The 66,156-nt window shown below is 33.7% G+C and overlaps 3 protein-coding genes across 6 annotated transcripts; all 3 read left to right on the forward strand.

The window, feature by feature from the left end:
* Nucleotides 1-2,018: 2,018 nt before the first annotated feature.
* On the forward strand, nucleotides 2,019-10,865 carry LOC127241597 (uncharacterized). Of its 4 annotated transcripts, XM_051260725.1 has the most exons (19): nucleotides 2,020-2,259; nucleotides 2,358-2,399; nucleotides 2,598-2,672; nucleotides 2,821-2,892; nucleotides 3,491-3,577; nucleotides 3,907-4,018; nucleotides 4,622-4,667; nucleotides 4,788-4,859; nucleotides 5,546-5,608; nucleotides 5,703-5,857; nucleotides 5,939-6,003; nucleotides 8,349-8,499; nucleotides 8,720-8,825; nucleotides 8,920-9,055; nucleotides 9,459-9,523; nucleotides 9,605-9,769; nucleotides 10,122-10,194; nucleotides 10,278-10,343; nucleotides 10,617-10,865. In XM_051260725.1, exons 1-18 carry the CDS (start codon nucleotides 2,226-2,228, stop codon nucleotides 10,322-10,324), a joined length of 1,566 nt encoding a protein of 521 aa, XP_051116682.1. In that variant the 5' UTR covers nucleotides 2,020-2,225; the 3' UTR covers nucleotides 10,325-10,343; nucleotides 10,617-10,865. The 4 variants fall into 4 exon arrangements, with proteins under 4 accessions (XP_051116685.1, XP_051116684.1, XP_051116686.1 ...); XM_051260728.1 differs by lacking the exon at nucleotides 2,821-2,892 and having other exon boundaries at nucleotides 2,019-2,259; XM_051260727.1 differs by lacking the exon at nucleotides 10,617-10,865 and having other exon boundaries at nucleotides 2,019-2,259; nucleotides 10,278-10,468.
* A 3,270-nt stretch (nucleotides 10,866-14,135) lies between these two features.
* Nucleotides 14,136-32,409, forward strand: LOC127241691 (3beta-hydroxysteroid-dehydrogenase/decarboxylase; the record flags this gene model as incomplete). Its single annotated transcript, XM_051260867.1, has 12 exons — nucleotides 14,136-14,508; nucleotides 18,271-18,360; nucleotides 18,449-18,582; nucleotides 18,662-18,832; nucleotides 19,073-19,183; nucleotides 19,269-19,348; nucleotides 25,133-25,331; nucleotides 27,408-27,525; nucleotides 27,887-28,061; nucleotides 29,795-29,951; nucleotides 31,816-31,882; nucleotides 31,968-32,409. Coding segments are annotated over 12 exons (1,854 nt in total), but the record flags the coding sequence as incomplete, so codon positions are not given.
* Nucleotides 32,410-45,168: 12,759 nt separating this feature from the next.
* Nucleotides 45,169-56,801, forward strand: LOC127241650 (flowering time control protein FPA). The gene is made up of 6 exons (XM_051260794.1): nucleotides 45,169-45,674; nucleotides 49,760-50,005; nucleotides 50,693-50,824; nucleotides 51,076-51,935; nucleotides 52,468-53,783; nucleotides 56,534-56,801. Exons 1-5 carry the CDS (start codon nucleotides 45,372-45,374, stop codon nucleotides 53,762-53,764), a joined length of 2,838 nt encoding a protein of 945 aa, XP_051116751.1. The 5' UTR covers nucleotides 45,169-45,371; the 3' UTR covers nucleotides 53,765-53,783; nucleotides 56,534-56,801.
* The last annotated feature ends 9,355 nt before the right edge of the window (nucleotides 56,802-66,156 follow it).

A 66,156-nucleotide genomic window follows, 5' to 3' on the forward strand; every position in this document is an offset into this window, starting at 1 on the left:
TTATTTTCACTAATACATTCTTAATTATTTACTAATTATACTTCTCCTAAATTTTCGTGTCTACCTCAAATAGGACACAGTAGTCGGGATGGAGAGAGTAATATAACTAAAAAATAAAAAAAAATATTTATGATTAACATAAATTCATTTTATGAAAATATTATCAGTATAATTCTTCATAACTTACATTAAAAAATATCTCAAACTAAAATACCAAACTAGCAAACATAATTGATTAATTTCTCTTAAAAATATAATCAATCACTAATTTTTTATTTTTTATATTACATTAAAAAAAAAAATTGCATTCAAACTATCATATCTTCAGGGGTGCACCAATTTTTCTATACACCATGTTACCACTGATGAAGAGTCACATTAACTACAATCGAATGTGACTTTTCATCAGTGGTAACATGGGAGGCTAGACTGTGAGTTTAACGAAATACGTGATGTATTAAATCACCCCAAAGGGATTCAAGCTTATTCATATTGTTAGGGAAACAAACTTTATGGCAGATAATTTGGCTAAACGTGGTGCAAGGGAAATGCCAGAAATAGAGGCATGGATTTAATCTCTCGTGAAGGGAAATCACCTGAAGAACATGTGAGATTTGAATAATGCTTTTGGTCAAACGATGGAGTTTTGATTCTTGAGGAAATATCTGAACATATTTTCTTTAGTGGTTAAAGGTCAACCTCTGAGGTTTTATTGAGATTTATATCTTTCACCTTGAGGGTGGTTAGTAAATGTTAAAGTTATATTGTATGGTCGTATAATTGTTATAAAATTGTGGTTGTTTTCAAAAAAAAAAATAAATAAATAAATTATCATATCAATATATATTTATATCTCATTTTTATTGGGCTATAGTTTTAAAAATATTTAAATATATATACTCCCTTCGTCCATATACAAAATAAATATTTATTTTTGGCGCGGTGTTTAAGAAATAATAGTATTTTAATTATAGTAGGTAGTTAAAAGTAGTGTAATGACATTTTTGCCCTTACTTTTTGATGTAAAAGTAATGATGTGATGTAAAATAAGAGTATTTGTGGAAAAAGTGAGGTATTTAAAATAGAAATATGTATACTTTCTAGTGGACGAATGGAGTATTAGATTTCTTTTAATTATGTATAATAAAATTATACTATATCAAATCTCTCCAAAATACTTTAATTTTTTTTAATAATAGCAATAAAAAATAAATACTATTTGAGAATTATTTTTTATAAAATCTAAGAACTTTGAATTCGTAACTCCACAATTATAAGTCTATTTGTTGTGAGACTTAACAAAAAAATAATAATTAGGTAGAAGTTATTCATATATAAATATAAATGATAAATATATTTTATATTTTATCACCTGCTTTGAATTTGAAAAATTATATGATGTTATATAAATAAATTTTGACTTAATATTTTCAATGTAAAATTAATTTTAGTATAATATAAAAATAAAAATAAATATTAAACTTAATATTTATTAAAAAAAATTAAGTAAATAGTAAAATATGTACCTAATTTTTTGAACCAATAATTGGAAAAAGAAAAAAATTAATAAATAGTAAAATATTTATTTAGTTGAGATAGCATGTTGAATTTAATTATCATAGTGGAATCAAATAAAATGTTTAAATTGATTAAATTATTCTTATTTACATAATAGATACTATGGTAATTAATAATGGGTGTGTTTGTTTGGAGGATTTTCTCCCAATTTTATTATTTATTTAAAAAAAATTAAATTAAATACATATTTTTTATTTTTTATATTATACTAAAAATTAATTATATATTCAAAATATTAAATTTATATCACATCGTATAATTATTCCAATTCAAAATTTTTAGTATTCAAATTTCAATTAAAAATCCAAATTCATAAATAAACACACCCATACATCAGCACGATAATCATTGGACTATACTACTGTAGTCTTTAATGGCGGAATCTTCAGCCCAAATTTATCGAGACCCACAAGCTGCTTTTGTCCAAAACCCTCAAAAGCCCAAATCAGGGAAGAGGGTTGCGTTGCGCGATTGCCTTCGTCTCCAGGGTTTCTTCTTGCCCCGCCCCGCCCTGCTCTGTTCTGCTCTTCCCTGCCACCTAAGTCTCTCTCTATTGATTTTGCTTTCTCACCGCCTAATCCTAATTCCTAACCCACTAGTTTCCCTTTCACTTTGATTCTAACTTTGCGCTGGTTCTGCCTCGAGCCATGTCGGAATTGGACCGGACGCTTCCAATGCAGGGTTCGATTTTACATTTCGTGATTTTGCTTGCTAGGTTTGTACTGATCTAGGGTTTTGGGTTCGATTAATTCATTTTTTGAATTTCTGAATTGGTGAAGGAATCGAGGAGGACATCAAGGCCTTGCAGCTTGATTCGCAAGGTAGAAATGGTTTCTTTTGGGGATTTTGTTTTATGAACATTCGGGAATAGAATTCGATCATTTTGACGTGTTTATCATTTGATTGTTTGTATTGGAAAGTTCATGTTGACTAGATTTTATTTATTTATTATTATTATCTTAAGTTTTGAGTTTGTCTTGACGAATACTTCTGGGTCTGTATTTTCTATCGATTGTTAGCCGAAGACACTGTGATGGCTGACACAGATGATGGGAAGCCTGCTAAAGCTGAAATTTCTGATAGTATGGATGAAGGTAGATTATTACATATAATTTGCTCGGAAGCTAGTAAATTGAGTTGTGTGTTTGTGACTCTGATTCATGGTGAAAATGTCCACTCTTAAAATTTCAGACATAACAATAACCTTTGTTTTGTGGTATTTTTATTTGTTATGTTGTTTAGAAAATACATTGATGGCTAAACCTGAGGACATGAAACATGATTCTGATGTCCGTCCCCAGGAATCTGATGAAGGTATGTAAAAATATCTGTTGACGGCTAAATGTGTACGTACCTGAAAATGGCAGTTTCCTTTTGCTGTGTGATCATTTGGTTCGGACAATAATGATGCAATGTAGTAATAAATTCTGACACGGTGGGTCGACGGGTTTATGACAAGATTTATGTGTAGTTACTTGTCATGTGCTCTGTAATTTTGTGTTTAAATTTACCCTTGTAATATTTTTGCCCCTGACATTGTATAGTTATGGTTATGTACATGTACGGAAAATGTCAGATTTTCCATGATCTATTACGTGATGAGATTCTTGCAATTGCTTGACGTTTTCGCTCATCAAACAAAGATAACATACGGTACTTTATCGACATGAATAGACTACTAGTTTGACACGTAAATGATAAAGCATTGGATGGAAAGGATTCAGTTGAAATGCAATAATGCATCGGTTACGGTTAATCCAGTTCATCATGCCATATTTCTTATTGTGGAAATGGTACTTTTGATTCATCGACTATTTGGTACCTTATGCTATTAAAGTGTCAGTTAATGTAGATTTTCTTGTTGGTGGTTCTTTTGGTTTTACGTTTGGTTCATTTTTTTATTTGGTTGAAGGAAAGGAAAGCTCTCCTCCCGATGAAGTTGAAGATGAGATGGATCAGAAAAAACGACACTTGAATGTTGTTTTTATCGGTCATGTTGGTGAGTACATATCTTTAAGCCTTAAATCCTTGTTTGTTTTGACCCCACTTGAGTGCTTATGATTAATATGGTTTCTTATAAGTATCTATTTTTAATGTTAATTCGGTTATAATCCCGTGGCCTCCTTGATAAGGTAAGTAGTGCCGTAGTGCACGTGCCATTGACACGTGTCACCCAAAACATGGGAAAGAAGTATAATTAATTTCCTTTATCTAGGAAAAGTAATGTATACAGAAAATTATTGGAATTTTAGAATTCTAATTTATGAATTCATAAGATATTGTTGTAATATTTCAGACATCATGTTGCTATTCATAAATGATCCGCAGATGCTGGGAAATCAACAATCGGAGGGCAAACATTATATCTCAGCGGTCAAGTTGATGAGCGTACCATCCAAAAATATGAGAAAGAAGCTAAAGACAAAAGTAGGGAGAGTTGGTGAGTAGTTTTTTGCAAAGTGCTGGCTGACGTGGGAGTTTTGGTTTTTTGTGTTATGCCACATTTTTTTTTAATCCTCATCTCTGAAGATTAAGTTGCTTGCATATGATTCATTATTTGTTTTGTAATCCTTGCTGCATTTTCTGAAAATATATGAGCTCATTTGGTTGCTGTTCTAATCTGATTAACTTTTTGCTTTAATTTTTTTCGCCATTTCAACTATTCAAAAAATGTCACATGAAGATTACAATCCTTCAGAAACAGTTTTCTCTCGTATGCACTTACTATTCAATGCAATCATATCAAATTATTACCTCTATTTGCAACCAAAGATTCATTTTTTTGGCTTTTATTATTGTTTCTTTTTCAAGGATGCACAAAAATTATTACTTAATTTATATTCAATTAAAGATCAATTGTTAGCCTGATATCCTATTGTATAATAAAGCATATTTGATGAAGTATACTGGAAAATTTTTCCACGACTTTTAAGTTTTCTATTATACAGAAACATGGCATATGCATGTAATGTCAATTGAAATTAAATAAGTCTCATAAGATTAGTTTGATTGATCTTCGTACTAACCTTCTTTGACATAATAGGTACATGGCATATATTATGGATACAAATGAGGAAGAGAGAGTTAAGGTATTAATCTGTTTTGTTGGCTGCCTAGTTAATGATATGTGCATTTCATCCTTCAAATGCTTTGGGATGTCTATTATATGTTCCCTTAATGATTATTATTTTTTTATAATTTTGTCATAGGGGAAAACTGTTGAAGTTGGGAGAGCTCACTTTGAAACAGACACTACTAGATTTACAATATTGGATGCCCCGGTAACATCTCTCATGCCATGTTATACCTTTGATTTTTGTGGAAAATATGAATGCTCTATTTTTTTCTGGATAAGTTGTAGGAAAGTACTTTTCGTTCTTTGAAACAAATACATAGTTCCATGGTTGTTATCTTGTACAAGTATACATAAAGGGAAGATTGTGGTTGACTTACTGTTTGAAATGTTAAATATTTCCTGATAGTAAATATTTTGTGGGGTTGGTGGTAGTTCTTACTCTACGTGTAAGTTTCTGTCTGGATGATGTACTTTGTGAAGCTTTTATGTATTTAGATGCCAGCATATTTCATACAACACTTAGAAAAAGGTAAACTTACAGATTAGCTGGTGATGCCATATTTGATGTGTATACACTACAGTTTAAGGGAAGATAATGAAGTAGCGGCATTGTTTGGGGAAACTACCGCCAGAAGGATGTTAACTTTCAATAGCTTCTGTTCCTTCTGTCTTATCAACATTACCATTTTTTATTATCATATAAAGATCTAGTGTAAAATAGTATCCAACAGTCAGCATCATTGGTGGAATTGATTACACATGAAAGGATGAACTAATATCTATCTTTGAAATAACCTTAGTTCTATTATTTCGTTAACTCTTAATGTTCAATTCATTTTATAGTCCTCTGTTTCTGTTTCCATAGTATTATTAAACAACTCTAATTTTCAGGGTCACAAAAGTTATGTACCCAACATGATCAGTGGTGCATCTCAAGCAGATATAGGTGTATTGGTAAGTTTTCATCTATGTGTGAAAATCTTATCGTCTAAGTGGATTTCTGGTTTTCATGGTCTCTATAATTAAATTACACCTCATGCTGACCCAGGTAATTTCTGCTCGTAAAGGAGAATTTGAAACTGGTTATGAGAGGGGTGGACAGACACGCGAACATGTCCAACTAGCTAAGACGTTGGGAGTCTCTAAACTATTAGTTGTTGTGAACAAGATGGACGAGCCCACAGTAAAATGGTCAAAAGAAAGGTATATTGAAGCAAGTTTTTTTTACCCAATCTTTGATTTTAGTTCTCGAATACTCATGCTATAAATATTTAAATTCTGCAGATTTGATGAGATTGAGTCGAAAATGTCAACGTTTTTGAAGTCTTCTGGTTATAACGTAAAAAAAGGTAACATAGCATCTCCTTGGCTTCTTGTCATTTGATGGTTTATGATCTCAAATTCGGAAGGCAGTCCTCTCGTTACATTTTGAATCACAGGGATGTACCCAGAAAAAGAAAATTGTGGCTCAGATACCATATTACATTTTGGAAGAATTTTTGAGTTCTTAATTAATAATGAAATGACCTATTTATAAGCATGGTACAGACAGATAAATACAGAATGATAACAATCAAATATAGTAGATTTGCTTGAATAATAATCCCCAGATCTAAATAAAATATTAATCAAAATATCTATAAAAATATATCTCAACATTTGTCTAAAAAGTTTCTGGACTCTTAAAATGGTTGTTTTTAAGCTGCTACAACTCGGATGCACTAATATTAGGTGTGTGGCCCTTTTGATTGTTTTTGCTTATGGTGTAAAAATCATGCCATCACATTAATATTTTTCCTACCTGAATTAGGCTTCGCTTCAGAGCCAGTTGGAAAATAGATTGTAAAATGTTGCAGTATTATCTTGAACCTAGTTATCTGCTGTGATTAGTATAGAGCATTACTATACTTATGTTAAAGGTTTAAAAAATTAATTTGCTGGATATGAAAAATATGTTTACACTGAAAAGTGCATGCAGAAGAAAGTATTCTATATATTCTCTCTCCAGTTTGTTTTTCAACTAATTTGTTCCCTATTTGATACATTGTCTTATTATTTAAGGAGCACCTTGAGTTTTGTTTTATGTTTTTGAGAATGTCTTGAGTTAAGCAGGACAATACTATGTGATGGCGCTTGGGGAAATTAGTCTTTGATATTAACTATTGAGATTTGTAACACGCATCAAGTAGCATCTGTATTTTAGTGAATTTCACGGTCTTACATAATGAGATCTTCCTGGCAGTACTTTGACTTTCATGTTTGTTCCTGGTTTGAAGAATAATTGAGTTAATTGCAAAAATAAGTATAATTGATTGATTGATTGCTTTTTTTAGGTGTAGGAGGGTTACTGCATTGTGCAGTTACTTAGGGTGTGTTTGGGGGATTGGATTTTAAATACACTATTCATCTCATTCTTCCCCCCTCCAAAACATCAAATCATATACCTATTTTTTATTTTTTATATTATACTAAAAAATCAATTTTACATTCAAAACATCACGTCAACACCTATTTATATCACATCATACAACTATTCAAATTCAAAATTTTTACTATTCCTAACTCAAAATCCAAACCCCCAAACAAACACACCCTTAGTAGTTCTAGACTCTAGATATTAGAGAGCTTGTTTATTAAGGGTTTGTTTGGTTTAGGTTTGAAATTGAGTTTGTGATTTGAATTTTGGTATAAATAGTATTTTGACATGATATTTTGTAAGAAAAATAATATATTTTAATTGGGAACTGTGCGGATGAATAGTATTTTTTTTTTTAAATAAAAAACAAGCACACCCTTTAATATTCCAATGTCCTCACTCATGAGCAGGTGATATCGTTAGGATTATAACTTATTTTATCTTTTTTTTTTCCCTTTCAATCATTTAGAATGTGTTCACTTAGTGTTTTTCATGTACAAGATTTCCCAAAATTATTATTCAAACAATATAATTCATAATATATAATATATACACAGCATGAAAGTCCATTAAATACACAACAGTAAACGGAAACACACAAAACATCATTTGTTATAATACTTCCACAATTCCCCATACCTCAATAAAAATACCTAAAACTATAAATACTAAACAAACTTGGATATTAGTGCTTTCACTCAAAAGCTTGAGCATTAAGAAGGTTTGTCAATTTTTTTTTGCTTGTGGTTGTTTACAGTTCATCATTTTACTGAACTTATGTCTGGTAGAATTATAGTTGGGTTGCTTATGTATATTTAGGGTGTGTTTGTTTGGGGGTTTGGATTTTGGATTGGGATTTGAATAGTAAAAATTTTGAATTTGAATTGTTGTATGATGTGATATAAATAGAGTTTGATGTGATGTTTTGAATGTAAAATTGATTTTTAGTATAATATAAAAAATGAAAATAGGTGTTTGATTTGATGTTTTTGGGGGGAAAAAATTGGATGAATAGTGGAAATCCTCCAAAATCCTTCAAACAAACACACCCTTAAAAAACACAAGGATTTTTCAATCCTATTGCGAGGTAGATTGTATGTTTATATCTCCTTGTCTAGGTTATGCAGATCTTTAAATACAACCGATATGATGAGGAATTAATATTGTATATCCATTTGCTTTTGGGAGATTTCCTAGAAAATTCTTGCTTTGAAATTATCAACTGTCAATTTCTGGCCCCTATCTTTCTCATCTTTAAAATTTTTTGTTGGGTTGCAGATGTGCAATTTCTTCCAATATCTGGTCTCATGGGAACAAATATGAAGACCCGGGTTGACAAAAGCACATGTTCTTGGTGGAGTGGTCCATGTCTTTTTGAAGTTCTTGATGCCATTGAAGTTCCACAGGGTGATCCTAAAGGTCCTTTCAGGTTGCTGAACAAGAATCCTAATGAAATATTTTTGATGATTTTTTTCATGTATAATATGCTTACAAATGTGTCCGATTCTTGTTACAAGTTGTCTATTTAGTTGTCACTATGTAACACTCATGACGTAGTCTAGGTTATTGATGGTCAATGTCTGTCACTCGAAATTGTACCTTTATTAGTGGCTGCAGGAAACTTAAAATTTATTCTTTTGTTCTTACAGAATGCCTATCATTGACAAATTCAAAGATTTGGGAACTGTTGTTATGGGGAAAGTGGAATCCGGGAGTATCTGCGAAGGTGATAGTTTACTGGTCATGCCAAATAAGGTGATTTATTTAATTTTTTTTTTTTTTTAATTGTAGTTTGGTAAAGGACATTGACAGTAAGTATTATTGAACTTCATTACATTTTTATGTGCAGGTAGCGGTGAAAGTTGTCTCCGTTTATTGTGATGAAGTTAAAGTGAGGCGGGCTGGACCTGGTGAAAACTTGCGAGTCAGGATGTCTGGGATTGAAGAAGAGGATATCTTGTCGGGTTTTGTTCTATGTAGTATTGGTATGTGTTTCGTTTTGATCCCTTGGTTTCACTTGCTCTTATGAATGGGTTTTTCATTATTGATTATGCTTGTCCAACTAGTTACCCTTTGGTGAAATGGATCATAACTCATTCAGTATAAAGTATAATTTCTTAGCGTGCATGCTAATCCAAATTGTTATTATTGAAATGGCTGTAACACAAGTTGAAAATTAATAACGTGGTAAATGATAATGAGGATTAAAGGATTGACAGAACTACCTATAGCATCTTTGTTGAAAAACTTGAGTTTAAGTTTTTTTAATCTATTTGATAATAGATATTGCTTAATATATCATAGACACTGAATATTGTGAAAGTTTCTTGCAGTTTCAGAGTTTTAATTTGTTTATTTACCACTGACCAAAACCCATATTGTGTGCAGAAAAGCCAATCCCTGGTGTATCTGAGTTTGTCGCCCAGCTGCAAATTCTGGAGTTGCTTGAAAATGTATACAGAATTTTTTATTAGGATTCTTTATTTGTTACTTGTGTTATTTTTAATGAATAATAACATGCTCCCTCTGCCCAGGCAATCTTTTGTGCGGGGTACAGAGCTGTTCTTCACGTCCATGCAGTGGTGGAGGAATGTGAAATTGTTGAGTTGATTCGACAAATTGATCCAAAAACCAAAAAGAGTATGAAAAAGAAACCCCTCTTTGTTAAGAAGGGTGCTTTGGTTGAATGTCGCGTGCAGGTTAGCAATTCTACCCCTACCATTTTAATGATTTAATGGCGTCAATGTCATTTCAAAATGTTGTATTTCTAAAACCTTTATAGGGTGTGTTTGGTTGTGATTTCAAACCGAAATCAACACTATTCACCCGGGTATGATTCCAATAAAAATACACAGTTTTCTCTTGTAAAATACTATTTAAATAAAAACTCAAATCAACTTTCATTTCAAATCACAAACCCCAGTGACTTTTTTTTTTTTTTCGTTTTCCTTTTTGGGGGGGGTGGGGGTGGGTGGAGTCTGTTTTGTTTAAGTATTTCAATTATTACAATACTCAGATGCTTGGTAAATATGATGGCATTCTACTTCTCAGGTGAATAACATGATATGCGTTGAGAAGTTTTCTGACTTTGCCCAGCTTGGACGATTCACCCTTCGGACTGAAGGTGCTAAAAATTGCATTCTAGACTTTAATTAAACGATTTCAGAAACGTGAGGTGCTAAAATCACTGAATTTTACTTTTGGCAGGAAGAACTGTTGCTGTGGGAAAAGTTACTAATCTCCCTGCTGCCTAAGCAAATCTTGTCGTCTGAGGTTGGCACTTTTCTTTACTTGCATACCGAGCTAATCCTGTGACCATTGTTTGGAGTGTATTAATTCTGCTACATCAGAAACCAAAGCCCGTTCTAGCTTTTTGCTAAGCTTTTATCCATTTTAGCCGTACACTGGAAAGTTATTCAATGGGCAAAAAATCACATTTGGTTTCTTGATTCGATGAGCACTGTAAACTCTAGCCAGACAATTATCGCATAAAATCTTTTCTGGTATGGCAGTTGATGCCATTGTGTGCATTTCTTCTTATGGCAGGCAACGAGAAGCAGCTGGCAATTGCTGCCATTGGCTAGTCGCTCGTAGTCTTACCCTTTTTTTTCCGAGTGTATCCTTATTAAGCGAATACATGTTATATGATGATGATGACATTGTTTTGACCCTTTTCCTCAACTGAGGTGTATATGATTATTATGACTTGGTTGTATTTCCTTTGTGGTGGCCATTTATTTTTATCAGATATATTTACAGTCTGAAATATAGAAAATACTTTTTGATTCGATGGTTTATCCTGCCTAGTTTTTTCTTCCACAGCTGTGTTTTTTTTTGTTCGTGTTTTGGTATTAGAAACTACTATTGGGGTTTTTGTTCTTTTAGTGTTTATGATTTGTTGGGATTTTTGTTGGTTGTTATTTGGAATTATGAAAGTGTTTTATAGTAATTTTAAGTATGTTTTAATAGTTTGTTAGAGAAATTTAGAAAGAAAATGTGCATATAATTGAGTGATTGGTGGGTGGAAGGAGTATAATTTTATTGAGAAATTTGGAGAAAATTGTGTTTATTGAGAGGTGTGTAAAAGAAAAAGAACCATTATTGTCCTTGTGAAAAGCTTAGCATCAGAAATGTTTGTTGCAAGTTCTTGAAAAATGGCAAACAATATATATATATATATATATATATATATATTTAATTAATTTTTTTATTTATTTATTTTTTTTTTTTATCGTGTTGCTATTTAAATTCAGGGAAAAAAAATATTTTTATTAATATTTTATAAAGTACAATGACTAAACAAGAGTATTTATTAATGGAGGTTTAAATATAAGACATATTATTATTTTTTTTTTTATAAAATATTATATTTAGATATTAATTAAATAAAAATTTAAATGAATACTTTATTTTAAATTAATTTTAATTTACAATTGAATATTTTTTTGTGAGAATATACATAAATAAACAGAGAGTTGTTCATACTACAATGAATATACTTCTCTGTCCTAAATCAAAATCAAATATTCTTTTAGTAACAAAAAAGATTCATATCCTTTATTTATTTTTAGTATAATAGAGTGTATTTTAGAGTTTTGTTTTATTTCTATTTTAATACTTTTAACAATAATTTGGATTAAATATTTTTAATAATAATATTCTCCCTGTCCTACATAATTTGTTCATATTTTTTATTTTGGTCTGTTGCACATAATTTGTTATTTTTTTAAAATATGATTATATACTTTAATCATATTTTAAATTTTATAATTTTTTAAAATCTTAATTAAACTTTATCTTAATCTATACTTACTTTTACTTATATAATAATTACTTTTACTAATATACTTCTTAATTACTTAATAATTATATTTACTCTTCTTTTTTACCGAGGGAGAAATGATTATAAATACAATATTTTATAATTTTAGTGCTATTCAATTTGTTAAAAAACTTCTAATCAAATATATATTTTTCATTTAATCAAATATTAATATTTTATTATTTTTAAAATCTTCAAAATTTCAAAAATTTTGAAAACCTCTCGTGTAAATGAAATCATATATTTTTTTATAAAATATTATGAGTTTGTTTGCTCAATTAATATTTTTTTATTGATACAATCCCCCATATATATTATATTATTTTACAAAAAATTAATATTCAATATTCAGTACTCCCTCCGTCCCACATAATTTATTCATATTTTCTATTTTCGTCCGTTCCACATAATTTGTCCTTTCCTTTTTTAGAAAGTTAATTATACACTTTAATCATATTTTAAAATTTTAATTTTAATTTTTTTAAATCTTAATTAAACTATTTAGTTATGTTAATCTTAATCTATAATTATTCTTACTGAATAATAATTATTTTTACTAATACATTTCTTAATTGCTTACTAATTATACTTTACCTAAATTCCCGTATCTACGGTAATAGACCCATATTACATGGGACGGAGGGAGTATTATTTTTCTATTATGGACGTAATTTTTTAAACTTCATATAAACAAATTTAACGAACCAATCAAAAAAAATATAAGGGTTTGTTTCTTTTGCAAAATTTTTCCAACACACTTCTCCCGAAAATTAATATATTAAACACAATCATTATTTTTATATTATATACATAATTTCTTATTGGTTTTATCAAAAAAAAAATTCTTCAAATACACCTGTTATGTTCGTCTAGTGTAACTTGTCTTTGTCAAGCCTAGTTTACAAGTCGATTGGGGATTTATTAGTGCACACTTTAGAGTAGTAGTTGCAGGTTCCATATTATCAAAAAAATATATATATTTTCCTCTAAACCAAAACAAAAAACAAACACCCCCAATTTTGATTTTGCTGGACTATAGGGCGTGTTTGACAGTTAGCTTACAGCTGTTAGCGGTTAGCTTAGCTGTTAGCTGATTCAATTAACTGATAGTTGTTAGCTGATTCAATTAGCTGGTTTGACCAGCTGATTCGATTAGCTGTTTGTATTAAAATATTTGGTAAAACAACTGTTTGATATTAGCTGTTTATACGTAAAATGACAATTGAGGACATTTCTATTTCACTCGTTGTTTCTAATATATTCAATTATGTTTTTTTAAGATTAGAATGTTTAAAAGTTTTTGTTATTAGTTATTGAAAATTGTAAAGTGTTATAAAAGTATTTATTTTTATTACAGTTAGATTTAAAAAATAATATATTTTTATTAAAATATATAAATAGTTTTTTTTTTATTGAAAATGATGTAAAATATAAAATAATAAATTTTTCGTGTATATATTTATTATGTTAGTTATCGATTAGTTCATTATATTTATAATTTTCAATAAATTTAATTTATTTAATTTATTTTTAGTATAAAATTTATATAATATAATTTTAATAAAAAATAAATTATTAATATTTATATTTTTTATTTTATGTTGATTTTAATAAATTTATATATTTTACAATTAAAATAATTTTTATATAAAAATTAATTATTTTAAATTTATAAAAGTAAAATTATAATATAATAAAATATTCTAAAATAATTAATAAATAATTAAAATATATTTATTTGTGTAAAATGTATAATAAATTTTTAAGGGCATATAAAGAATTATTTATTTTTTTTTTTTTACCGAAAAAGCTATTTCAAAACGTTGGGTAAGTTAGCTTTTTGAGTCCAAAAAGCTATTCGTTAATTTACCAAACACCTAAATTAGTTTTTTGATTGGTCAAACAGCTAAAAGGTCTTCTAAAAGTTATTTGCCAAACACCCCCTAAGAAATTTAAAAAAAATAGGCTGCTTTGGTTTTAACTTTTAATAATAATATTAATGTAATAACAATAATAAGAAAAATTATTGTGATAATATAATTATTTATAAAAATAAATTATTAAAAGTTTGTTTCTTTTGTAAAGCTTACTCATATTTTACTATTTAAATTTTATATTTTTTTTTTAAAAAAATATCTCTTTAAATATTATTTCTATATTAAAATCAAATTAATTTTTTTAAAAAAAAAAAAAATGTATGTAGCTAAGATAGTGAAAAGGACGAGGTACCGAACTCCACCTGATTCCTGGACCCTACCGCACTCGATCATTCCCCTCTCTCTCTTTCTCTCTATTGTTTGTTTTCTTCGCCCCCAATTCACACACTCTTCCCCTCTTCCCCACCTTCTTCATTGATCACCGCGCGATCTCTGGACATGGCTACCGTAAATGGTGCCGCCGACTTCAACACCTGCGCTGTACTCGGCGCCAGGGGATTTGTAGGCCGCGTCTTGGTCGAGAGGCTTTTGACTCGAGGCAATTGGATCGTCCGCCTCGCCGATTCCCATAACTCTCCCGACCTCAAACCATCTGAGACTCTTCTCGCCGATGCCTTGGCCTCCGGCCGTGCCTCCTATTTTCAGGTTGATGTGCGCCGTGAATCCGAAATTGCTGAAGGTATTAACGAGTTTCTTTTGATGTGAACTTGAAATGTTCGTAATGTGGGTGGGAGCAGATACGATTGAACTTCTCTTCTCAGCTAACGATAGTTTCAGATTTTTATTTTTGTTTTTTTGAAAGAAAATAAAACGAACAAACTTAATCTACTGAGATATGTTAGCTTAATGTTTATATGACTGCTTAGTTGGATGTTGAGCTGAATATTATCAACTTATTTGAGTGAATACGAACACAGAATTTCGTGCTTGCGGATTGTTGAAGATTTCTTGTTGAGCGCATGTTACTTGTTCTCGACTGCATTTGGCTTTTCTTCATCATTTCACTTTGAGTTTACTGCTTTCTCTTGCAGCACAATGTACTCAATGATGTGATGTTCTTTAGAGGAAAAATAACATGATGTTTAGGTGTTAACAATGTCGCATGCTTTTAAAAAAATCCCAACATGAATATTCTTGATGATGAGTGTGCCTAATGAGAAGGTGTTTTGATGTATGTCAAGTCTCAATGTGTTTAACATAAATATACAAGACAGGGAGCGGAAAACCCAAAGCCGTAATTAAAGGAGAATTATTAACTGGGAAGTTGAAATTGGTAGGAGTTCCTTTTTGTCCATCTTCTGCACCCCATTTTGGAAAAATATAATAACTATGGATGTGGTCATTTTGATTTTTCTTCATGATCGAGAAGCTTTTCAATCTCTTTTTCTTTTTAGTCCCAGGCATCCCACTTACGATTCAATATCAAACAGCTGCTCATTATGACCCAATATATCATGTTAATCGACTCTTTTGTTGTTCCCTTTTTTTTATTTCTTGTGCTTTCATCTTCCTTTTGAAATTGCTCTTTATTGGAAAAGAAAATTTTAAGATGCTAGAGATTATTAGCTCTATGAACTACTAAGTAAAAATAATAAATGTGATAAGTTGTAAACCTGTAAGGTACCTATAATAAAAGATGTACATATGTAGATAAATATGGTAAAAAGAATTTTGATAAGAACTGACTCCAAAAAAGAAGTTTGAGGTGTCTGATTTATAGGACAGAGAAAGTATAAACCAATGAGAATGCATGGAAAGAAGAAAGAGGAGAAAATGAAAACTCTATGATATTAGATTTTGTCAGACGTCTTAATTTTCTAAATTTTTCCATGGTCTGATTTAATATAATAATTAGATGTCCCATGGAAGAGGTAGAGAATGACAGTGTTATGTCATAGAGCATGATACCATCTCTGGGGTTCAGGAATTAGATGCCAAATGAAGCTCTTTCAGCAATAATGTTGGTTGTCAGGTCTTCCTATAGCAAGTGCTTTATTGTTTTCTCCATAAGGAATTTTCTACATACATTCCTGCTATACTTTTTTCTTCTTTCCTTTTTTATTCTCGAATCTATTCTATTCTATTTCATTCCTTTCTATTATGCTTTTCCACCCCCCACCCCCCCTCTTGTACATGTTCCCCTGGCCATGCTTGGTTTTCACTTTTCTTTCTACTGTCTTTTCCATTTTATTATTTTATTTTCTGTGTTTTTATATGCCCTTCTATCTCTGTTTCATTATTTTTGAATTTTTAAGATCAAAGCTTCGTTATGTTATTCTCTTCATGCTTCACCTCTTTTGGCCTTTTCTTTAGATTGAGCTTTTCTTTCTAATATGTTAGAAATTTTTATTTCAGTTATGTAGAACTACTAATATGTATCAACTCTCTATTTTAATTAGAGCTGTAAACAAGTCGAACAGAGTTGAGCATGTCATGTTTGAGCTCGGCTCGTTAAGGACTCGAGTTCGACTCGTGTTCGTTCGTTAAGAGATACGAGTTGAAATTTTTGTTTGAGCTTGGCTCGTTTAGCAATATTTTTGTTCGTGTTCAACTTGGCTCGGCTCGTTAAGAGAAATTTTATGTTATTTATTTATTTTTTTAAAAAAAATAAATTTAGCTAATAATAATTATAATATTTATTAATAAATTTAAATAAAAAATAGAATGCAATATAATATTTATAAAGATATATATACTTATTAAATATAAAATTATTAATTTAATTTTTCTAATAAATACTATTGGACGTTCGCGAACAAACTCGAGCTCGTTCGTGAACATAATGAGCCAAAATTTATGTTCGTGTTTGGCTTGTTTAGCTAAACGAACGAGCTCTTAGTGAGCTCAAACGAGCCGAACCAAGCTGAGCTCGCGAACTGTTCGTTTGTTTTATAGCTCTAATCTTAATGGATGAAATCTGGTTTAATTTGCTACTAAAAAATAACCTCCTAAAATATTACTTGAATAAGTTCCCAATGATTTTACATGTTGCTGAATTTGCAATTGCTGGCACTTTTTTTTGAAGGTTAAATTTGAGACATCAAATTATACAATGTGAGAGAGCTACAACCTGGTTTGTATGATGGATGAAAATTAATGAAATCAATAGAAAATAATAATAATAATAATAATAATAATAATAATAATAATAATAATAATATTATAACACTTAATATGACACATCAATTTCCTAGCTGCAGCTATTGTAGCCCTAAAATACTCATAGTTTCTGAATGAGTCTAAATACCCTGATAAATGCTACTTATGCTTTGCACAAAAGCCAAGGATACCTAACTCGGAAAGGCTTCTGCCAAACATTTTGAAATCACTAATCATGTATGTTTTCTTCGTACCAAACTTGTTTCTGCATCAATTTTTGCACCATTAACTTAGCCTTGCCCCAAAGGTGCAGTGAGAAAATTGTGCAACTAATTAGTCTTGTACACAACCTCCACTATCACCCATTCCACCTGACCTCTTTTTTATTAATATGGCATGCCAATTGTTTGTGAGACACTCATGAAGCATACAATATGGTTGGAAACAGCCTTGACTCACCACTTCTTATACTCCTGCTGCAAAGGGTGACTGCACTGAGTTGTCCAGTCGAGTGAGGTTAGAGCTCTTGCCTATATTGCGTTGCTTAAAAGCTCAACTCATTACAGTTTGAGTTTAAAAAGAAATACTTGAATAATTTTCAAGTCTAATAGACTCAGCTCATAAGGTTCAACAAGATGAAATTTGTATTTTTTTAATCATATATATATATATATAATTTAACATATACAAGGAAGAATTGAGCTCAAGTTTGAACCTAAATATATCTAGCAAGTGGAGCTCGAGCTCAGCTTAATGATGCTTGAGTCGAGTTTGAAAATCAAGTACTCAGAAAATTTATAGACTTATTTATTTACTTTTTTCATTTATATCCTAATGTCACTCTAGTAGCATAATACTTCTCTAGCTAAACCAGTACGAGGGTTATTATATCCTGCTCTTGTTTCTGTACCTATATCGTCTTCTTCAGTCCAACTCTTCCTGTATACCCCTTGTTCAGCTTGATTATTCAGTGAGAACCCTCGACCACTATCCGAAAGTGCGCACTAGGTAAACCTCTGACCGAACCTAATACCCTGCAAACTAGGCCGACAATGCAAGTCACACTAGGCAAATCATGTGTGGCAGGTCAACCTGGAGGCGTCGGGGTTTGAACCCATGACCTCACGGTCACAAGTTCACTCCCCACACCACCAGGCCACCCCTTACGGTCCATTTATTGGATTCTGGCCTTTTATTAGCTATATGGATATTTGTTTTTGGCCTTTTATTGTATTTCATTTCTATGACGTGACATTTTCTTTGAACGCAGGGCATCATTATATTAAACATGCTCCTATATTGACATGTATTTCTGTTTTTCTTTTTTTTTTTTTTTTCGCAGCAATACAAGGTGTTTCTGCTGTATTTTATACTGATTATGTAGATTCACTCCCCTCAGATTTCTATTCATGCTACAAGATCATTGTCCAGGGTAATTTTGCCCCCAGCCAGTTCCATAAGATGAAGAAATGTGCTGCTTTATATCTTGTGCTCATGTCCTGATTCCATTGATTCCTCAGGTGCAAGAAATGTAGTGGATGTTTGTCGTGAATGTAAAGTTAATCGGTTAATTTACAACAGTTCTGCCGATGTAGTTTTTGATGATATCCATGATATATATGATGGAGATGAATCCATGCCATATTCTGGTCGAGTATGTCTAACTAAAAACCTGAACTTACTTTCTTTATTTACCAATGATCATATCTTGATTTCGCTTGTGCTTGCTACAGTTTTGGGACATGGTTACTGACCTTAGGACTCAGGCTGAGGCTCTGATCATATCTGCCAATGATGCTGGTGGCCTTTTGACATGTGCACTTCGACCTTGCAATGTATTTGGATCTGGAGATAAACAATTATTACCCTTGCTGGTGACTATGGCAAAATCCAAATGGGCCAAGGTTTATTAGCTACTTTATGGTCTTTTAATTACATAGGATGGGATCTTCTATTTTACAGAATGCTATTGTATTGTTCATTAGTAATATTGCCCTATTGTTTTTTGGCGGTTAGATCTTGACCTGATGATTGTGACTTAGGCTCTTTTTACTGAATTATTTCACTTGTGATTATTTATTGTACATTGACTTAGAAATTTAATATGTATATTTTGAAATTAGTAATAGACCTTCTCATTTCAGTATATTATAGGAAGTGGAAACAGTATGTCAGACTTCACGTATGTAGATAACGTTGCTCATGCTCTTATCTGCGCTGAAGAATCACTAAGCTCCGTGTCTGTGTCTGGAAAGGTATTCCCAAACCTTGGCTGCTCCATCTGGAGTTGATGAATTTCAGTTTTTTTTTAAGTATTTTATCTTCAACTGGATTTTGTAGGCTTATTTTATTACAAATCTGGAGCCAATGCTGTTTCGGGAATTTGCATTTCTTTTATTGGAGAGCTTAGGTTACCACAGGTATCAAAGTTTTTATGCTGTTTCATGTGCTAGAATGTATCAGTAACAACTTAAGATTCCGTGTTCAGATGATCACAGTTACGTTATCATAATGGTTCTTCAAAACTCATGAACTGGATAAATAACTAAGATGCACAAGGCCAATGCTTGTAACTGATGGATCATATGCAGGATGTTTGGTAAATATTTTCAGTATCATCATTTATGAAAATGTTGACTTATTTTTATCATACATTTCTCAAACAAGTCCCTGTTAGGCTCATACATGAACATATTCACACACAAACAAGCATATATGTATGTCTGAACCCTTAAAAGATATTCTGACATGAACCGAAGGCAGTTGTGCCCATTAGGATACTATTGGATCAGCAAAGTGGACTAATTAACCCCAAAGATGATAAAGGGGCCAAATCCCAAGGTACAAGAGGCCATCATTGGTTGAGAAGGCAATCAATTCAATTGTCTGAAGAAAGGGCAATTCTAATTGCTGACATCAGCTGCAGAAGGTGGTGACTTAGGCAAGACATTAGATGCTGGGGAGTCAAGTGTGGCAAAAGTCTAGAATATGTGCCTTGTGCTCGAAACAGAGGAAGAGTTCTGAGGTTGATTGGAAACTAGGGTTATGGGAAAGGATAGAATCATGGCTAGAAGGATGGTTGCAACTGAGAAAGCCCAGATTGTGGTTGAAAATCATTATGGTTATCCCTCAAAGAGTCAACAAAACCGGACAATCATGATTAACAAAAAAATAACATGCAAGATTCTAGTTAGGCATTAGTTGTAGCTGTATCATTAAGACTATTATTCCTATATTTTATCAATAAAAAAGTCTTAGAGTCAATAGGCTTGGTTTTTAGGATTTTAGGTCTTTGTTTGGAATAAATGGTACATTTGTCAATGATGAATGATGTGAAATAGCTGGAGTAAAATGCTCTTCACATGTTATTCTGAGTTTTGCCATTGGACTGGAAGTACATTTAGAAGTGATTCCCCAATTCTTAATTCATGAGCTGTATGTTTCCCCAACAATGGTATAGTCATTACACTCGTTACATTTGTAAAGTTGCAATGAATTTAACTACAGTACCGAAACCTGTAACAGCTGTAATAATGTGTGGTTAACTAGAATGGCTTGGGTGACATTTTTCATTTTTTTTTTGGGATGGGGGATGGGGGAGGGAATGAGTTGATTGCCTAGGACTGTGTATCAGAGGATCAAAGATTGGTAGCCCAGTTGGTATCAACTGGAAGAAGTACAGTGCCTGTTACGAATGGCTGACATACACTGATGGAACGTAGGGTAGAAGTAACAATGAACTTTGTTGGGAATTCAATGAATTAATCCCAGAGAGGATAATCAATTCTCCCTGCTACCAAGCTAAATGCTTGAATTAATCATGCAGAGGAAAACCAATTCTCCCTACTACCAAGGCAAAGTCGTCATCAGCCCAAGACCTAATGGTCCCTCTAACCTAGATGAACTCTTTATTCATAATTGACCTAGATGGAACCTAATATATATGAGCCCATTTAAATGGACTCAAGACATTAAAGAAAAGACTAAAAACTAAACTAAGATAAAATGAAAGCCTAGTCTTAGTCATCAACCTTGTGCCACAATCAAACCCTAGTGAAATCAATCATTTTTTCTTTGTCTAATGTAATTCTCTGATCCCATATCATATACATCATAGATTGTTGATTATATATTTCAACATTTTGTAGATAAAGTCAGATTGGGATAGGAGATAGAGATAGATTAGGATAGGATAAGATTATTACTTTAATATGTTTGTTTAACCTTACCTTGTGAAATAGATAGAACTATATACACATATTTATATGGTATCAGAGCAGGTTCCTTGGAAATTTCTTGAGTCCAAGATGAGATGATAATTGATGGTGGCATGTGAAGAATATAAGTGAAGAACCTCTTGTTTATTTATGAGTTTGTTGAAGGGGTGTAATGGCATTCGTGGTTGTTAAGATTAGATTATTTCTATCATATATGTTCTTGCCTTATGTGTCACACAAAGGGGGAGTAATTATTGGGATTATGTAGCAACAATGAAGGTATTGTGCTGTTGTACATAAGATTTTTTGTTGTGTTTCACATAACACAAAATAGAAAATTGTTAGTGCTTGCCGCTTGGATTATCTCTCGAATTTTTTCCCAGTTATTCTATTATGCAATCTCACAATCCTCTTCCACAAACATCTTATCTAACACATTTTGTATACAAAACATTCCATCCAACAACTATTTCATCTTAAAAATATCAAAACCTAGACAACTTCATGGATATATTGTTGGGAAATTGCTCATTCCTTTCCCTAATCAAATCTATTAAAATTACAAGATTATCAGGATGAAATTTGATTAGGTTTGCAATTCTATAAAAAAAGATGAAGATGCACAATTGTTTCACTTCTCATGACTTCAATACATTGAAGAGAAGCCTCATGAAGAGCATTCGTAAAGAATGCATACAATGTGCTCTTTGAAGATCCAAGAAGGCTTGCTGTATGATTTCTAAGTTTGAAGACATTTTTCATTAGATAAGTATAAATGGATCTATGAATTGTTACACCTATGAATTTACATGCAAATGATAGTGATGGGCTAATTAGTTGAAGACCGACCACCTATGAACTGTTACACACAAATGATAGTAGTACTACGTTTGGAAAATGACACAATTGGAGAGTGTGGCAGGGCAAATGATGGGGAGGGAGTATCTTGTTCAGTGAATAAGTGGGAGTGTGAGGGCATGCTGAGCATTGGGTGGTTTTTGGATATTAGTCTTTGTGACAAAGTGGCTAGTAGGCCAGCTGCGGCATTGTGTGTTCATGGGAGCTCGGTAAGATTAGATCAAAAAGGGAATTGGTTTGATTACGCAAAACCTAGTCACCCCACCCCCCCTAAAAAAAAAAGAGAACTATTTAATTTCTCACTCAACCCACCTATCCTAATCATAAGCAATTCTTTCATTCTTTGTACTTGGAATTTGTTGGTTTTGCATCATGTGTTACCTTGTTTGTTTTAAAACTAAAGTGGTTTAATGAAAGAAAAACCAAGATTTGAAGCAAGGTCTAATATGGGTTCGTCATTGTAAAATACAATCAAGTCCACGGATCAACTTAAGAGGATTTACCAAGGCATTAATGGGACTATGGATCAACCATATTTGGAACCAACTCAAAAGGGAGTGCTGACTATATAGATAAGCATTGGTGTAGATAGAGCTAGATTAAGATGAGAATTAAATTTTAAGATTATGATAGGATTGTTTTCCTATATATATATATGTGTGTGTGTGTGTGTGTGTATGTGTGTATACCTCACCTTGAGGAATACCAAGAACTTAAATTTACATAGATGGTCCTGTTGTTGTCAAGGCTTTGGTTTGGGGTGGGGGGATTCTAGTTTATTGAATGGGGTTAGTGGGGGCTATCTAAGATTCAGTACTTCACCTATTGTGGTGCACTCATTAGGTTTTTCCCTTGCTTTCTTGTATGTTCAAATGTTAAGTGTGGTTTGATGGCTGTTTTGAATATTGCATCATGGATGTTTTTTATGGTAACTTAGAGATTAAATCAACTTCTCTTGTCAAAACTCAAAGTGCTATTTGAGACAAGACTTTTTCTAGCTTAATAACTGCCTTTTCTGATTCATTTTGATGGTCTAGTTGTGCTTGCATCGGCAGGCAAACTTCAATCACTAATTGGAAAGTCAGTGGCAACATTCATTATAAATTTTATAGGTTCTGCTCTCTTTGAGATCTTTTTCAATTTCTTTACTATGAAATCCTCGTATTTTTCTATAAAATTACACGATTTTCTCAAACACAACATCACATTCAAACTACCATCTAACCCAAAACACAAAATCATACACACCCATGTTTTATGGTGTGTTTGGATGTATTGGAAGTTAGTTGAAGAATAATAAATGTTTGAATTGGAGTATGTGTAAAATGTGATGTTTTGAATGAAAACTTTATTTTTGATGTAATATAAAAAAATGAAACATAGAGGTTTGATTTAATGGTCTTTAGGGGGATGTGATGAATAGTGGGAGCCCGGCCCCAAACCCATGTCCAAACACACCCTTAGGTTCATTGGATATTGGTCCAATGTGTTATCAGCTGGGTGATGTTGATGTGTCTAACAATTGATCCGGTGTGCTATCTGGCGACCTTACATGTCAACTGAATTTGATACAACAAGCTCACATTGTCCCACAACACACCATTGTTCAGATGTTTAATAAAATTTTGACTTGGTCGTGACTGAATATTTCTGTTTTAAGTTACATACATATTGTTGACTTGTCTTTTCGAAACCATTTTAGCACTATTTAATTTATTATCTTTCCTAAAATTACACCGCATTCACATTCTATTTTCCATTCAAAACATTATGTCCAACTTTTACTTTTCATTTAAAACATTTTATTCATCAGTTATTTTCACTTCAAAACATCAAAACACCATTTTGTTCAAAACATCAATGCACTCAAAATAAGTAAATACATAGATTATTTTGATCAATTCTTTTAAATTAAAAAATCCCAAAAACATCCAAATCATCAACATATGTACCACGCACAGTTATTTGTGGTGTGCAACTTAACAAAATTCTAATGTCTGAAAAATACATATAGTTATTTAGAGCTGTGTTTAAGCCACCCTAAATCCATGTTAGCGATAATTCATTTACATTCACACTAAACAAACATACCTAAAATCCGTTAAATTGTTTTGATTAAAAGAATGTAAGGGTGTGTTACCTTTTTTTCAGAAGGGTGTGTTCTTATTTGGTTGGGTTTTGAAAATTTTTAAAGTGAAAATAAGTGTTAGATGTGATGTGTTAAGAAATATTGTATATTAAATCAGTGGTGTTTTGGGTTTTGTTTAAGAATGTTTTTTTAATATAAAAACTATGTTAAAATAGGTGCAAAAATGGGTTCAACAACACAAGTAAGCAATTTGTTTGCAACTTAAGATGGCTATGTTGGTCGTGAATACAACCTTGTTAATTCATAACCATATCAAAATTTCATTAAATTCTGAACATTGGCGTGTTGTGCTCTATTCAGTTGACACTTAAGCTTGCCAGATGACTAGTCAAACCAGACACCAGACACATCAGAATGGTTGAACAGCTAGAGTAAGACCTAAAAGGATACTTTTAGGTATGAATGGGACTTAATACGTTACAAAAATTATAATGGAACCTAAAGTGTTGTGTTTGCTAATGGGAACTATAGTGAATTTTTTTCCCCTTAATTTATGAATGCAAAATTGTTCCCTGAAAATGCAATCTTATGCTAGACAAAGTGAGAGAGATAACAATCAAAAGATTCAAACCATCAGAGTATCTGCATGGATTAATGAAGTAAATGTATGATAAGCATTATTATTAGAGATTGTACTTTCAATACAGAACCAAGTGCCGCTTCTGTTCACCTTTCACAGGATTCAAGTGTAACCTTCAATACTTTGGCTGTGTGTGGTCATCTGCTTCAGTGAATTTAATCTCCAAACCGATGTCAACTTTGGGCTCTGGACTGTGGTTATTTATCCAATTATTCTTTGAACCTTATAATAATTATCCTAGGAGGCCAGTCAAATTGTTGGCGATTTTTGGTTTTTTTATGTTATCTGTTGTAATTTTGATTTCTTTTTGTATCCAATTTAATGGATTCCTCTGGCAGCCACTTGGTATGGTTTTCATATTTTCAAGTGAATTACTTGTTTCAATTCATTCCAATTGCAGGCCAGTCATAAGTCTCCCTGTGTGGGTTGTCCAATATGTCCTTTTTTTCATAAAATTGCCACATGTGAATTCAGACTCTGGAGAGCTTGATCTTCGTGCTTCTGCTTGCAAGATTGCTACATTAGGTTTACGTACGAGGACATTTAATTGCTCTGCAGCTCAGAAAAATATTCAGTACACACCAATTGTTTCTATGGAAGTAAGTTTTTTCTTCTGTGATGTTCTATATAATCTTTTCCTACTCCCTGCTTATGTGTGAAGATTAATCTCTATTTCCTTTTTTTGTCTTGTGGGTCTCTTTAGAAATATGCTCAAAATCTAAGGCTAAGTTTTATCCAGCTTCATTAATCTTCACCCTCAAACTATGTTAAGTTTTGTACATGTGAAGGTAATGTTATGATATGAAATTGAAATTCTTTATTTCAATCATAAGAACTCGTACATATTTATATAGTGACATACAAATCGTCTAAATAAGTTAAAAATCCTACAAATCTCTTAAATTGATATTGAAATTCTTTGTTTAACACATTTCACAAAATTTCTACTATTCATCCAATTTTTTTCCTCAAACAAAATACGTATTTTTTATTTTTTTTATATTACACTAAAACTTAATTTTACATTCAAAATATCACATCAACACCTATTTATATCACATCATATCACTATTCCAATTCGAAAATTTTACTATTTAAATTCAAACTCAAAATCCAAATCCCCAAACAAACACACTCTAAATATATCTTAACAATTTTCTTCAAACTCGAGAGAATCGAACCAACTTCGTTTGTCAAGAGAAACTGAAAGTGATGTAACCGGGATCATCCATTGAATAAAAGTTGGAAGCAAGACTCTCTTGTAGAGTCGAAAACAGGACTCGCTTGTTCTTAGCAGAGCTAGAGTCGAAATAAGACTCGTTCATTCACAACGGAGCTAGAGCCAGGAATGAGCTACAATGGAGCTAGAGTCAGGACTTGCTCACTCTCTACAGAACTAGAGTCAAAATAGGGTTTGCTCGCTCACAACATAGTTAGAGTTGAAAACATATGACTCGTTTGTTGTCAATGGAGTTAGAGTCGAAAACAAGACACTCAACAGAGTTAAAGTCGGAAGCAAAATTATGTTTGGTAAAGATCGAAGTGGCGGCAGCAAAGAGACTAAGACAAATACACCAAAAATCATATCAATAAATATGGTATATAATGGGTTATAGATGTATTTAGAGAGAATTTAACTCTGAATCATTTTAGAATATGAACTTGAAATTCTCTATTTCAACCATAAAAACTCATACATACTTACAGTGACATATAAATCGTCTAAATAAGTTAAGAATTCTACAAATATCTTAAATAAGACAAATACATAAATATATACTTTTTCTAAATATATCTGAACAGTTTATATACTACTTCATGTTATTTTAATAAAACATATGACTGCAACAACTTTCTTAGTTAAACAATTTTCCAATAAAGTTGTAGCAAGTAAGGTGGCTATTCATTTTGTGAATCCAGAAAAACCTAATCAAAGATGAATTGCATGTGGAGACCTATATGAATTTCAAACACCTCATATGATATTTGGGCAGCTTTCATCTCTTTCCTATCTTTTTGAGACCTATTTGGATTATATCCTTGGCTATGGGTGATGATTGGGCAGTTATTATCGTCTTATGAACTTAGCAAGCAAGATTACACAAAAAGACATATTTATGCAGGTGCTGCTTCATTTGTTTTGTAAGAGAGTCTTGCATTTAAGTCATTGATTGTTATGAAATGCCTCGTGTAAGATGAGAGGCAATGTAGAATAATAGTGAAAAATGAAATTGAATTGCTGTCTTATGTGTGTCAATATGTACTTACAAATGGCATTTTGTTTTCCAAGAATGATAGTTTCTAATTCCAATGTTTACAGTTCATTTGGTGCCATTAATAGCCCTATTCTTGAAATAGAATTCATTTATGAACTAAATCTCTAAAATTCTCTCTTCTGAAATATATTTCCAATTTAATCAAGTTTGAAAAGATAAAAGATTGAAGTTCTGTTTGTATATAATTTCAAGTTATTTTAAATTGCTTAATTTTGGAAACAGGTCTTTCCACCTATAATATGCTTTACCTATCTCTTGTGTACCATAGGTTGCTAAATGAAGATTGTTAACAAATGTCTCTGGTATTGATGCACTGATCTGGAAAACTGTCCTTCTTAAGTTTGAGTAGATATATGTCCTGGGCATTTGTTTTGAAATAAAGGATGCTGTTTGAAACAGGAAGCTCTGAAATTGACTGCTCATGCATTCTCTGATTTAGCAATAGATTCTCCTATCATGAGATACAAGGACTTCAATAAACCATCAAAAGTGGAAAGGCTTTTAGGCAATGGAAAAGGTTAGTTATTGCTATAAGCTTGATACCATGCAATATTTTTAAAATTATATTGTTTAATTGAGTTTCGAAAGATGATCCCTTGTGGAATGATGGAATCAACAATTTAAGTATTATACAAGAATGTATATACTTGGTGAGCATATTGCACAGCAGTGATGAACTGAATTTCTAACAACTGGACCACCCTGCTCCTCTTTCTCTATGTACATATATATGCATGAACACACACACACACCCACACACAGAGGTTAGTACAACATAAATTTGTACACTAATTAACATACACAATGCTCTTTTGGTAGAAATGAACAATTGATTTTTATTTATTTGTCTGCTGCGTGACAATTCAATACTTCTGCAGTTGCAGATATTTTGCTGTGGAAAGATGAGAAGGAAACTTTTCTTTGTTTCTTTTCACTTGCTCTACTTTATCAGTGGTTTTTCCTCTCTGGAAGAACTTTTATCTCATCTGTTGCTTATCTGCTCCTGCTGACCGTTTTAATGCTTTGTGGCCATTGCATTCTACCGTTTACTGGGTAAGTGAGATGCTGAAAACAATATATTCCCTCTTTAATATTGTCTGTTTTGTCTTCTTGTAGTTTATACGTCAATACCTCTAGTTTCTTTTCTTTTGAAGAAAAGTATGTTATTCTGCAATTTTTCTTGGTTGTCTTGTTTTAATAGTTTCTCATTGCTTTATGTGTTTCTATTGGAAATCTTTTCTATGCATTTCATTATTTATGTTCCTGAGCAACTTAAAGGTATATTTGATACAACGGAGAGGATATAGAAAGGAATGATGAAATGAAAGAACTTAGGAATAAAAAATGGAATGGAAAAATCAAAACCTTTTTGCAATGCAATTAATAGTACGTAGTTTTATTGAATTCTCTTCATTTCTCATGCAATACAATTGTTGAAAGAATATTACACATTTAATAATACAAATAAAGTAAATTTAATATTTTATGTATTTTATGATATAACGAGTGAAGTAATATCAATAGTACATTTGTTCCAGAAAAAATTGTTATATTATCAATATGGGCTTATTGAATGTTATGAATTGCTATTGAATTGAGAAATCATTATTCAAATATGGTTTGAAAGATTACCTTTTCATTTTCTTCCTCTTAAACCATTTGCCATTCTCCAGTGGCAACCATTTGAATTGGACTCACTTCTTACACCTTTGGGGAGTTTCGTGGTTTTGGCCTATGATAGTCTGTGACCTTTTGAACATAGGAGGTATCTAGAAAATTCCAAAATGAATTGCAAGGTCCAGACTGTCTCTGTAAGCCTTTTATGTAGGAGCTGTGGAAAGCCTGCAGTACGGTCCTTTAACGGTGAGGAATTCTCAGTCGGTTGGGTTATCATCCACTCTTGTCTTATAGTTGGAGACTGCTACAGATCAATGTTTCCTTCCATGATGTCTCTCTTGCTTTCATGGTGAATAGTCTTCTGAAAATATATCACAATCTCCCAGCTGCTTCTACTGCCAAACCTTCAGAAAAATGGTTGGTTCTGATGCAGATTGGTGGGAAATAAGCACAGATAGTTCAGCTTTTAGCAAGCCTGGGCAGGCTGATATTGGTGCCGAGATCAGACACCATAAAGGCCAGGCCCTCTCTATTCTCTCCAAGTCCCTTGTATTGCTGATTCATATGAGGCAAAATTGCAGGCAACCATCCAAGGGTTTTTTATTGCTTATTGATCAGGCAAATAATCCTCTTCCCAAAATTGTTCTTGAATGTAACTCCAAGTATGCATTAAGTTATATCCATGGTGCCTTAGCACCCTGAAAACTTAACTGAGATATAAATTGGCTGCAGTGCCTTATCACTTGATGTCCTCTAGCCTCTTTCCAATACACTCCTGGATTTACAGACTTCTTTGCTGAACACGGTGCTCGATGGAGCAAGGAGCTGTCCTTGTGGCTCTAATGCTTCATCCTATGAGCTTCTTTACTGTATTTCTAAGTTACGCACAGCCCTAAGTGGCTCCTCATTCCTACCCTGTAATCTAATGATTTTTCTAGGAATTAATATATCATTTCCCCTCCAAAATAAAAGAATACCAACATACTCTTACTTCGGAAGGGAGAATTCAGCAACTATAATTAGATCTATGAGAGGTTCTAATTTCCAGTATTAATAAGAACTTAGTTGATGATTACTGATTGCATTTTGTTCTTTTTCCTTTTATTTTTCCATGTACTCTGACTGTTATTTTATTGCCATGACATTGATCTGCTTCATGTTAACTGCAGATATGGATCTAGAATGCCTAGATTATCATCATCATGTTTTGAGATCTCAGAAGTTAATATGAGAAGCTTCTTTTTCACCATGAGATGCATATTGAATAAGCTAGATTGTCTGTCAAAGTCACTGGCAAAAGGAGAAGATTGGTCTACGTTCTTAAAGGTATGTATGTATGGCCTGAACCTTGTTCCAATTCTTTCTCTCTCACTCATGCCCACCTACACAGAGATGCCCCAGAAACACACACTCATTAAGACTTCGGGTGGTTGTGTAAGTACTTATTAACGGAGCATGCAGTGGATGGCATTCATTTCTAATTTTTTTGTGCTGCAATTAATAGAAGTTTCAAAGTATGACTTTTCGTTGGATAAACTAGGATTAGGTTTACCTTCAATCTTGAAGATTTTACTTATTTGTATGCTTCATGGATGATTTGCTATGTGGTTAAACAACATCCCGTGGTGGGATCACATTTTGTAACCATGGCGCATGGAAATACAGTGTGGATCACATTTCAAGCAATACTGTGAAGGGTAGAGTCTTTGTTCCATAATCATATTGGTTAGTTCTGTCATCTGAAGAATTGATAACCAAAACATAAATACTACACTGAAATACATAATCACCTAGCAACAAGATTAGTGACGAAGGAACTTGACTGAAGACTCAAGGGTTAACCAATCTTGACGTTAGAACACTTTAAATTTCTCTGTTAAGGGTCCATATTCCTAAAATTTATGTTGGGATGATTATTCCTCCTGCAGCATGCTTATGTCTGATTATAATACCATTTGTGCAAATCCTTTTATTTCCTAAACCTGGATATCCTTGCAATGGATAGTTATCCAAAGGCATTGGAACTCCAGGCATAAATGACATGTGTGAAGACGATCAAATTAACTTAATTGATGGATTCAGTATATCACTTATAATTAGGTTCAACTCAAAACAGTCTTGGGGATACGACGAAAGGGCTTCAGTTGCAAAGAATATGATTAGTGATATAGTATTCAATATGGAGTGCTCCTTTAGCATTTGCAACAAATAAAAACAAATATATGCTTCCTTCTTTTAAACTTTCTTGTATAACAAATAATTGGGTTGCCTACAGGAATTGTTGTTGGTTTAAGTGAGATCAAAATGCATACCCTGCAAAATGTTTTACATGATATTAAATTGATGTGGTTTTGGTGTCCATGTGTTGTCTTAGTTTCTAGTTGCAATTGACCATGCATCTTCTTGTTAAGTTTAATTGTAACTACTCATCCATAGCCATTGTTTATCTAGATGAGTACATTGATTTTTGAGAGAGTTAGGGTAGAGAGTGCACGTTTATGGAATGCCAGTTTTTTGTTTAATAAGTGATTTTCAAGAAATGGTGGATAAATATACTTCCTTGGGTTGTTAGTGGAGGTGTTACATTGTAGGTGGCTATTCTTTGTTTCTTGGAAAGTACATTGTGTCATAAAAAGATAGAAGATAAATCACAATCTGAGAATGTAGGAGTTCCTGATCGATGGAAAGACACTGAAATATAAGGTCCCTAAACACAGGGATAGGCTGAACATAGGAGGTGGGGACGATAACTATGAAGTCTGAGGATTCAGACATGCTGAAACTTGCATGCATACTGAGATATCTGTGAATCCTCTAGCTCTGACATCTAAATATGTAGAGTTGAAGCTTGTTTATGTTCAAGTTCAATTTCCACGGGGCATGGCACCTTTAATCCAACAGATGCATTGTTTGTGTCACATGTGACAGTATTGTAGTTGAATAGACCTAACTGCTTAAGGACAATATTTTCAAGGATATATGAGATGGCCAGAATTTTCAAAACATCGAGTCCGAAAGAATGGATTAGTGAAATAGACACTAAATGTTAAGACTTTCCGTTTCTGAATGTTTAGTGAAAGAGACATTTAACAATTGAAATATATGGCTATCTTTACTTCTAATGATTATATAACACTTTAGCTATATATATTGATGCATACAGAACTAACCTGTTTCCAAACTCGTGCAGGTGTCCATTTTCCTCTACTTTTGCAAGTGGATTGTTCCTCATTACTTGACCACGGCTCTTGGTTTAGGTACTAAACATCCACCGTACACTCATGCTTGATGTTAATTTTCATATATCCATAAATTTTCTTACCATGACTTGAACAATTGCAGCATTAATTCTTTCATTCACGCTGTGCTTCGTGTATGAACAATACGAGGATAAAATTGACGAGATTGCTATAATAGCATTCAGCATTGCAAAGAATGCCTCCATCTTCTTCATAAGCAAACTGCCCATCGCCTCGCGTATGGTTCCCATTCCCTCAGACAGTGATGCTACGGAAGAGTGAGAAAATTCGAATAGATGGTGATGGTGGTTGAGAACAAGCCTGGACGTCCCAACATTCTGTGTAACTACGCCCTTGTAATACTGTAAGTAACCTATGTAGAGATGCCGATGCTAGCTACTTCATGTTTTAATTAGTCTTTCTTATAAATCTACTCAGATAGTTCAGTAGTCTCCTGAAGAATGCGTTGCCAACTATTTGATGCATATCCTTCACTTAACCATTGCTTTTGTTTTTTGTTACATGCGGTTTCTTTTCTCTTGGCTTCTTCGGATTGTTCGTCTTTTTCGTCATTTTATGTTTATATATACATATATATATATATATACACATGGATGCGGAGACTCGCAGCCATTACTTTTTTAGTGCGTTATGCATAACTCCGACAAATTTAATAGTATGCAAAATAGGTTGCCAAGACAAGTTATACTAGGTAAATTTGAATTTTTTATTTTTTATGTTGATTCTTATTGCATGTAGATATGGAGAGAACAGAGTAGGGCTTCACTGAAATATGTATTATAGTACACCGTGAGAGTTGAAAACTCCCAATTGCTGCGCTCTAGGGTAAGGATTCCAAAGGATTTGCACTATTCACACCAATTTTTTTTCTAAAAAATATCAACTCAAAATATCTATTTGTTATTTTTTTATATTATTCTAAAAATTAATTTTATATTTAAAATATCACATCAATACTTGTTTATATCGCATCATATAATTATTTAAATCTAAATTCAAAATCCAAATCCCCAAATAAACGTAGAGTTATTCTTTTTTTACATGCGACATCAACTTGTCACGAAAAACTCCAATTATATTTTACACCTATATTAAAGAAGCTTCTAAAATTTCTACTTTTTTCACCTCATTAAATATTTCATATATTTATAAAATAAATTATACTTTTTCATCATATTTTATTCTTATAATATTTAATAAAAATAAAATAATTATTTAGCATAAATAAATAAAAATAATAATTTCGCACTCACGTAATAATAAAAAAAATTAAAACTTAAATTTAATAAAAATAAATAAATAATATCATAATATATTTTTAAAATAAATTAATTAGTGGACCAAAATTCTCCCAAACTTCTAGCTCGGAGTCGCATTCTATTATGTAAGTATTGATTCATAGTTGCATGTCTCGTATTGTTGTATGACCAATTTGAGTTATCATTTATTTTCACTTGATCATATTGAAATGTATCGTAATAATGCATGTAAGTGTCTCTTTTATCTTCTACAATCATATTATATAATATGATGCATGCTCTCATTATTTTACCTAGTAAATTGATATCCCAAATAAGTGATGGAGTTTTAATGAAGGCAAAAGCTTGTAATACACCAAAGGCATGCTATATATCTTTTCGAACCGCTTATTGATGTTGCGCAAATAATTGTGTTTTATAACTTTGAGACAAACAAATTGATCGAACAAACATTGCCCACGGAGGGTAAATTCCATCAGTAATATAATATCTCATATTACATTGATGGTTGTTGATAACAAAAGTAACCTCTGGAGCTCTGCCATGGAAAACGTCGTTAAATAACGGAGATCAATTAAGTACATTAATGTCATTGCATGTACCTGGTGTGTCAAAAAATACATGTCAAATCCATAGATCGTATAATTCTTCAGTTTCTAATATGATCTCCAAGTTCGAATTGTCCTTTCCAAGCAGCCAACCAATTTTTTTATTCCCAATGCATACAATCAATACTTCCTAGCATGCTTGGAAAACTACATATTTCTGCAGCAAATAATAATTGTTGTACATCAACAGAATTTGGTCGTCGTAAGTATTCCTCACCAAATAGAGAACATATCCCTTCAACAACTTGCTTCAAACATGCCCTTGTGGTGATCTCTCCAAGACGAAGATATTCGTCAACAGTTTCAGTAGTTGTGTTGTATGCCAACACACGTATTGCTCCTATGCATTTTTGTAATGTTGACTATTTATTTCTTCTTGTAGCATCACGTTGTTGCTGAAAGAACTCCATTTCATTGGAGAGACGATCAACGATGCGAAGAAAGACATGTTTTCTCATTAGAAACATACGACGAAAATAAGAACTTAGATACACGGGGTTATCAAACAAATAATTATTGAATAATCGAGTACGGTCATCTTTACGATTCCTCTCCATGTATGTTCTCCGTTGACGTTGCCGTGAGCTTTCCTCATCTTAATTATTGATGTGTTCAATCTCTTGATACAATTGAGCATATGTTTATGCCAATTGGCACATATTTTCCAACTCTTCGCGAATGAATCAGACAGAGATAAGGATGAGATTAACATTTTTTTGAGAGAAAATAAATGTGTTTTAAGATATGAAATGTTGAACTATTGTGTAAATGAATTGTGCATATGAAGTGGTTACATATATATAAATAAAAAACTAGCCGTTGGGAATATAGTTGTTAGAAATATAGCCGTTGGGGAATCTGTTGGGAATATAGCCGTGAGGAATATAACCGTTGAGGAATATAGCCGTTGGGAATATATTTGTTGAGGAATATAGCCGTTGCAATGTTTACTATAAATACACTATATTTTTCACTTCATATTATCTACTTCATCTCCTTATAATCTTTTTTGTTCATTTTCTTTTTTCTATATTTTCTTCTAAAATTCCCACAAAAATTTATCCAACCCTCAAGATCCTCAAAATTCTTTTCGATTTCCAAGTTTTATGAACATGTTAGGAAATCAACTTATGTTCCTTAAATCTAATGTCTCATTTCAACCATTCAATCCTCCACCATATTATTGAATTCCTCCAAACTTTTATCCTCCAAACTTTCAACCATTCGGAAGTTCATCATCTCCTCAATTCATAATGCAAGCCACTGAAGCAAGAGGCACCCCATAATATTGCACACCTATCAATTTTTAGCAGATGATGATATGCATGACAATAAAAAAAATAAAGATATAAGGAAGGTGTGGAGCTGGAACAAAGACGAACTTCTAATCAATGCATAGATGAACACAATTAAGGATATCGTAACCAATACTGACCAACCAAGTAGTGCTTTCTGGAAAAGAATAGTACCGTACTACATGAAGAACAAGCCCGAAAGTGCAACAAGCAGAGGTGTTACTTAATATAAAAATTGTTGGAGTAAGATATGTAAGTCTGTGCAAAAGTTTGTTAGGTGTTATGAGGAGGCTAATCGAAACATGCGCAGTGGAAAATCAAGCACGGATGTCCTTAATGCAGCAAAGAAAATATATTCAAATGATGGTGAGAGCAAAGGTTTTATCCATGAAGATGCTTGACGTATACTCAGAATTTAGCCCAAATAGAAGGTCAGTTACTGTGAATCATCGCATAACAGTGGTAGGAGTTCAAAGCGAACAAAAATAAGTGAAGATGGTGGTTACTCAAGTTCGTATCCGGTGACACCATACTTTGATGTGGATGATCAAACTCCTCCTACTCATCCCCTAGTATTAAAACAAGTAAGAAGAAAGAGAAACATGTGCAAAACGAGACATTCAATTCAAGTCCTACTGAAAATTATGGAAAAAATTACGAAAAAAATAGTAAATTTAGCTCAAGTATGGAAAATATGACAGCAATCAATGAGCAAAGTTTGAAGCAACAATCCAAGAAAATAAAAGAACTTCTGAAAGCTAAAAGGTTGAACATAACGGCGAGGAAGATTGATCGGAAAGCTAAACAAATAGAATTTACTTTAAAGAAGATGGAGATGCTCATTATGTTAATGATCAAATGTGATAATCTAACTGAATTTGAAGAAGGATTCAAAAAAAAGTTGGCACAAGGATGTTTTTCATAGTTTTGCATTCAAATTTATTAGTATTTTTTTATGTATTTTTAATTATTATATGTATTGTCCGTAATTTTAATTAAGTCGTGTAGGTTTGTATTTAAATTTATAAATACTTTCATGTATTTTCAATTAATATTTGTATTGTGTGTAATTTTAATTAAGTCATATAAGTTTTTTTTTTTAATTTATGAATATTTTCATGTATTTTTATTTATTATTTGTATTTTGTGTAATTTTAATTAAATAAATTTTATAATTGAATTAATAGATATCTTATTAAATATTTTACAAAAATATTCATTAAAAAATATGTAAAATATAAAAACAATATATTAAAAATTATAATTATTAAAAATTATTTTAATAAAAATATAACTATTAAATAAATTTTCATATAACAAAATTTAAATCTAATATTTTAATTAAATAATATATATAATACTCCCTCCGTCCACCACAATTGACACTATTTGATTTCTTGTTTATCCCATTATAATTGATACTTTTCTTTTTTTAGTAAAATTTATAAAATCTAAATATACTTCACAAAAACAATTAAAAATAATTAAACACACAACAATTAATTAAATAAATAAGACAATAAAATAAAATAATAAAATAAAACAAACAAACCCAGTTATTTCATTCCAATTTTAGTCATTGGTTTCTCCTGCTCAAATCCTAAATTCCTTCGCGATAGATTCTTTCTCCACCACGCTTGTTTCCGATGGTCGCCGGGTACTCACCGCCGCGCCGCTAACGAGGATGTCGAAGAGAGAAATCGTCGGCTACAATTCTGATGCCACCGGATCGTATTTTCCTTCGGTGCTGCCTACGCCTGAATCTTATGAGTGTGTACCTGAAACTTTATTTTTCGAAAAATTGGTGGTAGCGCTGCTTGACGACGACCAGGTGACCCTCTCCGGCCATGTAACTGATACACCCCCTGATTTTGAAGGTTATAGCCGTGTTGGTGAGTTTCGTTCTTTCTTCTGTCTAGATTCACCACTGATTTTCAAACGCCCTTTAACAATCGTAGAGAGTTCAGCCTGCTCTACTTTCCCTCCATATTCATACTGTGAGACTATGAATTTTATCTTTGATGCATTATTTTATTTTATTTTATTTTTTGTATAAAAAAATTATGTCTAATTGTGTTTATATCTATTGTACTGCAATTTAATCGTCCATTCATTGCATTTGGCATATAGAAAATTTAATTGTCACATTTGGTGAATATGATAGTAGGCTATTGAAATATACAGAATGTTAAAAAAAAAAGAAAAAGCTATGTGCTAATCAGGATGTTAGTAGTCTTTACATAATTTGGCGGCGGCCTTTCGATAATAATATAATGTCATTGGTTTTTATACGTGAATGTGAGGAGCATTAATAAAACCTAAGTATCTTTACTAAATATTGCAATACAAAAACAAAGTCTTAGTCACATGCATATCTATGTATCATGTGTGCATGGTATGAACTTTACAAAATGTGCATAAAACACATATAGCTATTCATGTAATATCTATGCATGCTTCTAAGTTTTTCACACAAAATATCTTTTTTTTTTTACTCAAACAAGAGTTAATATTGAGAATGGAGAGATGATTGCATCTTGTACCTCAATTCCCAACCCGGAAAGCAAAAGCAAGGCGTAGTCTTCTTTTCCTTCATCCATTAGGTATGTTAGACAATTAAGAACCAAATCCTTAGTCACATTCAAGTGTCTATGTAGAGCATCATGTCAAATTAGCGCATCCTTCTTTATCTGTGGAATTTTATATTTGTTGTGTCCTATACTTTTCATTATTTCAATCATGTACCCTTGTAAGATCAAGAATACTTTATTCAGTCTTTCGGCAGTCAATTCTTCAAAAGATAACACCACTGCATTCACTAGGTCATCCACATTGGTGTAATCCTTCTCAATTTGGATACTTTGTATAGTCCGAAACCAGCCAATGTCATTGACATTGAAGTCTGGAGAGTTTGGAGGTTGTTGCACTAAAATAATATCAAACCCATCACTTGTGGCAACCTTTCTGAAGTCAGCATCATCATTTCTTATGTGTGGCCTTGCATTATCTTGTTGTATATAAATTCTTTTTGTCATGTTGGCTGACGATTTCTTTTATGGTTAGGATAATCTGTCAAGACATTATAATATAAATAATTGACATATACAACCTTTCAAAGTTAGTGAATGCATATAGTGAAATAGAATAAATTGGAGTGTGCTAGTTTGAATAAACATTAGTACAATCTAACATTATTTATTCTAACATTCGATAAATTCAAACAATTGTATACTTACATTGTTGATTAAGCAAGTCTTAATAACATCCTTTGTAATAGCTTGAATGAGTTTAGTGACTAGTGTGTCTGCTGCACGGTTTTTACTAGTTCGTTTTGCTGTTTCCTTGTATGTGAAAGGGAATATGTCAATTTTTCCATCAAAAATCAACGAACCATCTACCCTATATATTGGTTTTGAAACTTCACACATGAACATAATCTTGGTAATAAATGTCTTGTTTTGGCATGTTCTATGTGGATCTTCCTCCCCTGGAGTCATATAGAATCTATGAGAACCTTTAGTCATATAAAACCACTTCTCATCAATGTGTATGACATTATCTATACATTTAAAGTGAATAGCTTCTTCAATCGAAGTGTAAACAAGTTGTTCAAGTACAAATTATAGCCTGAACAACTTATTTGGTGCTGTCAAATCTAGTTTAAGAGCACTTGTGTGGGCTCTTAAGGGTCCACTTGAAATCCACCTCCAAACAGTGTTTTTAAAACACTTTATTGAAGCAGTCATACTTCGAACAGATCCTCATAATTTGGAAGTACCTTTTTTGGCCTGAAAATATATATTTTTTTTACTGGTTAGGTGAACCACTCCTCCATTATCCAATTATTTTTTTGCATTCTTCCAATATCGACTGATAATACTTTTAGAACATGAAAAAAGCTATTGTGCCTCTAACATTTTTCCAAAAGAAGGTTTGTCATTCTTAAGATTCCTCAATAAAAATTGAACTATAGCATTATGTTCATTATCAGTAAGATTTTTTCTCCCTTTCATTGTAGGCCGGATGTCAAAGAAAAGCTCGTGTTGGATTGATTAAGAGGAAACTACAATTTAAAAGAAGGTAAAAGGTTAAAAAGATTTTTATTTTTTTTTAACATCATAGCTGAATGCTTATGAGATAAATTAATATAGTAAGTTTACCTTTGCAAAGCAATTCCAAACTTGATTCTGCTTTCTTTGTTGCATATTTGATTATATTTTTGTTGTTTTTTTTGTGAATGACAGTGAAAAAAATGACATGTGTTGTAGTCCTTTAGTGCATTTTGGGAGTAATGGCAGCCTAGGGAATTTTTGAAGGGAAAATATTACAAGGGAAACCAAATGGATTGGGAGTATTATGATTATAATGCTTTTTGGACTTGCCCCTATCCATCCCGTTTTTACTGTATATATTGTTTCTAGTTGTATTATGGTTTTTGAATAACTATATTATTGCTAGCTATTTTATGGTTTCTGAATGACTACTTAGATAATATTGGTATGTGTCTGTATTACACTGAATTATGTATGAATGTTTAGATTATTTTTGTATGTTTCTTTTTGTTTTTTTTGCTGCTGGATATAGTGTGTTGTTTGTTGTCTGTTGATAGTGTCTTTTTATATTGTCTTCCGTTGTTACAATTACTTATTGTTATTGAATATAATTATAATACGAAAATTAATTTATTAAATTGTATTCCTACCACAATATAATTCTTTTACTATTACCAAAAATTATGAAATGAAATTTTTTTTAGAAGATAAAATTTTCACTACTAGAATGGTTTATTACTACTTAAATATTTTAATCTATTAAATTAAAGTATAAAATAAATTTATTAATCATTATAAAATTTAAATAATATTTTTAAATTATAAATAACATCATCAATATAAAAAATAAATAAATTAATATATTAAATTACTATCATTAATTTACTAAACCTCATTAAATTTCACTACTTTAAATATCGTGCCCACCATAAAAAGTGTCAATTATGGTGAAACGGAGGGAGTAGATTATTATATCATATATATAATTTAATATATATATATATATATATATGAAATTCACAAAAATAATAATAATGGCCCACATGGTAATGAAAATGGAGAGGAAGAATGGTCGCCTGTGAACTGGCCGTTTTGTGTGTTAGAATCATTTTTATTTTTTTTAATGTTGACGTGGCCCCTGTTGTGGATGGCCTTAGTAGCTCATAAAATTGTGTTTGCTTTGACTTTTCACTCTTAAATAAATGTTTTTATGCATAATATTAAATAAGAACATATTATTTATCTTATGATATATCATATCAAACTATATAAAAAACTCAAAATCAAGCAAAGCCATGAAGGCATTGAGCATCGCATTATTTAACCCCTAATAATGTTACTCTTAACTATTACTACATGCAAAATACAACACAAGAGTTTGTTATTGTTCATCATTTTTATGGTTTAAAAATATTAAATTAAATATTTATTTTATTATTTTTACATTATATAAAATTTATTTTTTTATATTCAAAATATTACATAAACATCTATTCATATTATATAAACATTTATTAACATCAATCTTTTACTATTTATAACCCCAAACACAAGTCTTACTATTAGGTTATGTCGAAGGTTTACCCAGTGCACACCTCTGATAGCAGTTGCGAGTTCCTATGTCATGAAAAAAAAAAGAATAGTGTGATACCTTGGTCTGCAAGCTACGCAAGACTCCCATGTCATTAAAAAAAGAAATGATAGTGTGACACCCCGGTCTGCAAGTCACGCAAGACTCAGCGTGTCGAGATCATAGACTAACCCCACAGGTCACTACGAGTCCTTGCAGCACGCTTCTGTAATCACTTACGCGCACTTGGAAAACTTCCCAAAGGGTCATTCATCATTAAATTACTCTAGGGCAAGCACACTTAACTTCATCATTAAATTACTCTAGGGCAAGCACACTTAACTCTAAAGTTCTTTCAGTAGAGCTTCCGAAAAGGAATGTGCACATTGTTGACATGAGTAGTCTATTCAATCCATTTAATTACTATTCAGTCTCGGATGGTCTGGCATCGGCTCATCCACGGGAGTTGGCCTAGCAGCGACCAAATTATGGGGGTATTACATCATCTCGCACTTAAGAATGCAACATCCTTATTATACTCCAAGAATCTATCAACTGCTAGGCCCTTCAACAATCTGGTCGACAACTATGGGTTGTTGCAGGTCGGCTTTGATACCAGCTGTGACACCCCGGATTTCAAGTCCTTCCAACATGTTTTTTACCCCACTCATGCGTACCCTGAGAGACTTCCGAAGGGGTCACCCATGATCAAATTACTTTAGGGCAAACACGTTCAACTCTAGAGTTCTTTCAGTAAGGCTTCCGAAAAAGAATGTACACATAGTTGACATGATTAGTCTATTTAGTCTCGAATGATTTGGCATCGGCTCATTCAAAGGAGTTGGCCTAGCACCGGCTCAACTCCGGGGGTATTATAGGTAGTGACACTTTGCGAAAATACTAAGTAAACTTTTCCAAGTATAAAATACAACAAATTATATTATATATATATTGGGTTTATTTATTTTGTGTTTTCTGGATTATTTCTATGTTAAGTATAAAAAATTATACTGTTAATATAAAAAATAATATTTTGTATTGAATTGTTGACTTTTTAAGTAGATATAATATATATAATATTTTTTAATAATATTTATTAGAAATCATATCGGTAAAAAATTGTGAGTGACCATAGATATGAAAGATGTTATCCTTCTATGGATATAAAAAAGTCAGATATTCCATAAACTATTTAACGGCATCACAATGAGTGATTAAACTAACATATATTTTAAATAGAATTCTTTATTTGCAAGAATAATCGAGAGTCATTACACAATCAATCATCGTAATATACATAAGTTTCTAAGGAATAATCTTTATCTAAATGACTGATTTTACTTATACTTCGAAGATATATCATGATTGCCTTTAACCATTCAAAATAATTGGATTCATTTAGGCTTGGACCACATGGATTCCCTAACCTGCTTTAGTAGAATTATGGCCCTACTTTATTGTTTGATTTTTTTTTTTTTTTTTATCTCTCTTGTGTACGGGGTATGTCGGTGAATTCTATTGTATTGTTGAACTTACATCTATGTTGCCACCACCCTTTTTTTTTTTTTTATCATTCTTGTATAATAAAATTGGGCTTGACATGATTTTATGTTGGCCTAAAGTCATTTGCATTGTATTTTAGTTTTAGTTTTTTTTTTTTTTTGGGCATTCTTGTTTTGTTTTTAGTGCATGGTAGAGCAAATGAAATGCTTTGTTTAGTATGACTTAAACAAGATGTTGTGATTTGTCATATTAGAATGCCTCACAGTTATCGCCTTCACGGATTTGACCATGATAGAAGAGCTTGCTATGCAGTGACAGAAGCAACAACAAAAAAAAAAAAGATGAAGAAGACGTAGCAAAACTGTTTGCTATGTACGACAATCATAGCATTTCATGTAACATTATTTTTGGGGCCGATGTCATGCTCCACTTTCATGCTATCTAGATAGAGTTTTATTAACAAGCTATTGAATGACTATGCATGCATGAAATATTTCTTTTGTATAAATAAGTTCATTTTTTATTTTATTGAAATGGTAAGGCTCCAATTAATTGATGAAAGCCCGCAACAATGTCTTTCCCCATACAATTCAATTGCAATGTTTCCGTACACAATTGGATATTCAATGCGGCTACATGTGATTGCGAAGCGCTTCCAACATGCAACAGAAATCATGTTCCACCATGTTGATATGGTCAGTTGTGCCCTAACCCAGATTAGTGTGCAGTTTTTTCAACCATCCGATGTCACTCTCACATCCAAATATTGTATCTTCAATCAAATGATACTAATACTTTCAGGTTCTTTCTGCAACCTATATTATAGCGTATCACAAGTTCTACGTTGTGTTTTGATTCCATTTTCATCCTATAATGTAGGATTGTGTTGGTTCCATCAACGACACCACTATTTTTACTTGTTTCTTGCTTGGACCAACCACACTTTTAGGACAAAAGGGCGAGGCATTGCAATAATGCATGATGGCAGTTGTCTTCGACTTTTACTTCCAATACATGTGTGTTGGGCACAAGGGGAGCACACACACAATGCGAGGGTCCTCGCCCATGCTATTGACGCGTCTCAAGAATTTTCATTCTTGTCACTAGGTGAATTTAAGGTGAAATTGTAATTCCATTTTACGATTTAAAATTTAGCCTCATCTGTGCGCTTAATCGTGATAGTAATACTCTTCTTTCGGGAAAGAGCTATCTAAATGATTTAGAGACTGTTTGGTTCACGGATTTGGTGAGATTTTATGGAATTTGATTTTAAAATCCAATGAATCCATGTTTGGTTAAAAATAGACGATGAAATTTAAAGTGAATGAGATTTTAAAATCTAATGAATCCATGTTTGATTAAAAATAAACGATGAAATTTAAAATGAATAAGATTTTAAAATCCTGCAAATGAAATTTTTTTTAGTAATAGGGTACCCTTATTACTTTAAAATTTCATTCCCATTGCATTTTATATTTTACCATTATACCCTCTAACCCAACAAAAAATCATATCTTCTCATTTTTTATACTATATGTATATATATATTAAATTATATTTTATTGATTTTATAAAAATATAATATTTTATTTAAATATACTATTACATATATATATTTACTTATATTTAATTATATTATTAATGATATTTTAAATAAATTAATAATGTAAATTTATTTGACTGGTGTTTAGTTTTTTATTTTTAATTTAAAGTATTTTTTTATAATAGATATAAGAATGAGTGTCGGTAGTATAAAAAAATAATATTTTGTGTTAAATTATTGTAGTTTTTAGTGAATAGATTATATATTATATATTTTGTATGAATCTACATATATATAATATTTTTTAATATTAATCGAAAACCATGTAAAAAATTATTTTATTAGAACACACCTAATTTAATAAAAAAAATAAATAAAGTTCACAAAAAATAGTTGAATGTAAAGATTAATTTATCACAATAAATAAAACTTTTTGAATGATAATTATGCCATTTAAAATATAAAAAATCTAAATTCTTCCATTAATCTGCAAAATAAACTTTGAAAAATATAAATTTCGGATAACTACACCAACTAAACACAAGATAAAATTCCAAATTGTAAATACAATAAATCGCATCAAATATAAATCATATTATAAAATTTTCAATTCCATAAAAAAACCCGTCAACCAAACAGTCCCTTAGGATACTAAAATGTGCCTCAATTCCTTACCTTGTGTGGCACGTGTTCCATTTGCAAAGTTACAGAGATTAAAATTTTATTTTATAAAATGGTACATTATATCATAAATATAATATTTAAAATATATGCCATTACCTCTGTAAATTTGCAAATATATATATATAATTTTGCAAATATTTATATTTTATTAAAAAATTAATCTTAAAAAATATATTATATCATATTAACCAAATTTATTATAAATAGGTGTTCTTACATTCAAAATATATTTATACAAAATATATATTCTTTATTAATCAAAAAATTAATAACTCAATACAAAATACTTTATCTCTAATCTAAATTTGTGTTATAATTTTTTGTTTTAGTCTTGTCACCTAAAAAATATTCTAATTTTTTTTTAGTAAAATATGATTATTTTTTTATATTATTTATTATAAAAGAAAAAAAATTGACTTTCAAATTAAAATTCGTGTTAAAAAATTTAAGTATGTAATGGAGAATATAAATTTAAATAAAAAAGTATTTTTTCATATATAACATAGAAAATACTTTAAATTAATTCAAAAAAAATTTATTATTATATTAAAAAATTTAAAACTAAACTTAAAAAATTATACCGTACCATCTAAATTTATAAAAGATAATATATTTATACTTATTATATAAAAAAAATAAAAAGAAATCTTTTAAAAAGCAAAAGGAAAAAGAAGGTCAAGATCTAATGGCCAATATTAGACTATTCAAAACTTAAAGGACTAAAAGTGCAAATTTCATTGTACAGAGTTGGAAAAGATATTAAAGACGTAAGATATATCTCAGAACCGGCAGCGATTCCTTATAGAAACCCTAGCTCCGCCGCCGCGCCTCCTCCTTCTCCGTCTCCAATTGTCCTGAGAAGCTCCTTCCTTCCTTCCGTTGTTCTCTTTGGCTTTCCATTAATATACTTATCTTCGTTTCTCTGTGTTTGGTATACTCGCTGTAATAATTTTGTGGTTGATTCGTTGTTCTATGGCACCGCCTGTCAGAGCTGCAACAGATCCAAGCCAGAGTCTCGGCGGTGGCGTAGATCTGTCGAGGCAGAACCCACCGTCGAATACCTTGTGGATTGGGAACGTGTCTCCGGCTGTATCTGAGACAGAATTGAGAGCGCTCCTCGAACAACACGGCAAGGTCGACAGTTTCACCCCATATCCGTCTCGGAACTACGCTTTCGTTTATTTCAGAGAAATCGAAGTTGCGAAAACCGTTAAGAAGGTTATGCAGGGGTTCTTGCTCCGAGGAAGTCCGTTGAAGATAGAGTTTGCGAAACCGGTTCGTTATTTTGCGATTTTTCTTGTTTTCTATTTTTTGAGAATCGTTTCATGTAATTACTTGCGGGAATCATACTCTGGTTTTCATGAATTTGGTTCTGTATATCAGACAAAGCAAACGGAAGCGGACGCTAATCTGAAATTACTCACGATTCTAGAATTTAAACGTTTATTCGTATCTTTTTTTTTTTTTCTTCCTGTCTGAGTGATTAGATCTGCCTGTTTTCCTTTGAATTGGATATATTAATGGCTACAATGCTGGTTCGACAACATATAAGCATAGACTGAAGCTGAACTTTATCATTTACTGTCTGAACGCCACAAAGATGGGATGTTGAAACTCAAATCTAGTTATTTTCTGTGCCTCTTTTTGAATTGAACTTCATAATAATCGGCTAAAATTTTGTGCAAAGATATATGCAAAGAGGGGTCCGAATCTTCCAAAACATGATCCTGTTCCTTTTAAACAAAAGTATTTAAATAAGCTCTAGGTCACAAGTACATTGGCATATTGGAAAATGAACTTCAGTGCCTAATTTATCTTAGCTTGCCCCATATTTTGATAAGATAAAGGTGTGAAGCCTTTAGTAATTTTGTAGCAAGACTTGATAACGGAACACTCTATGTTGATTTTGGGAGTAACAATAAGAAAGCTCATTTGCTAGTTTGTGTTGCAAATATATACTAGAATGATAAACTAAATGTTCATGTATTACTCGATTAATGTTACAAGCATTTCAAGTTCTTAATTATAAATTCCATTAAATTGGAACAAGAAGCTTGAATTTATATAGATATTCAATAATTTTCAGTTTCTAAGACAAGCTTGGTTAAGCATTAACCACATATGCTTGATACATCAAAAATTGTTTTTGTCAAAGGTGAAATAAGCATATGGTGTCATATGCCGTAGCAAGTCATATCTTGGAGCAATGGCGAATTTTAAGTTGATTACCTTTGGATTGGGATCAATAAATAGTCTATGCTTTACAAGTCTATGGCATTTGGTGAATGCTACGTTTCAGTATCACCCAAACCTCTTATCTAATATTATGAGATTTAAATCAATTATATGACTGGTTAGATTCTTCTACAAAACTATGTTCAATAGAGTAAATATTGCCTAGGCAATATATATGTGTGCTGAAGGTCAAAATTGAATCTGGTGTTTTTTCGTGCAGTTTTTTGGAAGTTAAGCTTTGCCATTGTCTGATTATCATCCATATAATGGTGATCTTAAATGTAAGAGGTGGTGTGTGCACGTGCTAGAATTTCCTGATCTGTATGGTCTTTTTAAACAACGCCCTAGAGTTCTATTAGCAGCCTAATATTAACTTTAGGGTTCAATGAGCAATCCATTGCAATCGAAAATAAAGAAAAGGAAACTTTGATGCCTACCTATTCTCTATTGGTAGGACACCCTAAACCAAAGTGGGCTATTACATTCCATAATGATGAATGATTTGAATCCTACTCAATGTTAGTTGAAATAATTTTGATCTCTATAAAGATCAACGCCATATTGAAGTATAGAAGCACCGATGCAATGAGGGGGCATAACCAACTGAGAGGTTTGTTTTGGGCAACACATATTATGTCAAACTTGTAACCTTTGCATTTCTCAACTCAACATATGTAGTTTGTACCTAGTCATTCAAGCTAACGGAATACTTCAAGGGTGTTTCCCATTTTATACTATATGCAATCTACTGTGAAAGAATTTTTTCTCATTAAACAAACATCACCTCCAAACAATATTTTGAATTCAAAAAACGACATCCAACATTTGTTTTTCATTTAAAAAATTTAGAATTCAAAACGCTTAGAAACATCCAAAACACATTAAATATTGCATTTTTGATAAAATAGAGGGGATATCTTATGTGCCTGCAAAATAAGGTGCACATTCAAAATCATCCACTTGATTGATTTTGAGAACACCTTTGAAATTTTCAGACTAAATATGTATAATTTCACATTCATTGAAATTGAAGCTAACCTAATTCCATAGTATTTGAAACTGCAGCATCTGAACCCCAATTCAAACAAATATGCTATCCATTAATAATCGAGGAAACCCCCTCCCCCCCCCCCCCCCCCCCAAATCAACTTTCGAGCCCCAGTACTGTTACTAGGAGGCTTGTGCAGATCTAGTCTAGTTCCAACTGCACTCCACAAGGATCTCTAATGAGTGCATTTTCGTTCTCTTAAAAGAGTATCCACGTCTAACTTCTTAAGAACCAAATGATCAGTTGAAGCAAAAAATTGTAAATATATAGAGATAACAGACCCCAAATAATCTAATATAAAATAATAAGCCCAATCAAAATTAATTTAGATTCTCAAATATGACATTTTTCACTCATCTTCATGAATTGGGAACACTATCCCCTTTTGAATTTGGCATCATAATTGACCTCTCCACTATTTGATTTATATTGTTCAAACCAAGTTTTATGAAGACCTTTAAATTGAAGTCTTGAACTGATACTGTTATTCATGCTCAAACCTTGGTGGAACAAAGGAATAAATGTTTTTGATTGTTTTCCGCAACCCACACACTGGTTGAACCTGCTTTTGCTGACATCATAGCAATGGTGAAGGCTAGGTGCACGGTAGCATGTAATGAGTCTTCTAATTAGGCCTTTGAAACTTGGTGAGAGTGACAATGGACCACCAATTATTATATTCATGAATAATGGACTTGTACTAATGAAACTATCCATCTAATTGTTATTTCCCTCAATAGGTTTTGAAATTGCTATTTTTATGATTACACTACCATCCAAATTATATCTGTAGCCTGAGCACTTTCATATTCTAATTAATACAAATGCTTTCATATTTCAACTTATGCAAATCCCTAAAGTGAATTTTGTTTTGTCCCCTCTAAAGAATTGGAAAAAAAATCTGAAGTTATCTTTAAAGCATGTCTAATGGATGATCATCCTTTACACATATATGAAGATAGTTGAGTGTAAAGCCAGCTATTAACTATAACATATGGGTTTTAAGACTTATTTTATCAGGCATGGACTCATGGAGTAATCTAACAAGAGAGAACTTAGCTTCTGTTAGTGATCCCATGCCTGCTATTTTGCTGGGAAGGAGTACTCTAATTTAGATTTGCGTTCAAGACACAAGTTAATCTGTCATCCTTTGAGATTCTTGTTTCCAGTTTACTAGTTTTTTCATATAGGCTTGATTGAGCAATGCCTGAACTGCCAGCTGAATATTCCGTTAGTTATATCCAATGTGAAATAGTTAGCAATTGTTATAAACTTAAAATAATGTAGGAATGCAAGACAGAAAGGAGCTGAACCTTTTTGATATTTACTCACACTACATTGTTTAGTAAGGTATTAAGAGAGTGGCCTTCATAGCACTTGTCTTGGTTTCTTGTTTTAATTTTCATCATTCTTAAGAAAATGAATGTAATTCAAATAGTATCTTGTAGTAACTAATAAAATTATGTTCTTTGCGCACACAGAATGAATATTATATTTTAAATTGTTGAACAGTTGAGAATTGTATTGCTGGCTAACATAGAATTTGAGAGAGATTGCATATTGCTCTTGCACTTGTCTATGCAAGCTGGCTAGATCATGATAGATTTCCATTGTATCAGTGGTTAGCATTGGTGGCTTCCTCCATATGCTTGGAATACTTTTTTCTTACATATGGTAGTAATACTTGAGAATGCTTCATTATGTATAAAGTAGACCTTGTACAATAAGATTTGACTCACTGTATTGTCTAGGAGTCACAACTTTAAGTTTGTCTGTATGATGATCCATATAATATAGCATGCTACGTAATCATTATGTACATTAAATTAGGAAATAACACATCAACTCATGAAAGATAGCTTGATATATTATAATCGAAAATTGCTGGTGTTTGAATTTATACATGATATGAAGCACTATTTAGTATGTTGTGTTGATTTGCTCATTATGTTTACCTGTCAATCTGTTTGGAATCCACATATTTTGTATTTATTTTTCTATATGTTATTATTTTTTGGTTTATACTGTTATTGTCAAAATGTTTACTCGGGAATGTTTAATTGAGCTTATTCTCCAGGCTAAACCATGTAAGAGTTTATGGGTGGCTGGGATAAGCCCTTCTGTTTCCAAAGAAGAATTGGAAAAAGAGTTCTTAAGGTTTGGCAACATCCAGGAGCTCAGATTCCTTAGAGATCGAAACACTGCATATATAGATTATGTCAGATTGGAGGATGCTACCCAAGCACTGAAAGCCATGAATAGGAAAGAAATTGGTGGTGCTCACATTCGAGTTGATTATCTTAGGTCACACTCATCCAGGAAAGTAAGTTAACTTTTAATGATTGTATAAGATCCTTTCACATTGTTTGCATTTTGATCTAGTGAAATAATGTATGGCTTAATGAATTTCTAAAGCTATGAATATTTTGGTGTGCGTATGTAATGATAATAATATGAGTGTCAGCATGTACGTTTGTTGTGGCACGAGATTGGTCGCTTTTTGTATTTCTATGTTTTAAGATAAAATGATCTTGTGCCACTGCTTTAGTAATGATTAGTTTATATGATAGTTCATATATTTGCTCAAATTTATGTATATTGAAAGAGTTGTGCTAATGAAGTGTGAATGTTTGTGTCTATATATTTGCCTGAAGTTGTGTTTACAAATAAAATATTTTAAGTTGTGTATATTGAGCATATATACATAATATAAAATGTTGTTTTAGTATGTGTTTAGTGTGAGGTACTGCTAATCAGACAATTCCTGTATCCTACTGCCAATCTCATATATTTCAATACTAGTGTGTGCAAGGATTATATTTTTCTTTTTGTTGCTGCTTAACTGATTGTAGATATTTTAATAAGTGATCCTCTAGAACACTTCTAATTTGCACATGGATGCATTGAAGGCCCCTTTTGTACCCTTTTTCTTGGAGTTCATTGTTTGTAGAGTTTTATGGTGGTTAGGTGACCTGTCCTAGAAACTTGAAATGCTATCCAATTTTTGCAGGAGTTCGGCTCTGACCCAAGGGAAGTTCATTTTTTAAGTAGAAACATGGGACTTGCAGATTTACACTGGATGGGAGAAGATGCCTTGATCACTCATCCTGAGCATATCCTTCCTGGGACAAAGATGAAAAGTGTAAGTTCAAATTCATTACTTTAACTTTTATAAGAGTATGCTTGAGATCCTAGAACGTATCCTGTGTGGTAGCGTTAAAGCTATTGAATATGTGAAATTGTATTATCAGCTTTATGTTTCCTCTTTGAAAGATAGTTTGGACAACATATTACTGTTGCATGCCCCCTTGGCAATTCATTGTATTTATTATTTGATTTTTGCATTCTTTAATGGTTGTTCTCTTCCACCTCTCCTTCTGTGGTTTTCTGCAGCATTTAATGCTAGCAGGATCAGATGCACTGCCTAGTAGAGTTCTATTGATAAGCTATCCGCCTTCTATTGCTGTTGACGAAGATATGCTTCACAATGCAATGATTTTGTTTGGGGAAATCGAGGGGATAAAGACAGTTATTGAGAGGAATTGTGCACTTGTGGAATTCCGAAGTGTAGAAGAAGCTAGGTGTGCCAAAGAGGGTTTGCAGGGTAAACTCTTCAATGATCCTAGAATAAGAATAGATTATTACAATGTTGAATTTCCGGCAGTGAGAGGACAAGTAGGTGATCCACTTCAACCACTTCAGATGGACTTTATTGGTCTGCACCGCGCTGTTTTGATAGGAAATAATCCAGGGCATGCATCATCTATTGGAATACATGGACCTGATGCTTATACAAGGCCATCATTAGCACATGCACTTCATGGGCTGGATGTTGTTGACCTTTCTGCTGTTCACAAATTGCAAAATCCCAGCCCTCGAAACCTGATGGGAGGTCCTACTTGGCGGTCATCTCCCACATCCAGATTAGTTTCTTCTCCTTCTGAAACTCTTAATGCACCAAAGAGGTCTGCATCTGGTGCTTGGGATGTTTATGATGCTCTGAAGAATGAATCCAAAAAACCAAGGTTTGATGCTTCCTTTCCCACTGAAAATCAAAGTGGATTGGATGAGCGATATGGGCAGAGGTCTATTAATAGTGAGGCCCCTTCTAGTTCTATAACAAGGGCCACAACTGTGGGGCGAAAGCGACATGCTGACAATGACTGCATTTGGAGGGGTCTTATTGCAAAGGGTGGAACACCGGTGTGTCAGGCTCGATGTGTTCCTATAGAGGATGGTCTTGATGCTGAGATGTAAGTATGATTTCTGAATTATTTTCATAAATCACATTTTAAATTTTTGCATTGGTGAGAAATATGGGTTTGTTAGAAGATGCATGAATTGTGAATCATTGAAATTGGTGATATTGGTCGTTAATTTAAATGATTCATATGTCAATATGGTAGCTTTTGATCAGTTATTGGTGGAATGGTGGTACATACAATTGTAAAACACAGTCCAAAAATTGTAATTTCAGTGTATTGAGACTCTTATTGAATGAGGAATGCAGTATGGATTACTGGTGGAGAAACACAGCCTTCTGAAGTCTGAACTATACTCAATTTGGTGACATTAGCAGCAATCCCTTGCTTTAGATTCAATTCCATACACGGATGTTGTTATCTGTTGCCATGCTATTCTCTTATAAAATTTTATTGAGTTGCAAGATCATAATTGATGAACTTAACTTACGTTTTAATATTATCAGTTTTTGAATTGTGAACCATGAACATATAACTATACTAAAATTTTTCTTAACTTCTCCAAACTTTGTTTGGTTTGCAGACCTTCTGTGGTTAACATCTCTGCACGGACTGGGCTGGATTTGTTGAGTCAACGTTATGAGGATGCTATTGGATTTAATATAGTGTTTTTCTTGCCTGATAGTGAGGAAGATTTTGCATCCTATACCGAATTTCTGAGATACTTGGGCTCAAGAGAGAGAGCAGGTGTGGCGAAATTTGATGATGGAACCACCTTATTTTTGGTGCCGCCGTCTGATTTTCTGACAAAAGTTCTCAAAGTGTCTGGTCCAGAACGCCTTTATGGAGTAGTTTTGAAGTTTCCTCAAGCTGCCCCTAATGTGACTACTATGAATTCCCAGTCAATTCATCATCAATATGCAGATCTTCCAAAAATGACTACCTTGTCCGCAGGATACAATGTTGTTCCCCGAGTTGAGCGGGTTTTGCCTTCGGATAATTCCAGGGCTCGGTCCGATGATTCTAAAGTGCCTTCTAAAAATGTCCTTCCTGTTACAAGCTCTCTCCCTGCTGTCTCTGTTCCCCCAGCTCCCGTAGCATCCCAGGCCGGTCTTACATTGACTCCTGAACTTATTGCTACTCTAACTTCATTGCTACCTGCATCGAGTACTTCTGGTTCACAACCTGCCACTGTACAGCAGACTCCCCCAGTTATGGGTACACCAGATGTTGATATGGCAGCCAATCCTAATGTTGGCCATTGGAAGCAGAATCAGGCTCTAGTGCAAAATTCTCAGCTTGTGCAACAGCCAGGTTATCATGTGAATCCCCAATTGCAGCAACTTCAAGCAGGTCAGGGTACTCATGTAATTCCTAATCTGGCTGGTGGCCATTACCATCAGGCAGTAAATTCGTATAGCCAGACAATGACCACCGCTCAAGCTCCCGGATCATCTAAATCTATGCCTCCTGCAATTCCCCTGCAAAATTTGCCAGTTTCTGCAGGACCAGACCCCAACCTGCATTATCAACATGGGAGTTCTCAGGTGGTTCCGAGGGGTCAGGTTGTAGACAATCGAACGGATGCCCTTAGGTTATATAATCCTTCTGTTGTCCAGCAACCAGCGTATTCGTCAGTTCCATTATCCAATCAAGTGCAAGTTAATAATGTTCCTCAGTCACAGCCATATATGCCGCTGCCTTCTGATGTTGATGTCTCACATCAAAGTCAGGCACTTCAGACTGCTCCATTTTTGGTTTCTCAGGAACAACCCGAAACTGAAGCTGATAAAAACGAGCGATATAAAACAACCCTGTTATTTGCAGCCAATCTCCTTTCTCGGATACACCAACCGGAGCCGGGTGCAGGGAACCATTAATGCTTGCTTCATTTATCAGGTAACAATTCAAACCCTGTTGGTTGTTTTCTCATTTTATTGGTGGTTTTATGCTGCTGGTATGTTTCCTTCTTGCCTTCTCATGTTAGATTTAATTTACTGTTTGATATCTTGTACTTCCTGATATTAAATAGTATGATGGAAAAAGTAGATTTATTTGGGTGTAGGTGGGGGGAGGGGTAACTGTTTGCAGTGTAGAATTTTCAAGATCATAATAGCTTTTTCGGAAACACTTGGCTCTATAGTTGAGTAGTTAATGGCCTTATTTGTCAGTAGGCACTTTCTGAGAAAAAAGGATTTTAGTTTGGAATTAGGAAAGCCATTACTTTTTAGGTTCATTATGACTTAATAATATTTGCAATCTTGAAGTTAAGGTTAGTGATGCCAGTTGTCTTTGTTATTCATGTTCCTTGTCACATCAAGCAACCATAGATTTTCTGGTTCTAATAGACTTCTACAATTCAACTAACAAAAATACCTCCAAAGCTTAGGAAACTTTAATTTGTTTTCCCTGCAATTGAATCTTGACTACATGTATGATAAGCTCCATGAATGACACTTTCGACTTAGTTTTGTGTCTCTAATCATTTGAACGATTAAAGACAGTCCTCACACCCTACTAAGAGTCATCAAAGACTTGCCATATAGACATGTTGGCCTCTAAGTTATATGATCCCTCGTATCTTTTATTATTGTTTTCTTTCCCCTTTGTACTGGACAAGTTTCCTACTGCCAAAGAGAGTCCATCTCCAATAGTCCCCATCCTAAGAGGCTTGTTCGTTATTAGTAAGATTAAGGTTCATGGAACGAGCCATGAAGTGGGCAATTTGATAATTGGATTTTCTAGGGTTGAATAGATCTACCGCAGGGTCACATTAGGTATGTTGATATGTCAAAATTTGCGCACTCAATTCGGTGGCAGCCAACATAGGAGTCCTCTTTATTGTACAATGTGGCTAAATTGCTAGTGTGTTTGAGTGTCGTGTGTTCTATGAGGGAATTTTCTCGGGGATGGGGGTTTCGATATTACTTTCTTGCCTGTTTTTATTTAAATTTATGTTTAATTATGTGTTTTCCTGTTAGTTAGGTACAACATATAGTTTTCTAATACATGATTTTGTTGGTAGATGTAAGTTAACTCTTTGGTATTTGTTTGTTGTTTAATACTATGGACGAGTCTGTTTATTTGTCGTGGCTTGTTACAAATACAAAACCTTTAATTTATACACCTCTACTGTTAATGTGCTATTGCATTAGGTAATATTTAGTACTAGGCTTTATCCTCCGTAGTTCGTATCTAAAACTTTTCTCCGTAAATCTGCCATTGTTTTTCTTGTATGTTTTCTGGTTGCGGTATTTTCTGAAAATATGTTTGCAACTACATATATACATACACAAGCCAGTTATATTTTCAAACATAACTAACAACAAACGAAGCCTGGATTGTAAGGAAAACATTCGGGATATTGTTTTTGTAGTTAATACATAGGTTTTACACGACAGAATCAATGCAAATACAAATCTTTTAACAGTGTCTTCGTGTTGTGCGACAACACAAGTAGACAATCTATGCATACATTAGTGCTTGATTTGTTTTTTCACATCTGCTCAATGCTGCTACCACCTCAAACAACAACCCGACCTCTCCCAACCCCAAACCGACGCTTAGCTATCTTTATATATATATATATATAGTGTAGTTCTTTTAGTTGGTAATATTACTTGGTAGTTGGACCGGCAAACATTGGGTCACAACTGCTTTGATACTACCTTCTTTAATTTCCTACGAGAAGCTTGAGCTCGGCGCCCAAACTCACTTTTCTTTACCTTTCAACAATGAACCAGCCACGTACAGAAAAAAGAAAATAATCTTTTGTTTTTTTTTAAGATATAATTCCGAATTCAAATCTATGGTCACTAGGTTTAACATTGGCAGATTATATAAATGCCTATTAGTTCACTATGATCAACGTTTGATTTTGAATATATAAATAAAATATATTTTTTGGGGTAAAGTGCAATTTTTATGAAGCTCGATGTTTTTCAGTGTCTGGCCGGTTGTGTTTTTGGGTACCTTAAATGCCAAATTTTCGTATTGTTTATAATTAGAAAATAATTCTTCAAAATCTCATTGAAAATTGGGTTCTGTACGACAACCTATCCACCACCAATTTAAACTTAAAATGTCAACAATATTATTGTCCTTATACTAAACCTATAAAGGGGATTCTTTCTTTTATTATTATTATTATAAAAAGTGTAGGAAATAAACGAGGGCTGGCCAATAATAATAATAATAAATAATAATAGTAATAATAATAATAATAATATAATAATAATAATAATAATAATAATAATAATTCCAAGATCGAGGTGTTGTGTTGGTCAAATTTGACCCTTCACGGAAGGATACCTTTTAAGAGTGGACCTTCCCCATCCACATCCTGGCCCTTTTGTCTGCACCTGAAATGCAACTTTTCTTTTCTACTAAAATCAAGCAAATCTTTCCTGTTCCTTTTTCATCTGTAATTTTTTATTTTTTAATAGGCAAATGAAAAGAAAGTAACATTGGATTTTGCTTAACATTGGATTTTTTTTTTTTTTTTTTGAATATGGAAAGTAAATTGAGGACTGTTTTAAAACAGTGCAATAGATTCTCTGTTTTCTGTCATTAATTAATTAAATTCGACATTTGAACAAACAAACAAAAGAACATATCTAAACACGGGTGTGCATGGACTTTGATTGTAGGGAGGGAGGGTGCAACGGATGGATTTCCACCCCAACAACCAGAACGGTTCCAATGCCAACGTAGTAATTGGGAATGAATGCCGTCTGTCTATTCAATTCGACTCGACTTGACTCGACTCGTTATCTTCTCAAACACAAGGCAACCATTATTCCCTATCACTCTTTTCAACTTGGGTTTCTTTTGAACTTACTGTTTGCTCTGGACTTTGACTGAATTGGATATTTTGCAAGAAACTCCTTTTGGCAATATATATGTTGTTTATGTAAATTTTAACTATGAAAATGGCTGAAATTAATCCATAAAGAAAACCACCCCTCCCTCTAATAAACAAGTCAATAGCTTCTGATAAAAAATAAACAATAAAAATTAAGTCAATAGCTTCTGATAAAAAATAAACAATAAAAATTAAGTCAATAGCTTCCCTAATACTAATATTAGCATAGCTTATGGAAAATGACCAAAACGAATTAATTGATAAAGTAAATGGTTTCCTTTGCCTATGCGGGTGGATGAGTTTTTATTTTTGAATTTGTATTTGTATTATTTATTTTATATAATAATATATACATATATATTTATATATATTAAAAAAATTGATAACCCGATATATTTAATAATCTTATTTTTCATTAGAGTTATAGCATATTTTTATTATCTTCTTTTTACTTACTAAAATATCACTATAGTATAATTTAAGGGTATTTTAGAACTTTAATATGTTTCTTTAGAATCATTTTTCAAAATTTAATATTTGGGTATTTTAGAACTTTAATATGTTTCTTTAAAATAATTTTTTAAATTTTACTATTTGGACTTTGCATTTCCCGAAAAACATACATTTTTTCTTTTTCACAAAACATCCATCAAACATTATTTTCATATTAAACCTAAATCAAAATTTTCCAAAGTCATCAAAAGAAACACACTTTGTGTTATACAATTCACTCGTTAATATAATATATATATATCTATCTAAAAAATTTTAAAATATTCTTTTGAAATAATTCATGTAAGACGAAGTGAGCATATATATATATATTTTCATTAATACATTATCTCAATTTTTGAGCTAAAATATTCTATTAAATTTTATACTTTTTAAAGTTAATTTTTAAAAACCTTCTTAAAATAATATTATGAAATATTAAATCCAATCAATATGTAAACACACAAGCACAAATCAAGCACGCAGTTTGGCGTTTGGGCGTGTGTTGTGTTTTTCTTTTTTTTTTTTTCTTTTCAAATAAAAAGCAATATTATTCAATATAGATTTTTTATAAATATAAAATATTTTTCATCATAAAATAACACATCAAAATACTATTTAAATTAAAATTTAATTTCAAATAAAAAGAAACCAGCCTTTTTGTTAGAGAGCAATTTTATTTTGCTTTTGGTATATCATGTTTGAATATTTTAGATGAAATTATTCTTCAATGAGATGTTTTAAATAACAAATATATTATTTTACAAGTAAATAAATAAATAGTAAAATGAACGGTATAAAAATATACTCTTGTTCCAATTCAAAGTATAATTTTACCATTTTCGTATGTTTCATTTCAAAATATGATTTTTTTTATTTTAGAAAAAGTAATCATAAATTAATACTAAAATACGTTTAATTTTTACTTAATTACAAATATATTATTACATATACAATTATTTTATAGATAAATTCAAAGGACAAAAAGGTTAAAAATCTCTTACATAATTCTAGTGATTAATAAAATATTATTATTTTTTAATTTATTATAAAACTATAAAGAGCTCTTTGAAGTGGGAGAGGGGAAGTATTATTTATAAAGTAATATTGATATTAAGTATATATATATGATTATTGAAGTATGTCAGACCTTTTGTCCAGTTAGATCCACTCTAACTTAATACAAACATACCCATAAATGCAGCCCGAGTGATACCAAGCCTTGGGCCGTGACCGAAGCCCACAATCCGTGACCGAAGCCCACGACCCGACTACTGGATCCGCATCTCTTTTATGTCACCTTCATCTTCATATCGATATACATTCATATCATTCTTTCATATCACTTTCTCTCTCTAGCGCATCAATTTTCGGCGACGTATTTCCGACAGTTGCCTTCCTATTGTACCGTGAAAATCCTTAACATGATACTTTCCCTTGTTTTGTTGATTTGAACGACAAAGGACTTTTTCAATGTAGTAGGCTTATGTGCATTTCGTGTTGCCTTGTTTTTGGCTTGTGGGGATACTTTTTTTGTGTCTCGTAGGTTGTGGACCAGTTTACTTATGTTCGCGGTGATTTTTTGGTGTGTATTATGTCGATTATGTGTTTCGAATGGTTTTGGAAGCTGAACCTAAAACTAAAATTAGTTCAAAATTTATTTCTATTTTTTGTTGGTTTTTCTTAATAAAAACAAGTATCGATCTTTATATTTCATAACAAGGTATGTTCAGATTATTTTTAATAATATACATATATCTCTATATATAATACCGTAGCATAATAGTTACCCAAAAGCAATTTCTCCTTTCAATTTGAAATCAAACATTCAAACACAGTATTAAACGATATCCAAACAAACCGGTAATAATTTGTTCATCATTAAAATTGATTGATTACCAAAGTTGAACAATTTATTTGATATATCTATTATTCAAATGCATTTTGAATAAATTCGCTATCAATCAAGTACCACAGCAACCCTGGTTTGTGTCACAAGTTAACTTTCTTCATCGAAGTAACCGTGCGCCCCTTAGCAATTCACTCCCGTCGGCTGCTAAGGCAAGCTTCCCAACTCGGCCAAGCACCACAAAAGCCAAAGGCTTTCTAGAGAGAGAACTAGAGAGAGAAAATGTGGAGAAAAATGCTTTTGATTGCTAAGACTTGGATGATTTACAAATAAGGTGCAAGCACCTATTTATACAAGCCAAATGAGTAAATGTTATCTCCTCAACTACCGAATTAATGTCATCTACCAACAATCAACCATCAACCCCCAACTACCTCATTAATGCTAAGTTCTACCACATTCCGGAACCTTCTAGAAGATGCTAGTGAGTTTGAGTGAAGTGTTTGGCATAATGAAAAAGTACTAAGTGTAGAAAAACCACCGCCATGTGACCGCTCGAAAGTCCGACCGTGACAACTCTCCCCCACCTAAACCTTGACGTCCTCGTCAAGTGCTCGCTCGGTACGCCTCGATGTGGTTTTTGAATTGCCATAGGTCTAGTTCTTTCTCCCATGATGCCTCGCTATCCGGCTCGTCCTTCCACCGGACTAAGTACTCGGTCCAACGGAGTGTCCCCCGTTTGCCCATCACACGATCCGCCATGATCTCCGCAATGTCTTTCTCGTAGGACACCGTCGTCGTCAGTGGAGCGCGGTGTGACTCGTTCCGGGACGGATCCTCCCCATCCTTGTGATATAGCTTCAATAAGCTCACGTGAAAGACTGGGTGGATTTTGAAGTTGTCGGGTAGGTTTAGTCGGTACGATCGCGTGCTGACCTTCTTCTCCACCTCGAACGGTCCTTCGTACTTCCGTGTCAAGCGTTTGTGCACTTGACGGATCGCCTTTACATTTCTCCCCAACATTAGGAGCAACACTTGGTCCCCGACCTCGAAGTCCCATGGGCGTCGCTTGTCGTCCGGCCACTTCTTCATCCGTTTCGAGGTCTTCGCCAACTATGCCCTTGCTATCTCGTGCTCCTCGTTCCATCCTTTAGTAAGTTTGTATGCCGTCGGACTCGCTCCTTCGTATCCTCGTGCCAACTCGTGAGGCGTCGTCGGTTGTTGCCCCGTCACCAACTCGAAAGGACTCCGATTGGTAGACTCGCTACGCTGCAAGTTATAAGAGAATTGTGCAACATCAAGTAAACGAGCCTAATCGGTTTGGTTGGCACTTACAAAGTGTCAGAGGTATATCTTCAACAAGTGATTCGTTCACTCAGTTTGGCCATCGGTTTGCGGGTGAAAGCTCGTCGAGAAGTGGAGACTCGACCCCAAGAGCTTTAAAAGCTCCCTCTAAAAATTCCCGGTGAAGCCGGGTCGCGATCGCTAATGATATATGGAACTCCCTAATACTTGACCACGTGCTTTGATGACTCCAAATATGAGCATATTCTTAGGTTGATAAAAATGTGTATTACTTGAATTTCTGCATAAAAACCATCATAATAACTTGTAAATGACATACATTATTGATCTATATCGCTTGGCATGATCCAGATTTTGTTGTTGAGATTATTAACGATTTTTGCCCTTTTAAGCGGTAGTCTGGTGCCAGAAAAGCTAAGGCATGAGCCACAAGCGGCAACCACCTCCGTTCGCAAGCGCCCAGTATACCTCCTGGAAAAGACTAAGGCATGAGGGGTAAGCGGTAGCTTTCACCGCCCGCAAGCGACAGCCTCTCCCGCTCGCAAGCGACAGCCCACATACCCACCGCTGCAGATTTTCACCAGATTCCAACTAAGTGTTTTAACTACAGCGGTATAGCCATTTCATTTCCAGCCAACACAAGCGAGCCTACCTGCGCTGATGCTCTCCAGCTCTCCGGCAAGCGAGGAAGATCTGAGCCCTTACAATTCCATGCGATCAAAGCAAGCGCCTTGGGAGTTATGGTCAGCAACTGCTTCAACAGAAAAACTACCAGTAACCGCCTAACTGCCCAGCGGTTGGAACCGGCCAACAACCAATTGCAACCGTCCCGTTTCACCTGCTATAAATAGGGCCAGATATCTTTATCTAAAATGGATCGATACTTCGATTCTGATATACTCCTAGCAATTACTTTTCGCAATCAAGTCGTCTTTCTGTCTCTGAGAGCTTCAACCCTGTAAGGGAGTTCTCCACAGGAATGGCCAAGGGAGTAGGGATTTCCCTCATCGCTCGGCCAAGTCTTTACCGCTTTTCTTGGATTAGATTACTGTTTTCTTTTACAGTTTTGTAGTTCTAATCTTTCCTGCTTTAGTAGTAAAGAATGAAATATCTTTCATTTCTCCATACTCATTTCTTCCACACTTTATCCATACTTATATAATCTTTGAATTTAGAGAATTTCATTTCACTGGTTTAGAGCATGAGAATAATTGATTATCTGAGCCTTGTTATGCGCCAGAAGCGGTTTCAAGGTAGTTCAATGTAGTTAAGTATGCGGGAGCCTTGTCGACCTGCTTAACTACTGTTCTGAATTCAATTTTGATTAAAAAGAGGTAATAGAAGGGTAAAGCTACTAATGAGGCAGAAGTTGGGGTAATTAGAGGGGCATAGACGGTGGTCTATTAGGTTCAGAGATTCCTAGTGACAGTAGGGTCTCTTTCTTATAATGTCTCGATTATGGGTGTCATTAAAGTCTTGTTGTAAATCTCTTAAGGTCAAAATTCCAACGTTATGAGTTCTTTATATTTCAGTTTATATAATTACATCATCCCCTTCTAACCGTCTCCGTAATATACATATATTTTTTATAGCACACTTACATCGCTCGCTCATTACATCCAGGGAAATCTATCCATTTAGTAACGCACAAGTCAGACACAACACCTCTCTTTCACTCTCTGTCGCTCATCTATATATATACATCTAATGTGCCAGTCGTTCATGTCCCGTTCACTCAGTAATCGCAATTCATCCATGTCCCGTTCATCTGGTTCCCACTTCCGCTCATGTCCCAATTATATGGTTACCGCTGGCACTCCACTCTACGCCCTCGCTTCGCTCGCTTCCACTCATTCACTTTTACCGCTTTATTACCGCTTTCACTAGATTAGAAATTTTGGATCCCTTCCTGCATCTTTCGTCGTTTTTTCAAGATCTTCACTTGTGAAATTCATGACTTAAAATCCTTGTGTTCGACCTGGAAACTCACAAGTAAAAAGAGTATAAATAATTGTGATAACTACTCAGGGTCTACAATCACATAATTTACTATATCTGATCGTTTTTCTATAAACATCACTCACTGATTTTCGAATATAAATTCCCTGTGAACTTGTAACAAACATATAAGAACAAATTTTAGCTATCATGCTTCAAGAATAGTTGGACGACTTCCTCGACTTTGCAATCCTTCGTCGCCAGTATGAACGTCCTATACTTGGAAAATCTATCGATCACTACCATTATCGATCCGCATCCGTCCGACTTTGGTAACGCCGAGATGAAATCCATCGTCACACTATCCCACGGCCATTCGGCAATCGGAAATGGCTCCAAAAGTCCCGCCGGTTTGGCTTGCTCAACCTTATCTTGTTGGCAAACCAAACACGTCCGCACATAGGCATTGATATCGTCCTGCATGTTAGGCCAATAAAACGATTGCTCGACCAACGCCTTAGTACGATGAATACCTGGGTGTCCCGCCCATTTGGAGTCGTGGCACTCTTTAAGGATATCCCGCCGAAGATTATCCCACCGTGGCAAAAATAGTCGATCCCCGACCATGAAGAGTAAGTCATTCTCTTCCCAAAACTTCCTCATCGTGCTTTTCTTAGCCATTTCTATCAAGTTCGTGGGTAAGGAATCTTCGGCTAATCCCTCATTGATCCGGCCGGCAAGGTCTTCTTGTACTTGAGTAATCGCCAGAAAGGAGGCCTTCCGACTAAGCGCATCTGCCACGACATTGGCTTTGTCCGGCTTGTACACCAATGTGTAGTCGAACTCCACCAAAAAGTCTTGCCACTATGCTTGCTTCGGGGTGATCTTTTGGTTTTGAAAGTAACTCGTCGCCACATTATCCGTCTTGATCACAAAGTGACTCCCGAGCAAGTAGTGCCTCCACGTCCGAAGGCAATGGATGATTGCCAATATTTCCTTGTCGTGGACCGGGTACCTCCGCTCTGTGTCCTTGAGTTTCCGGGACTCGTACGCCACGGGATGCCCATCTTGCATCACTACTCTTCCAATGGCATAGTTCGAGGCATCCGTGTGAAGCTCGAACAGTTTCGAGTAATCTGGGAGGCTAAGCACTGGGTCCTCCACGACCGCCGACTTCTAGTTCTCGAAAGATGTTTGGCACTCGTCGCTCAACTCCCAAGCAACTTTCTTTTTCAATAAGTTTGTCAACGGCGTCGCCCTCGCCGAGTACCCCGCAATGAATCTCCGGTAGTTTTTCACCAACCTAAGGAACGACCGAAGTTTGAAAATGTTCTTAGGCGGTTCCCACTCGACAATTGCCCGTACTTTCTTCGTGTCCATCAATATTCGCCTTGCTTCACTTTGTGTCCGAGGAACATCACCTCCGTTTTGGCGAACGAGCACTTCTCCAATTTCACGTACAACTCGTTCTCCCGCAAGACCCGGAACACCAATCGCAAGTGCTCCGCATGCTCGTCTAGGGACTCGCTATAGATGATTATGTCATCCAAATACACCACAACAAACTTGTCCAAGAATGGGTGAAATATCTTATTCATCAAAGTGCAAAATGTAGTGGGTGCATTAGTTAAGCCGAAGGGCATAACCAAAAACTCGTATGAGCCGTACCTCGTTACGCAAGTACTCTTTGGCTCGTCGCCTTCCGCAATCCGGACTTGCCAATACCCCGATCGCAAGTTCAACTTCGAAAACCACTTAGCTTTCCCCAAGCGGTCGAACAAGTCCGCCACCAACGGTTTCAGGTACTTGTTCTTGATTGTTACCTTGTTGAGCGCCCGGTAGTCAATGCACAGTCGAAGGCTTCCGTCTTGCTTCTTTTGGAATAACACCGGTGCACCAGAATGAGCTTTCGATGGTCGGATGTAGCCAACATCCAACAACTCCTTTAGTTGTCTTCGAAGTTCCTCCAATTCGGGTGGGGCCATCCGATATGGACCCATTGCCGGAGGTCTCGCTCCTTTCTCCAATTTGATTTCGTGATCGACCTCTCGTCTCGGTGGCAACTTCTTTGGTAATTCGGGGGGCATCACGTCCTCGAACTCGTCTAACACGCCTTTGATCTCCGTCGGGACATCTTGGCATTTTGACGGGTCGTCTTCCTTGAGAGCCACAAAGTACGTCTCGTGCCCTCACTTGCATAGCCGACAAAACGTGCGATTTAACCTTTTCAATGTGTAAAGGAACATGAACACTTACGTCACCTTTAGTGAAGCTCATTGACTTGGTCTTGTGGAAGATCACCGTCATTTCTTTCATGAACTTCAAGCCGAATATGACTTTGTAGTCGCTCATCGGTAGCACCATGAAGTCCAATTTTCCGTGCCATCCTCCGATTTGAACCGAGACTTGTTTAACCATGCCGGTGATTGGTTTTGACGCCGAATCCGCCAGTTTCATCCATCCGATTCCCTTCGTCACCTTTACACCCATTTCCACCGTCTTGTCTTCGGACAAGAAGTTTCGAGATGCTCTCGAATCCATCAAGACCTTCGTAGGTACCCCGTTTACCTTGTCCTTGCAATATATGAGTTCGTCCTCGGGTCCCTCCTCCGTAGGCACCGTGAACATTTCCTCGCTTGACTTTACGGCATTGAGGACTCTTTTTGCTCCTAATCTAGCCTCTTCGGGCTTCTCCCGCCCCTCTTAGACTACGGTGGTAGCATTGAGAGCTTTCTTCTTCGGACAATCCCTAACAAAGTGTGGTCCTCCACACGTGAAATAACTCCGGTCCTTCGCACCGGTCTCGGGTGCTCTCTCCCGACCCTTAAAGAAGGGTTTGTTCATCGGCTTGTAGGGCTTCACTCCCCCCTTTGTCCTTGCCCACCTTCTTGGGCACGAAGTCCCGTCGAATTTCCAAAAGATTCTCGGCCGCCGATATGGCTTCTTATAATGTTTGGACCTTTTGGCGCCTCAACTCAATCGCCGCCCATGTTTGTAACCCCTCCATGAAGTTAAAAAAACGATCTTTCTCGATCATCTCGGGGAGTTCGAGCATCAACGATGTGTATTCATTAATGTACTCCCTAACGCTCCTCGTATGTTTAAGATCGCGCAACTTCTTCTTGGCCAATTCTTCGGCATTTTTTGGGTAGAATTGATCCTTCAAATCGGACTTGAATTCTTCCCACGTATCGATTCGGGCTACCCCTCAGGTAATGTCATTGTGGCGCCTCCTCTACCACAAACCCGCATAATCCGACAAGTACAAGACCGCCGTCTTGATTTTGTCCTCGTCATCGCGTATTCTTTTTGCATCCATATAATTCTCGATGGACCAAAAAAAATTATCAATTTCCTTAGTAATATGCTTACCCGAATACTTCGGAGGTTCCGAAGTTCTAACCCGCGAACCTTTCCGCAGCTTGGTGCCGCCTCCCTCCAAGGCCGCCTTGAACAAGGCTCGATCCTTCTCGAGGCGTTCCAACTTCAAAGCCGTATGTTCCCGCAACTCGCCCAATTCCACCGCAGTCATGGTTTTGAATACCACCCTCAATTCGTTAAGGGGCATCGTCATGGTACCCTTCAACGCATTGATAGATTCCAACATGAAACTCCTCAACTCGTGGAGTCCCACCAAGGCGTTGTTCTCGACTTCACCCATGTTCGTCTCCAGGGTGTCCAACCGCTCCAAGGACTCCCCCACGGCAAGCTCCAGCTTGACCGCCCGTGTCTCCAACTTCACAATGAATTCCCGAGACCTACTCCATCTCTCTTTGCGTCCATCCAAGCCAGCAGCATTTCCGTCCGACACGTTCCCGTCGTGT

Source organism: Andrographis paniculata, unplaced genomic scaffold (assembly GCF_009805555.1).
Source record: "Andrographis paniculata isolate CXL003 unplaced genomic scaffold, ASM980555v1 Contig83END, whole genome shotgun sequence".
Lineage (NCBI taxonomy): Eukaryota > Viridiplantae > Streptophyta > Magnoliopsida > Lamiales > Acanthaceae > Andrographis > Andrographis paniculata.

What these genes read in the sequence shown, in the direction of transcription:
- LOC127241650 (XM_051260794.1), top strand. Translation starts at nt 45,372, where the DNA reads ATGGCACCGCCTGTCAGAGCTGCAACAGATCCAAGCCAGAGTCTCGGC. An exon ending in CTGGGACAAAGATGAAAAGT is followed by an intron (nt 50,825 to 51,075) that starts GTAAGTTCAAAT and finishes GGTTTTCTGCAG; the next exon opens with CATTTAATGCTAGCAGGATC. An exon ending in GATGGTCTTGATGCTGAGAT is followed by an intron (nt 51,936 to 52,467) that starts GTAAGTATGATT and finishes TTTGGTTTGCAG; the next exon opens with ACCTTCTGTGGTTAACATCT.
- LOC127241597 (XM_051260727.1), top strand. Translation starts at nt 2,226, where the DNA reads ATGTCGGAATTGGACCGGACGCTTCCAATGCAGG. An exon ending in CCGGACGCTTCCAATGCAGG is followed by an intron (nt 2,260 to 2,357) that starts GTTCGATTTTAC and finishes GAATTGGTGAAG; the next exon opens with GAATCGAGGAGGACATCAAG. An exon ending in TTTTGTTCTATGTAGTATTG is followed by an intron (nt 9,056 to 9,458) that starts GTATGTGTTTCG and finishes TATTGTGTGCAG; the next exon opens with AAAAGCCAATCCCTGGTGTA.